This window comes from Pholcus phalangioides, unplaced genomic scaffold, assembly GCF_987345545.1.
Source record: "Pholcus phalangioides strain wild (caught in Gottingen) unplaced genomic scaffold, Ppha-v1.0 ptg000012l_1, whole genome shotgun sequence".
Lineage (NCBI taxonomy): Eukaryota > Metazoa > Arthropoda > Arachnida > Araneae > Pholcidae > Pholcus > Pholcus phalangioides.
In genome coordinates this window covers 4,168,043-4,226,335 of record NW_028301605.1, presented here as the reverse complement: position 1 = coordinate 4,226,335, position 58,293 = coordinate 4,168,043, and the positions used below count along the sequence as shown (strand labels likewise).

The following is a 58,293-nucleotide window of genomic DNA, read 5'->3' as shown; positions in this document are numbered from 1 at the left end:
TACAGCATTATTCGGTAGCCCTTCACAGATACTTGTGTGCGCGGCTGTGAATAGATTAATCATCTGAATCTGTGATGGTAATTCGTGGGAAAAATTTACTAAAATTGGTAAATGGGGCAATTTTTTTACCATTTGTCCGAAATTTTGAGTTTTTATCAATTAAAAATAATTATTTTTTGCAATGCTTTTCCTAAAGCTAAATACCATACTTGGCTAGATATTTTCACCTACAGATGGCAGCACATTAATTCTGAATTTGTAGGGAAAAACTTACTCAAAAGGGAAATTTTTGAGGGAAATTTTGACAGGATGAGATTAGTTAGTAAAACAAATTTTTTTTTATACAATAGTGATGATTTAAAATAATTTAGACGACATCAACACATCATATTTTGCTAAAACTAATGTTGAGACACGAATGAAACATTTTTTAGGACATATTTTTCGTTTTATATAGGGCATATACAGTCAAACCTCGTTAGTACGTCATCCGGTTAACACGCCATTCCGCTTACCGGATCACTTTTTGGAAGTCCCAATTGTCCTCCGGCAGAAATTGGCAAGCTATGGCTTACTCCGTTTAACGAGTTACTCTGCTTACTAAGTCATATTTTTACTCTCCCAAGAGTGACTCATTAATGAGGTTTGACTGTATTTAGTTTTTTAAGAGCATAAACGCATTTTCTAAAGAGCATATTTTAGAAGTTTTTAAATCATAAAAATCTTAGCCCTAGTTATTAAAATATAAAAATCAACTTTTTATACATCACCCATATGCCCAAATACTCAGTTACAAAGTTGTTGCTCTGTCTCTCCCGATAAGAACAAAAGCAATTCCACGTTTCTAACTGCAATATCTGCTGAGATGTTTGAATTCGAAAAACGGAGGAAAGTTGGGAAAAACAGCTCTAAAAATTCAGAAAAACAGTTTTACTTGCATTTAGCACTATTTTTTTCCAACTTTCCTCCATTTTTTTGAATATCTCAGTGAATATTGCACTTAGAAACGAGAATTTTTTTTTTGTTGGCATCAAGAGACAGAGCAATAACTTTGTAATTGAGTTTTTGGGCACACAGGGACTGTATGAAAAGTTTTTATTTCTATTTTAATAACTATAAAACCCCTTGACACAATGACATAACTGAGTACTGCATATTATTGTATAGAAACTTTTTCTAATTGAAAGTATAACTCGAGGATCAATGATTCGACAGTGAAATGCCATACTCCGTTTGCTATGCACCCAGTACATATATTACCCAGTCATTACACATTCAGAATAACAGACGACAAAGTAACAATAAACATTTATATATAACAAATCATAATACATAATTTTTTTTCTCTTTGACAGTGTGTACGAAGAACGATAAGCTTAATGAAAATCATGATCGTTTCACATAAAAGCGAGAAACAGAAACAAAGATATCTCGAAAAAATGGCCACGCAGGTCGATATAACACAGGGAAATAGAAGATTCTATAAACAATCTCGATTTTTATGAAAAGATTAAAATAGATAACGTATATCAACAGCAAAATGCAATTTCTTAATAACAGATGCCCACGAATAACAGCGGAGAATCTAAAAGAAAAAAAAGTGGCAATTGGTACCTTCCGTCTGGTGCATACATTGGAATGAGTCTAATACTGTGTTTGAATACATTCGTTCTAAATGATCATATTCAACAAAGTACTATAATAAATCTAACAGAACTAGAAACAAAGACACATTCAAAACTAAGATTCACTTCCTATCATAACATACGTGATTATATTCTAATTGTGGGAATGAAATCCTAAACGATTCTTCTTGGCTATATTGCTTTGCTACCAACCTGGGTAATAGAATAAATGCTTATTGGTGTAATTTGTTCACCTACATGTACTGTGTGGCGTAACTCTGGGCTGATCAACATATACATACCATGGGTGCACAAACGTTTAAGCTAGAGTGCAATAAAGAACTGAACTATTTATTCAAGGGACAGATAAAAATGAAGAAAACGTGTGTAAATGAATTCGAACATATATTTCCAACTGGGATGTGAAAGTTATTTCTGCATAATTATTAATAATGCTTATACATACAGTGGATATCCTATAAAATGATATTCCTCTCCGACCCGGTGCACTTTCCATAGCATATATCCCATCTATACTGGTAAAACAACATAATTATATTTTATAATGATACAATTCTCTGATCCATAACACATATCAACAGTCGATTCCCGTTTTAATGAATATGTTTAAAGTGAAAATCTCATTTTAACGGAAACTTTTCTAATTTCCCCAGATAAGTTTACATAGAGACAATGTAAAAAGAGTATGGAATTCCTTTATAATGAAATTTTATTATAACAAAGTGATTTCTCCAGTCGCTTGGAGTTCATTAAAACGGGATAGGACTGTATAATAAACTTTTGCTGTATCACCTTTTTTTTTACTGTTGTTGGATATTGTCTAAATTGTTTTGCGGGCCAAATGACACTGTAGCTCATGTCCATCTGGGCAAATTACTTAAATCTCCTAAAGAAGCAGAAGGGGGTCACCGGTCAGACTGATGATGGCTGAAATTTCTGGATACAGCCGATTAGGTCTGTGGGATTTTATTGAGGCCCGCAGGGCTACAAAGCTATACTGCACATGTTAACAAAGAGCTTAGCAAGCCAAGCGTTGAAGACCCCTGGATTAAAAAGGATAAAGCTTGGTTATACACATCAAGTGCATTGATCATTTTTGTTGCACCACTGTCATTTTCTGCACATGAGGGCTAATTAGAACAGGACCTACAATTTATTGCCGATACCAAACAGTATTTTTTTTAATGTGAAGTTGGTGTGTTAATCCTTTGTGGGAGACCCTCCAGAAACTAATTTCTCTGTGGTCATGTCACTGTTTCTATTGCCTGGAAAGTTTCTGACAAGGATGAACCAGATATCGAACTCGCAGCACCACTAAACATCCTTTGGTACTTTGGGTGAGCGTCTTATCGACCTAGGCTGCAGCACCTCACATCATGTGCTACCACTGTCCATGTTATTAAAGGGAAATTTCTCCTTTTTGTCTTTCCCCCCTTCAGGGAGTAGGAGTTTATCTTGCAAGAGGATCAAGTTTTGAGCCTTCTGTTATCACTTCTTTCTCTCTGTCTAGTTGGATGTTCATACAAGTGATCTCCCGCAACTTCCATGATACAAATTTCCCCGTGGCACAATCACAGCTTAAAGTTCTTCCAATAGTAGTTGGAATGTTTGTACAGGATTGCACATTTCATGTTCAAAATGTGGAATGACGACATCATCCCAACATCCATCAAGCATTGGTCAAAAGAAAACCATTTGTTTTGGACACTAAAAAAAAAAAGGGCACATACACACACACACAAAAACCCCTCACAGCAATATTTTTTTGGAACAAGTGCCATAGGAGCCGGAGTACAGTCAAAATGAAATCAAGAGTTAAATGCAAATGCTGATTGGCAAATGCCAGTAGTTCTCAAACTTTTTGCCAATCACAGCTCCCTTGTCCATTCCCATTTATTCAATGTCAGTTTGGGACGTAAATGGCAGCATCTTTTCAACAGAGATTTTGAAATGGTGTAGGAGGCGTACCATATACATGCCGTGGTGTATATGTATACATAATATAACCTTGTGAATATACGCGCCTCTAGCAGCTGCAAAAATCAATTAATGTAAATGAAATTTGTGATATAGGTGTTTTACGAGTATGCGCTTGAGAATGAGAAAAAATTATAGTTTCTTGGTTATGGTTAAAGTAACAAAATTCAACAAATTTGAATGACAATACTCACTCTTATGGATTGCAAAATTATTGGCACAGTAAAGAACAATGAGCACCATTAAAACGGTATCTGTAGCACCATAACTGCCAGCTCAAGATGCGGTAAAATATACCACCATGGGGTTGGTGCACTAACTGCTCGGGCGAAAACTTCCTGTAGATTTACAAAATGTTCCCCTCTGAGGTGGTTAGAGCAGGGGGTTTTATCCGTTAGCGGGATATTCTTTCCTTTACTACATCCTGCATGGGCGTCTATGGTGCTTCAGGTACTGTTTCAATGTCATTGGCGGGTTTTTTTACTGCACCAATTATTTTGAAATACATAGAAGTGAGTTTTGTCATTTGAACTTTCTGAATTTCTTTGCTGTAACCACGATAGCTAGTCTTGTTTTCATTTTCATTCTAGAGTGCAGACTCGGAAACACCTATATCTTAAATTTAATTTAAGTCAGCTAACATTTGCTGCTCAGTCTAAAAACTACAGAAAATCAACTTCAGCTGACCACCGCTAGGGAAATTGAACTGGGTTCTTTTGGATGGGAGATGATCATAACACAGCATAATACCATTTACTGCTAAGCATGCCTATATACAGAAAAAAGTGTTAAATGACAATTTTTTTCCCAGACTGAGCAAGATCAAATAGTCTATAGTGCCTGTATCAGCAGTTCCCAAATACTTTTGGTTGCGAAACCCACCCATTTATAGCAGCAGAAACTACAGCCATTTATCAGCGAGAATGTTCTCAATCAGGTGCTGAGTAGTCTATCTAGTACTCGTAAATGTGATGCGATAGCAATACCATCTAAGACTGCAAAAGAACTAAAATGTTTCATTACTCCTATCGAGAGATGTCACCACCCATAAGTATAATTTTTTTTAATAATTCTACAATTGGGATATGGACTCCAAGTAAAAAGGCTGTGGACCTCCAATCGGAAACCGTTGGCTTACAAAACTGAGCAGACTCATTGTCCTCCATACTAGAGCAACAAAACCAGTTGTTTTTTTCTTGTTCAAAGTCACATCTAATCATTAAAAAAACAGAACAGGGAACAGTGATTGACTACAATGACAATACCAAAACGTCACACTCTACACAAAAATGGCAGAGAGTCAATCTGCAGTGTCAAGGAACTTCAAAATAGTCTAGAATTGTTCATCTGAAGACCATGAGAATATCCTTTCTTTTCTTTCAAATGGAGCACAACTCAGTCTATCGCCAATGGCAATTCACTCCAGAGTGAAATGAGCTGGAAGTGTGTGTGTGTTCTTAATGGGTATCTAGTGCTTCAGTGTTCCCAAGTTGTCCCATAAATAGAGGTACAAACTTTAAGTGGTGGCAGAGAACATCAAAAGGACTGAGAAATGTATAGAAACCCATGACCGGAAACGTCATCATGCAGCTCCATATTCATATATCATCGTATGCTTCTCTTATGGTGACTACTGCTAGTATGGGAAAAAAAATTACACATTTCCACTCCAGCACTGTCATAAACAGTACCACTTAACGATGCAGGATGATGTTTCTGGTCATGGGTTCCTATGCAATTCTCAATCCTTTTGATGTTCTCTACCTGCCCTCAAAAACTCTACCTCTATTTACAGGAGAGAGAGAGAGAAAAACCATGTATATTTAAAACTGTGAGTGAAGTGTAGTGATTGAATGGTCTGTTGCTCTCCATCACAAGATTTTTTCAATGAGGAAGAGAACTTGCATTTGTGCCTCATGGTTGGGAACCACAGAAAACCAATTACAGCTGACCACCACTGTACCGCCTGCAGGAATCAAACCTAGGTCCTCATGATACGAGTCCATCACGATGCCCACATGAAGCATAAAATATTCCGCCAACCACAAAACATTTGATATTTAATACAAAATACAGTCCCTTTTTTGGCTTTCATTTTTCTTAGCCATTCAGTAAGTTTGAGTCAATGAAATTTTGCAAAAACTCTCACATATCTCTAGGTGTAAAAATGTTGAAGAACACTGGTCTATAAACAACAGCCTCAAACCAGTGTACACACACATATCCATATCACTAGCTCACTGCAACACACATGCACACGTCCATATCATAGCTCATTGCAACACACACACCACTAGCTCACTGTGCCACACACTTTGAGAACCACCAGTATAATGCATTTCTATGCAATATCCATGAAAATATTGATTCAACATACTGGCATTTTTTAAACAAAAGGATAATATTAGCCAAAATATTGCTCTTTTTACCATAAAAAAGTCTTTAAAACAAACAAAAACTAATGTATGTGCCAAATCAATAAAATTGGTGCAATCACCTAAAATTATGGTCAGCAAACACATTAGCACAATGACACTTATTCCAAGAAATAAAGTAATCAATTTTGAACTCATCCAAACATATTTTGATCGAAGTTAGCACTGAAACAACTTCAAATAGCCCCATTAAGAATAGGCAATGGGAAGTATCTAGATTAAAGCTACCGTGGAGGGCTTCTTAGATAGGGGGACTACCGAGCTAAATTCTACAAAAGAATGATTACACTCCTTAGTATGTTACGATAGAAAATGAGTGAGCCAGGTACATTACACCAAATTAAAATCAGTAGCCAAAATAAAAGAAAAATGCATCATTTCAAATATTGGGTAATAAATAAAACGACGATTCACTGAATTTCCAGACGTCTATAAATTAAAAAAACCAACTCAGACATTTTTTCACATTTTCTCAAGACTAGGCAAAACAAAATTTATCTGTAAATTAATAAATGCCATTCAATAAAAAGTTTGTGGATGAAACCCATCGTATTTACAATAATAAAAAGCTTATATTCATTTACGTAACTGAATTCTAACATTTTGTTTTTTTTTTCCTTCTAAAGGGATCACAGCATACAACAATAATATTCCTTGATCCAGGTGTGATATCACCAAGAACAAGACATGGCGAGACACTGAAAAAAAAAAAAGATTAAAAAAGGCGCACACACAAATGGCAATTTCCCACGAAAGTGCGATGCCCCAGTATAGCATATAATCTACACATATGCTTTGAGCGGATGCTTTCCACAAACACTCCGTTTTCTATAGTAGTTCTGCCAATTTATTCACATAACGTGTGTTTCCATGTGTGCAAATATAACATAGCGATTTATATATATAATTTTCTTTCCCGCACACATATACACACGTACAAAGACTAGTGCTTCGGATGGGGAGGAGGGGCGAGGAAGAACAGGTCCTTATATATAAGGAGAAACTATAGACTACATATAAGACAAATGCACAGCATCTGTCAGATCTTCGACATGTGCGGCTGCCAAGGCTACGTGTTAAGACAAATTCTTTTATGCACACTTGGAAGTGAAATCTGGAGAGAAAAAAAAATTTGTATAATTTCTAACTTGGAGACAACGGCAGATCTCTGCTAAAATACGGAGCAGTCTGATGATCTAGTAACGTATGACAAACGTTGCACACTCTGAACTGCCTCTGATTTGGTCCACTACATACAGATTTCGATGTGCACTCAAAACAGAATATCTTCCCACAGTGGTTGCAATGAGTCTACAAAAAGAAGGAAAAATTTTTTAGAATCTAGTAGAGCAAAAACAATACGTTAACTGAAATACATGCTGAGAGTCTCTCTCAAATGCAAATAAAAATATTATGTCTAGAGCAAGGCCGTACCGAGGGGGGGGGGGGGGGGACTTGGGGGGGGGGGTCTAGTTCCCCCTCCCCCCCCCGAAATGTGAGACGATGACCAAAAAAAAAAAAAAAGATGACCAAATCTATTGTTGTTCAATCACTTAGGGTTCCCCCCCAAATGAAATTTCTGGCTACAGGCCTGGTCTAGAATGAGTGCTGGATTTTTCTGATTGAGGTGCCACAAGTTCAAAATTTCAACCGGACTTATAATAGAACATTGATTATTCATATTAATAGAAATAAGCTAACTTTGGTAAATCAAAATCAAAATTTACTGATTTTTAATTTTGAGTTTGAAATGTGAATTTATAAAATATATAATTATAATTTTTATAAAACAATTATATAGTTCCAATTCAAAATCATTTTATGTTTGAAACAATATTCATATTAGCCTTCGATAAAAAAAAATCAGAAGGCCTGTAGTCATATATGGACGGCTTTTATATAAAAAGAACCAAACGCCATTAAATCAAAACTGAGTAAAAGCTAAGTGAATCAAAGATAACTTTAGATACCTCTTCAGTTTGTTAGTTGGTTCAAGTTCACAAAGACAGCATCACAGCCTATATGCCACTTGGTTCTATTTAGGTAAAAAATCCCACCTCTTTCAATAGTTTAGATGTCGGTATATCTCAAAAATGTTAAAAATGGAGCTTTTGGTTCCTTTTATATAAAAGCCGCCCATATGTAGAATGACTATATGACCTATATTTCCGGGAATTTTCATATTTTCATGAAATTTTGACAACTTTTTCACTAATGTCCCTACACATATTTTTAATTCACATAGAAATTAAGTATTAAGACTCTCTATTTTCCCAACCCCATAAATTATATTATGATGAATATGAGCACCAGTGCCATAACTAGCCATTCCTGTGCAAAGAATTTGCATTATGCCTCCTCTGGCCTATTCTTGGGCACAGAATGGCCCATTTAGGCCCATTCTGGGTTCAAGTGTGCCCCGTGCTGGTGCACCTGCCTAGTTATAGCACTGATGAGCACTATATAATTGTCTTGGAACATCACTGTTGCTCTACTCATTTTCACCCCAGCAGAACATGGTTTGAGGGGGGAACAAAAATTTAAGGTAGAAATTCACAAAGATTTTTCAAACACTTATAAGCGCTTGAAAATGATATTACGAAATTTTTCCAGGACTGTAGCATGAACCCTGATAGAATAGACAAATTGAAGATACAGTATTTTATCTACCATATTTCCCATTAGCTGGCATGCCGCGTAACACTTAGAAGGCATGAATGTTGGAGTGATCTCATTGTTTTTGTTGGAATTGGGTCTGTAAACTTCCCAGCATGGTAATGAGAAAATACAATACATTAATCATAATTGAACAAACATTTAACTGACACATAGAGAATTTGGTGATCTTTAGTTTTGCACATATATCAGTTTCTTTTAACAGCATCATTCATGCTTTTAAAAGAAACATGTTTTTGCTACTCAAAACGAGTGATGCTTTCTGAAGAAACCCTCAAAGATTGTTGAATGTTTGCCCTTGTGAAGTGCCTCTACCTTCATTGGAATTTTCATTTTAATCAGTAGAAGAGTTTTGAATTTCCATGATAATATAGTCTTCACGAATGAAAAAAATTATCAAGTTGGTTAACAACGAGCTCCATATAAATAGAGTCAGATAATCAGAGTTAAAACAGTATTTATTCAGTTCCTTTAACATATCTTTGCAATCAGATGCTTCCTATAATGCACCATTTTTTCTGCATTTCAGGAGAGAATAAGGGCTTATATATATATATATTGCACGACAAAGATGCTAATCTCTTGTGTTTTGTTATCACAAAAGGAATTTTGATTACCATCGAAAACCAAACATTTTTTTGATTGACGACACAAAACAAAATTTTAAACATTAAAAAAATGTATCTGAAGGGGTACCTTTTCTTTTCGATTCTGAAATGTTTTTTGACAACTATTGCACTCAACAACATCTTCTTCATGTTGCCATCTAACCTCACAATCTGACTGACGAATTTTCTCCAACTCCATCTGAATTAACAATGACCCAAAAATTATTTTACACAAATTATAAATAACCAGTAATATAAAGAAATTTTTTTTTGTCAAACAAAAATTTGGGGGGGGGGGGGTGTTTCCTAAAGTGAAACACCCCCCCCCCAAATTCACAATAACCTATACATATAAAATTGATTTTCTGTCGGTGTGTGCTCTATACAACTATAATTTTAGATCTATTGTCGCTACACAAATTTTGCACATATACCAAACGGGACCCGACTTGAATGATAGGCTACTTTAAAAGTTCGTCAGAGCTGGGCAAATGCTTGTAAAAGGCAAAAAAACTGTTCGGCAACATAAACCTGGGCCTCAATATAATCACTTTCAAAACGTTTATTTCAGTCACCATGGTTCCCTAGCAATGCATTTCGTATACGCATATGCCTTTACAATGGTTTGCCACTTCTTTAATGCTACCAGTATTGACCTATGTATGATAGTTTATTCCTTTATAATGGTTTGCCATTTTTTCAATCCTCCCAGTAATTGAAGAAACCTTGGGCATTATAGTTAGTAACTAAATAACTTTTAAAAATTTAATTACCATATGAACCAGAGAAAGATGCATACTACTTTCAGACCCATTTTCATGGTAATAGGAGAAGGGGAACGTGGCGTGTAAGAGCTCATTCAAGTATTACGTCAGCATAGACTGGGGGGGGGGGGGTTGGCATTGCTGACTTCTGACTTTTGATGACAAGTGGAGAAGCAGGGTTTGAATGATGCTTACATTATCAACCACCCTTTAAAAAACATGAAATATTTTTAATGGCATTTTACTCAGTAAGCCAGAAATGAAAAAAACCTTTCGCTAGACTGTGGTTCACCTGAACTAACATTCCCCCTATTCATGTCATCTACAGAACCACTTCAGTGATCTCTAAATGTTCTGCGGATTCTTCAAGTGCTCTAGAATTGTTTCATGGCTTTGAGAGTGGGTCGCAATGAGCTTCTTAGCCTTCAACAAATAGCATTGAAATTATCAGAAATTGATAATAATTAAAAAATTCAAATATGCTCCAAAATTTTAATTCAAAGAATTGGCATCAAAAAAGAAATTTGATCGTCTGGAGAACAAGCACAGTGAGACTTGTGTCTCTCCCCCCCCCCCCCCCCCCCCCACATACGTCTCTGATCCCAATCTGGGTTAGGAGGTGGGGGCAGAACTTACAAAATTCTGCTGACTTTTCCTGACAGGATGGGGGAGGGGGTAAAAAATGGCTAAAAATCTGCTGATATGATACTTTAATGCCCCTAAGACACAAATATGGTAATTGATAAAAGCAATTTATCAGAAATCTTTTGAGCATAAATAAGATTAACTAAATTCACTTGAAACATATAGTGTATGAGTAAATACATTTATTCATTTATATTAGAACAAGTCTTGATTAATTGACGAAAAAATTGATGGAAAAAAATTATACCTGTAATGACTGTGATAGCTTAACAAAGTCTTTCTGCACAGCTTCACTGTTGTTCAAGTCACTCTGCAGACCTTGGATTTTTGATTTTAATTCACAAACCTCTTCTTCTAGCTGTGTCTGAATATCAAATAAAAATGACAAATATTTATTTAATTTTCATTAAAAAAATTTTCATACACAAGGTGTATGAAAGCCATCAGCCAACTTGTTGGACATTTTGCCTGTTGTGGCGTTGTATTTGTATTTAATAAAACAAAACACATTTGTGCCATGTCACATGACAAGCACAAGATGATAGTAGTGACATCACATCCCCCTTAATAAGTACAAATCAATTGAAAAATGAGCACAGATTCACACATTTACATCACATGTGTACCTTGTTCTACATCATACCACTGAGGCTTTATGTCCTTGAAAAAAAAAAAAGAAATTACCGTATATACTCGTGTATAAGCCGACCCCCCCCCCCACTTCAGGACCACCAAAACCGCAATAAATTGAAAACCCGTGTATAAGCCGATCCCCCAAAAAATCTGTTCATTTCAGAGAAAAAAAAATCATATATTTTCATGCAAAATGAATAGCTTGTGGAAATTTACGATAGAAAATGATTCAAACTTTTTAAACCATTTCTTCTGAGTCTCCAAGCTCATCGTAATCCATCAGATCATCATAAGGTGTGGCATCTTTGTTTTTATTTTCATCTTCGCTGTCATTGACATTGTCACTTTCAAAGAGGATATCATTTCGGATTCAGTTCCATCCATCGCATTGCTGATGCAACTCTTTTTGAAGGATCGGATGATAATTTGGCGGAAACAGGAATTCCACACCTCATGTACCCATTGGCATACCAGGCCAATGTCAGTTTTCTTCAAGGCACCACTTTATCATCGGAACTCATCCATTCGATCCACAAATCCCTCAAATAGTCTTTGAGAGGCTTATTGATGCTCACATCTAAAGGCTGTACAATCGACGTTAGCCCACATGGTATCAAAGCCAATGATGTTTTAGATTTCTTTGCCTCAGCTTTGACATTATTGGTTCTGTTGGAGTTTGAACATATCCCATACCAATAATGCCGGTTTCTCGAACACTGCTACAAAAATGGCTACTGATTGCGGGGGTTGATATTTTCTCACCAAAAACTGACCCGAGTATAAGCCGACCCCCCCCCCCCCCACTTGAAAAACGAATTTTTCTACAAAAAAACTCGGCTTATACACGAGTATATACGGTAGCTGAAACTCTAATCAAGTTGAAGTCAGAATGGCATTTTTCCATGTCACAAATTCATATTACAGGCAATGCTTGTTATAACAGCACTATTGCCACCATTGCATTACAATGACCGGTACAATAAGTCCAAATCTCTCTTTCTTTTTCCTATTCATCCCATGTTATTTTTCTTCCAATATAACAACCTAAAAAAAACTCTTCAATCTAAGACAATGTCCAAACTAAGCTGTGTCCTACCTCTTTTTGGCAAAAAAAAAAAGTAAAAAATTGGTGTTTTCCGTTTGCCAGAATTGTGTGCACTCAACTTTTACCTTTGATGTTGAAGAATTCAGTACATAGGTACATGCAATTATGATTTTATTGTTTTCTAACATGTGTTTTCACTACAAGTGCTTACATGAAACAAAAATGAATCAAATGTACCTAAATAAAATCAACAATTTTTTTTATCCCATTTAAATATGAATTCTCTTGAGAAGCTAATTTTTTTTCAAATGTTAGTTATATTAGGATGTCATTATATCTATCTTACTTTGGTCATATAATGCATACAGAAGTCTCTAGAAAAAATGATAATGCTTGGAAGAATAGAAGGAAAGAGAGGAAGAGGCAGACCGAGCACAGATGTAAATAGAGGAGGTGTTGCAAAGCACCGGAATGAAGCTAGCACAACTGAGGAAAGCTGTGAATGACCGACCAGCTTGGAAAGCCATGATCTATAGAGTCACCAGGAATGGACTCAATGGTTCCTAACAATATAACATCTGTTTTCTATGAACAAGGAGAGTTGTTATATTGAGCGTCAACAGTATATAATCTGCTTTGTATTTTAACTCTCCAGAAAATATACTTTAATTATTTAATCTTTCATTCAATTAATTAAACTTTTCTTTGTCTGATACTGCCAAAATCGGCAACAGTAATGTTACTTATAAAAAAAAAATTGAGGAAAACATAATAACCTTAGCAGAGGTCAGATCATTCATCTGTTTGAGTAGCTCCACAATTTTTGGCTCTTTTTTATCTAATTCATCTTGCAAGGACGATATCCTACAGCTCATCTCTCCAGTTTGTTCTCTTTCAGCTTCCAATTCAGATTTCTGGCTTTCTACAATACCTAATTGGAAATTGATTCATTCATCAATATTTTGAAACAAATTAGAACTTCAAAGCATTTAAAAACCATTTTGAAATAATTCATCATTCAGAATTGGATATAATTGCTACTAAAACTTTAGTTTCTGCATTGTTCTAGCTTTTAGTACATGGAGTGGCAAGTAGTTTTTGTTGTTTTGGTTGAATGTGTTTTAGCTCCCATCTGCAATTGTCAGAGGTGAAATCTTGGAAATCTATAGTTAAAATTTTGACTCTAGCAAGAAAAGAACACACAAAGTATTGAAATATTTGGTTAGTTCAAGAATTTACAATTAAAATTCAGAACTCAATATAACGCTGATACTCTCGTGAAGTGTCATGCTTTGAAAATCATTATATAGAGAGCTCCTTGTAGTTTATTCATTACTCTACACAAAGAGAAATCTCGCAAGAATCCAAAAAAAAAAATAATAATCACCTAAATGTTCGCGAAGGTTATTTATCTCTTGCATCAGCGAGTCTTCTATACTGACTTTGGCAGCTTTTTCAGATGCTAATTGATTTTTCAAAATCTTTAGATCAGCTTTTAATTTTTCTTGTACATCTTCCTTAGCAGCCTGGATAGTGATAAGCTCTTCTTGCTTTTGCAGGCAATAAAACTGCAATTCCTGAAAATTCAGAGAGGGAAAATTCTTAGAATTTAAATTTTATACATCTATAGCAGTGATTCTTAACCCCGGGGTGTGGGAGAGCATTTTTGGGGGGTGCAAGATGAAAAAAAAGATTCATGTTGATTGATTATTCATGGAAATTGAAATGATAAAAATTGAATTTTTCAATTCTTAAAAGAAATACAAGTCTTACAAATATTTTGACACTTCGTTGGTTTGTTTTCCAAAATGTGGCATGCAAAATTTACATTGCAGAAGTTTTTTTTTCGATTGCCGATTGTTTTCCATTTTGATTGAAAAAACAATGCTAAAAACAATTATACACATAAAACATTTTGTGGTTTCTTTACATTTGTACCTCATGTTATTAGTATGCTGTGCTTGGATTTGATAGTGTCGTGAAAATAACTAAATAGAAAAGTCAAAAAAATTAATCCAATGCAAGCAAATGTTCATACATTGTTGCTCCCGCTGGAATCAGTAAGTTAAAAACTATCCATTGAATCTTTTTTCCAAATTTAAAAAAAAGGTAAAAAAATAATTTCCCTTTTTTTTTTAGTTTAGTTTTTTGAATCAAATACAAATGAAAGGGAATTAAATAAGTAAAAGAGTTTATACAAATTAATAGATATTTAATGTAATTAATTACAGAAAAACTAAATTTTCTAGCAGATAGAAAATGCATTATTCAAGGGGGTGCAGAATGCAAAAAAATTAAGAACCACCGATCTATAATAAGAGCATATAAAAAGATATATATTTAAACAAAAAATAATAATTCTGCAATATGCTCATGTCTTGCATACTGACCATATTATACAAATTTTGTAAATAATGTGGAAAAAGATTTCTCATATTGAATCCAAATGATTATTATGCAGCATTGCAAAATTAAATATGATGATCTAATTGAACAGTAAAGATGTAAATTACAATTTAGAATTTCATAAATTCAAAAGAAAAAAAAAATGGCTTGCCACAAAGTGTTACATCTCAGATGTGTTATCACACATTCTATTTTTCATATTATTTTACACTTATTTCTACGTTTTCTGGAACATTAGGAATGAAACAATAACAAAGTGATCTTTGCTTTTAGAAATTTCAAAAATTTCTCAAAATGTAATATTTAATCCATACAGAACTTTAATCCTGAAGAATAAGGACTACTGCTAATTAAGAGTACGTGAACCTCACAAACATTCCTCTAGAGAATTTATAACACTTATTGGTACATGCTGGAAAGTGTGCTGTTTATGCATGCTTCATATTATAGTGATGCTGCCATCAGCTTTCCATATTTTGAACTGAAAATAGCAAATGCCTGAAATTTTATGTTGCGTAATAACCATGTTGATAGTCTGCCTGTTCTCAAACACAAAGGACTATCTCTTAATGCTTAAAAAATAGGATGGAATCAACTGCATTTTAGTTTGGATGTGTGATCTCCACTATAAAACAGGTAGTTTGCACCTTAAAATTGATACTTTCCACTAAATACCCATTTTATAGTGGAATACTAAATCCAAAGGAGTTTATGTAATGATTAATTACATCATTGTTACTAATTGTTTATTAATTATGACATAAGAATTAAATAGTTAATTAATAATAAATTAACACGTGCTGCAACAGGATCTCGTGTGAATCAGTATGGAGATAATCACCATAGTGAGAGTGTGGGCACTCCCTAGATCCCATCTTGCAATGTTTGCAGTTTGATCCTCTAAACCAGCATTTCTCAACCTTTCTAAACCCAAGGACCACTAAAAAGTCTGAAACAATTCGACGGGCCACTTGTGCCCCGTATTACGGGGCATTGTTGTGGTTTATAGTTTTTTTTTTATAAATTTGACCCATATTTTTTCAACGATGCTTATGTAATTTTTATTAAAATCATGAATATAAACAGCATTTTCATAATTTATGATAACTACGGCTATAAATACAAATGTTCGCCTCACACATTTGTTAGGTTCAACAACTTTTCCTTAATTTTTCAGTAATATTTTAACAAATGGGAATTTTTCTGATTTTTTTTTTTAATGAATATTGGGCAACGTCCCATATTTAAAAGATTCCAGTTCCCCTTATTTTTCTCATTTTTTCTGCCTGCGGACCACTTATTCAAATGTTGCGGCCCACGGGTTGAGAAACGCTGCTCTAAACCCTTCCAACTAGAAGTGCATGGTAGTACACATTTTAAAAACACCACAAAAGAATTATTAAAACGTGATAATATGCGATCAGTTTTCTAATGAATGATTTTTCTTCAATGAGTGTCAGGTACTGTTCCAAACATTTACTTTTCTAAATAAATTAATAATATTGGTTAATTATTAAATAGATTTAAAAAAATATGATTAGCACTTTTAATTATGGTGTTGGTAAACATGAATTTTAAAGGGATGGAATCAACCACAATTTAGTATTGGATGATATCCATTATAAAACGAATATTTCAAACTTTAAATATAAGTGCAAAGTACCCATTTTAAAGTGTAAAGTATTCAATTTATAGTTCCATGTACCAAGTGTGAAGTATTCATATTCGAGTGCACTTAATGTTACCCCCTTAAAACATAAGTTGATATTCACATGAGGCTAATTAATATTTAAAATAGCAAACAGTAAATGGATGAACTAAAAAAAGTTAGGAGAAAAAAATTAGACCCAGAACTTTTTGAACAAACCATGCACATTAGGTGTACTTCCAAAATAAGATAAGATCACCAAGAGAAATGCAATGTGAATCATAAGTACACAATAGAAACATATTTTGTAAAATAAGAATACATTTTTTAAAAGGCAGGGAAAGAAATTCATAACATTTCAATTAATAGTTCACACAGTTAAAAGTTGGCACAATCAGAAATTTATTCACACGACTTAGTTACACTCACTTCTAAATTGTTGGGTAATTCTATTTTTTCATTTCTTAGCTCTTGAGCCTTATTAATATGCCTTCCTATAAGAACCATATTTTCTTGTCTTAGCCTAGTGAGCTAGAATGTGGGAAGAAAATTAATGATACACTTATTAATTTAAAATAGCTTTACGCAAGTGAATAAGTTGATGGTTAGTTATCATATTTATCAAAATCCTCTATAAACATACTCTCGACAGATATACAAGACATGATGAAAACTTGTTTCAGGTCAAACAACTCATGAGCTGTTGATTACAGAAACACACTTACCATAGGAAAAAGTATTCAAATAACATGACATATAGTTACATTGTCTAGTAAAATAAAAGACATATCTAAAATATTGGCAAGATTCAAAATTTAAATTGTTATACATCCCCATCATCTCATTTCCAATTAAGATATTGCTGCCGTCTTTACGAAACCTAACAAGGGAAAAGTCCATATTTTTAAATGCAATATTGGCAAAGATATTCAAATTCAGAAATTGTTCCAAAGGAGGAAAAGAAAAGCAGACCAAGGGATGTGCTTGTATCGTGCTTCATATGCTGTTCTTTCCCTCATCACCAATTTTTTAACTCAAATATCACAGCTAATATTGCACTTAAAAAAATGGAGTGGATGTTTTTTTTTAATAACTTGCAAACAATACAGGATAAGGGTTTTTATTTTTCTTCTTACTCATACAAAAATATTTCCAACATGAGGCTATACAGTTGAAGGATTAAAGCTAATGAACAAGCCATGCTTTATGAAAATAGGAAAACCTTCATGGCTGTAAATAGCTTATAACTTTTTTGACTGCTGATCATTGCTTGAATGTAAAATAATGACATTGGTCTTATCAAGTAAAATTATGGTGCAGTGGGTTGTCAAAACCAAGTTTCTACATGAAACATAATTCAAAACCGCAATACAACTGACCATATTTACTCGTGTATAGGATGATGTTTTTATTCAATTTTCATTGCCTGAAAAACCTATGCCATCCTGTATGCCAAAAAATAACACTAAAAGTGAAAGAAAAAAAAAAATCAATAAAAATTGGGAATTTTAGAAATTACTTCAGGACTGATGATAATTTTCAATGATTAAAAAATGATGATTTGGGATTAATTGAAATTTAACATTGATGAAAAAAATTAAAATTAGAATCGGAAAGTGAAAGGATCGAAAACTAATTAATAAAATCATTTAAAATTGATGAATAAAACAATCGAAAACCAATGAGGAAAATAGTTCCAGAAGTCATGAAAATTCAGAATTTCTGAAATTTTTATATAGTTTGTGAGCTCCCTGTTTGATTCAGAGCCTTAGGCTAGACAGAGATCCCAACAGCGGTGTCAGAATCAGGGTTGCGGCACCTGCAGTATTTTGTAACATTATTCTCTTTGAGCATCTCTCCCTTTCAGAATTTATTCAGAAATCCCCTATATACAAGATTTTGACTTATGTCAGCCTGCATCTATGTCATCTCACCCTAAAAACCTCATACTAATATCTGTGAATAAACAAAATAAAAGGTGTTGAATTAATAAATTTATTTTCCTAATTTTGATCTCTAACACCATACCTTATCCCATATGTGAGTCAAATAGAAAAACAATTAGTGACAATTTTTCTCTTCAAACAACTGGGTGGGAGGGGGGGGGGGGAAGAGATTTCAAAATTAGGACAGGAAAATAGAAATTCTTACTTCTGCTTTCAGAGATTCTTTTTCAAATTGAAGGCTTTCCTAAAAAAATAAAAAAAATTTTGAAGCAAGTAATTATGTGAAGCAGCAAATATGTTTATTTCTAAAACAATAAGTATGGAAAGACCACACCTACAGAGGGACATAGAAGAGCTACACATGCTCTTGTTAGCACTCGAGGCTTGACCTTTGAAGAAAGATTTGATTTCTCGTTCTCAAATGTTTGCATTGGAAGAATCCAGGTGTTGGAGGGATATGATCAAAGTGTTTCAAATTTTATTTTATTTTATATTATATTTTTAAGCTCAGGATGGATAGGATCTACCATGAGTTATTTATACACAGCCAATAAACTGCTTCGACAAGGGGATACCCAGTATCGTTTTTAGTAAGGGACAATTCCAGGTTGTGGTGTCACAGGGAGTTTTTTACTAATAAAGTTGTTAATAAATGGAAGAGCGCTTACCTCCATAGGGGCGATGAATTCTAACACAATTGACACATTTAAAAAATATTATAGTCATAGTGGGATAAATCAAGCAGCTATCCATACTTAGATAAGATAACCATAATCTTTTTCAAGCACAGTGTATTATATATAGTTACTTTTTTGTGATTTTTGCTTTTATCTGGGTATTTTGGAGATATTTGACATCCATATTTTTTATGGGCATAATTTTTCAGCCACCTAGTAGGGCAATTTGCCAATTGCAGTAGATGTATTGCTCAAATATTATTTGTATATATAAACTTACTGATAACAGTTGAATTTACATAAGGATTCATGGGTTTCCCAAATTATTTGTCTTTATCATCGGTTCTTTATCGTATAAATGACTTATTGGTTAAATTGGCTGGATCTGAAAGTCTAGTTTGGAGGAGCAGAGCTAAAGGATTATAACAATACTACTAACAAAGTTTGTCTGACTGCTCCAGTAAGTCTAGTTGTCCAAGGTAAATGGAGCGATAAATTCTGAACATATGAAGAGTGTCAAGACTTATTTTCCCGTCAAAATGAGCAGAAGTAGAACTTGGGTAAGATTCTCTTATTAACATCAAAAATTGTCTTACATGGTGTTCTTTGGCCATTCTCTGCAGAAGATCAAATTCACTTTTCTTTTGTAGATAATCTCTTTCCATTTCTTCATGCCTTTTGAACAATTCTCCAACCTAAGTACAATAGAGAAAATATATGTAAATATTTTGAAACACCACAGATATGACCGCTGATCCTCCAGAGTAGATTGAAACACATGTATGGGGTTTCACCATATGCACACACACACACCTCCCAATAACCCCCATAGCAGACAGGGAAAACATGTCAAACCTAAGAAAACAATACACATTACCTATAACTATATCACTTTTATAATACAGGGTGGGTAAAAAGTCCTTAGAAACCTTTGAAATGAATAAAAACCAGAAAAATACCTGAAATAAAAAACAGTTTGCAGGGTTAGCATTTAGTTCACAGAAATTTTTTAAGACTGGAAAAAATAACAAAAAACAGCCAATAAGTGGCACTGGTACGAGTGACTTCGGTGGAACTATGCAAAATGAGATGATTATAAGAACTTGCACTCCTAATCCACAATCAGTTCACTGTTGTAAACCGTATATGTGGACCTGCTGCACTCTGCCGTTGCGGGATTTGTGACTCACCTGCAATGTGTTATCCCCTATGGCGGTGGTGGTCAAGTGAAACACATACTGCTGTAATAAATTATTTGGGGGCATTCTGTTTGTTATGTGCTTATCTTTTCTTTGACTTGTGTACATCAACGCCACCTATTGGCTTTTTGTTTGTTCCTGTCTGAAAAAAATTCCAGTGACCTGGCGATGCTAATCCTGCAAACCATTTTTTATTTTGGTAATTTTTCCGGTTTTTTATGAAGTTTCTACAGACTTTTTGCCCACCCTATATTAATAACCTAAAACAACCTATATAATATTAATAACCTATAACTATACATAACCCAGCATTTAATTCTATTTAGTTCTTCATGCCAGCAGGTAAAAAAAAAATTAGAGTGAAGTTTTCTCTACAGGTGCCTTGGCAGATCATACCCTTGTATTGAGTTGTGTGTAGTTTATGCATTGTGTTGTTTCTTGTGCTGTCTTTGTATGGTATTTGTAAGTGTGAAAATGATAAAAGAAATGTTTCGATTAGAAGAAATTTTCCAAAATTTATGGTTTATGCAATCACGAAACTGCCCATCACCTTTTTCTCACATTCTTTGGCAGCTCCATCAAACTTCTTTTCCATTTCTCCTCTGTATTCCTGCTCACGCACCAGGTCTTTTTTGTAGAGCTCGAGTGTTTGCTCAGCATTCATGGCCTTTTGTCTCTGTTCCAGTTCCAACCTCTGCACTTGCTGCAGCTGTAGTTCGTAGTTACTGCACATTTCACAAGGTTGGCCGAATTTCTCTCTGGCTTTTTTCAACTGTGAAAAAGAAAATGAATAAATAATCACAATACTTATAACACTATACTATAAACAATTACATTTGAAATAACTTTCATTGATGAAATCAATGTGTTTAGTAGTACAATGCTGGGATTTTTACGTGATATCTGGTTTAAGTGCAGACTTTATTAGCTTTGAAAACCAATTCATTTATTTTCACATTTTAAATGCAGCTTTTTTTAAAATCAAAAATGATTTAAAACAAACTTTTAAAGAGGTGTACAATAATATTTTTGTTTACATTCCTGCCCCTCACATGCACACACAGAAACAAATGAACATTTTTCTTTCATAATTTGAATGTTTTAAAATCTAAAAAAATTACAAAATATTTCGTAGATTTCAAAATGCTAAGATAGTTAAACCTCTCTTTCGGGGACACTGAAAATTTGTCTATAAAAGATGGGTGACCATTAATCAGGGGGTTTGAGAGAAATGCATACTTTCATTACATAAGGGGAATTATTTGGCGTAAAAGAGGGGTGTTCGTTGAGAGGGGATTTACTGTATTTTGACTGAATTTTCAATTGCAATCTCTTTTCATGAAATCTGTTTTTATTCCTGTTGTGAATCACTTTCACACCTCATAAATCTAAACCAAGAAATACTGAATTAGTAAAGTTCTATTTGTCTCATAATTTTTTTGTAATGTTTGCACTTAAAGATGCAACTCAGCCTTGAACACCTGTACACTACAGCTGTTAGATATAACCGGAATAATGAACAATCAAGTGATGTGAATCAACCAGTGAGATGCAGACGTATATTTTCAATCCTTGGCAGACACTACTTTTTTTATTCAATGAAATGCAGAATGTATAATAAAATATGAATTGAAATGAAGAACTTACTTCCTCCTCTAACAGTTGCCACTCTGTCTCACTGACAAGTCTCTTGCCCACAAATGAGAAACCCTCAGTTTCAGCTCTGGCACTGTCGATCAAACACCTTCTCACTTCAAGCTCAGGCGTGAGATCTGAAACGGATCAAATGAAATCATTCAACATATTCGAATGCATGCTATAAAGATAAATGCAGGGCTCCCACTCAAAAAATGAGAAAAAGTAGGAAAACGCAGGACTAAAAAGTAGGATGGGAGAGGGTAACCCCCTTAGACAACATAATCATAGCATAATGGAAAAAAAAAATTTTAAATGATTAAAATTTTTATTTTAAATTTTGAATGAACCTTTTTTTTCCCTAGCACTATTTCAGTCAAGCCAAAACAAAATAACAAATGACTTGGTTACAAAACCAATTTTTGGCCAAAACAGTGCACTAGCAACCACAGATAATTCTTTGCTGTCTCTCCTCATATATATTACATTCTTTTTGAAGTCTTCCAAACTGACGAGCTTGTCAACTCTCTTCGACAAGGCACAGCAAATTTCGAAGACATACATTTTTTTAAAATGACGCACCTTTGAGACCACTTTCGAAAGCACAATGCAAAATGTGTAAATCACAAGATCCGACATAAATAAGGCAAGGTGAACCAGATAGTTTTACTGCGTTGCTCATCACTTTTTAAATTTTTCTCTTTTGTTCACATTTTACTGTTCAATGCCAGTGTAATCATTTTTGACAAATGAAGCACTTCCATTTCTAGCTCTTTGCTGAGCATTGTAAATATTGTTTATGCCTGTTCATGCCTTAAAAATACAGAAGACAACTGAATGCTATTGGGAAGCATCAGAAAAGGGAGCCTTTGTACCTATCAATCAGTAAAGCCCTTTTCCCAAATGAAGAGAGTCTTTGTAAGCTATTGTTTGGCGCGATTGTTGATTGGCAAGAAAGAAAGCATGCAGCATTGCTTCAAAATTGACATTTTAAATTAGCAAAGAATCTGAGAATTGAAGGTTGGCATAAAAAGAGGATGTTTAGCAATTGATATATTTAATGACAACTGAATGAGGTATTTACTTTTAGAATAATAGGTTACGTTTAGAGTAATAGGTAGAGCATTACGCTATCATTGCAAAGATCATTGGTTCGAATCCAGCTCAAGATGACTATTTTTTTTCCTTCAACTTGCATTTTAATTTTTTGACAATCTTTGATATTTTGCTTTGTATTTTCTTTAAACATTGTACTAGTTAAATGTGGTTCATTATTAATGCATGCACATAACAAATTTTAGATTCACTTGTACTCAAAGCTAATATGGAGCATCCTGACATTCCTAGAGAGTTGTCTCAGGCAAGCATGTGGGCCATGATGTGCTTGCTGCATGGGGGTGACAGATCAGTGTCGAGCTGTTATGACAAAATAAAAGCAAAATTATTAATTACTCATTAATCAGCTCCACGTTGCCAAAAATAACTGTCGAAGAGACTATATCTGTGGTAGCTCATCCCTACCAAGTTTACCATAGCATTCAGGGGAAAGAAAACTTCACTGATTGTTCAGGGTACGAAGACTCCTTTTTTCCATTATGGTCTAGTTTAGTAGTGTCTAATCACAGCATAAAATTTCTTTATTTTTTCTGTGACTGCTTTAAGCTGAAAGCTATCTAATGATTTGAGAACTAACTTAAAAAAAAGCGATTAAGAAGTTGATTCACGATTCAAAGCATTAAGAAAATAAACATCACCTGATAGAGCTTTAAGTTGATCTTGAGTCAAGCCTGGTAGCTTCTCAGGTGATACTGAAGCTTCTTCTCGGACAGGAGGAGAGCACAGAGGAGTAAAAACTAAACTACTCTTTGTACTAGTGCTATCTGACATTTTGCTGAGAGCAGAACTTGACAATGACCTTTTCTCAGAAGAAACATCATCACTTGCCTGATCCAGATTTGCAGGTATACTCTGAGCTCGCTTTAAGACGGGTAGAAAAAAAAGATGGAAATTTAATTTTACTATAAAAGCAAAAGACAGTGAACCAAATCGCAAGAAAAAAATTCACTGGGGGAAAAACAAAGTCTGATAGCTTTTCAAAGATTATTTCTGTATGCTGAATGTATCCGTTACTTATTGAAATAGGACTTAAGTGTCCTACACTTATGTGCAATGTAACAAAAGTACTGCAAATTAATAATATTATCACCAATATTGACAAAAATGAACATGGTGCCTTTTAGCTCCAGCATACAGATTTAATAGATACGATCAAATAATATACACACATGTCCTGACAATTTGCTGGCATTTTGGGACTTTTAAACTCCGGTTCGAAATTTTAAACAGAAAAACATTTTGTCTGCAGTCATGGCAGACCTCGGCCCACGGCTAAAAAGCCCAAGAGAACGGGACTGCAGATGTGAATGTATTTTTATACATACAGTGTATCGATTCGAATAACATCAGTGAAATAATTTACATACGAAAAAGCTTTCAAATTGAAATATGTGTGAGTTCAGAAGAAGTTGTAGCAGCCCCATTTACACAGGGCAGATTGACAACTCGAAGATTAGTTTTTGGCTTCCATATTGAACCCACTGGACAACTTTTTCTTCCACTCGTATGGGGAAAAAGATACAAAAATTCCCTTTTCTGGCGATGTATGGGAGTTCATATCCCCTTTCCCAAAATTCTTTTGACATTTGTCAGACCAGAACTTGGAGGGGGGGGGGGGAGGTAAGAGAATTGAATTTTACAGTGGAAGAGGCAGCAAAATTATATATGTTTGTGCCTCTGACTCCTAGTTATAGGCAGCAGATCATAGTGTCATAGTTCCTTGAAGCAGATCATAGAGTTATACAAGGATGATATCACTCTCCGCTACCCATACAAATGTTTTTAACAGCTGGCTGATGCAAAGATATATCTAGGAAAGAGAAAATTCAACTGCCCTTACGGAAACAACTGCCCAAGGAAAGATTGAAATATTTTTTGCCTTTGTAGCCTAGTGGTTTAGGGCGTTCACCCGAAAAATGAAAGCACATGGGTTCGATTCCCTGGGCAGTTGAATTTTCTCTTTCCTAGATATATTTTCGCATCAGTCAGCTGTTAAAAACCTTCGGATAGAGTTATAGTTCCTTGAAGCAGATCATAGTGTTGTGTGCATGAAAAATATATATCCCTGATTAATCATAGTTAAATAGTCACAATTTATTATCAATCTCAGATAAGATGAAAAGGAAATATGCATTTTTGCTCGAACTCAAAAATCACAATATAAATCCTTGAATCCATATTAAACACATGACAATGATTCTTCCGATTAAATATATTTAATTTTCAGATAATTTATTCTACCTACATAAATGTCATCAGAAGAAATTATTCAGTATGTTGGACTTACAGCAGATGAAGGAGAAAGAAGATTCACATCGTCGCTTATCCTGCTCTGATTGGAAGGCACTCGCCGATGCAAATTAGGTGACACTTTAGCCAACTTTGCAGATGATGGTCTTTGAAAAGGCGACGAAGACCTAGGTAATTCTGTAAATATCATTCATGTTTTTAGAATAGATAAATTCAAAAAATAAAGACAAAGAAAAAATATCAATTGAAAAAAAATTCACTAAAATCTAAAAATTTTAAGCAAACACTTCCTATAAGAAAGTGCATGATACAAGATTGGAGGTGAAAAATCAAACTTGTATTTGGCACAAAAATATAATTAAATATTACTAACAATGAAATGCATACATGCCCACCTTGGAACCAAGCCTATCTAGTGGCAATGTTGATCAGGGGAGAAAAGCAGTTCCCCCTCCAAAAAAAACTTTTTATGTCCCATGATTTTTTTTTTCAATTCAAATCAATTTCCTTCAACTTTGTAAAAAAATTCTGAATTTGACATACTATATCAAATTAACAGTAATACTTGGCACTGCCTGGGTTTACTTCATATACTGGAAGCATCATAAAAGTGACAAACTTTGTTTGGGAACCAAGGTAACAAAAGTAGACATTCCACAAGTCATTGTTGTTGAACAGTTTTTTGACCTTATTAGGCATTTGCCCAACTCTGATAAATTTTTAAAGTAGCCTATCAGTTAAGTTGGGGTCCTGTTTGGTACACGTACAAAATTTAGCAAAGGCTGGTATAAAATTGTAGATTTGAATAAAGAACACACATAGACACAGAAAATCAATTTTATATAGGCGTCAAGTTTTTCATTTTATAGTGCCATCTGTGAGTGAAATTAAATTTATTTATCAAAAAGAACTGTAGGTCATTATAAGTTATCTCAGAGTAAACCTAATCTCTTTATGCTGATCTGGTAATTTGTTATTAATTTTCAATTTATTTTTGGCTTGATGTGCATTTTTTGGAAATGTGCATGATATCATTTCTTACTCGACAGGATAAGGGAATTCAAAAAAATTGTTGAACAAAAGAAGTTTCTAAAAAAACAGATTTCTATAGTTTTTTATGATTCGCCATAGTTCCATATTTTATGGTAGAAATACAAAGAAACAACAGAAATTCTGTAGCAGTTGGCAAGTCTGGAGAGAAATGTAATCAAATTAGTAACTCATTGATAAGTGCTACAAATTATCTTTTTTTTCTGATTGTAAAACTCATTGCCTTACAAACATTTTATATTTTAAATATGATAACAAAATAAAACTATCTTCCGTAATGTGAAGAAAAAAAACATAACAAAAAAAACTGACCTTCAATCCCCTTGTCAGTTTCTATAGTTGCCCCATTCTTTTGTGACTGCCTTTCTAGCTCTATGGCCTCTTCATCTCTCCTCTTCATTTCAGAGATCTGTCGTTGCTGTTCAGATGTCAATACACTCTGTATGCGAACCATATCCCTTGTCTGTAGCCTTTGTGCTTCTAAGAACTGGTCATTAGCCATTTGCCATGTTCTCTTCAATGATGCATGTTCTTTTTTCTCTTTTTCCAGTAGTTGACAAACTAAGTATGACATAATTATATTTAGTGTGTTTAGTTTTTTTCTTCAGTTAGTTTCGTTCTGATATTACTTAGTTTATTATTATAATAATTTTGCAGATGCAATGTAACAACCAACGAACAGTGAGATAAAAAACCTTAAGTTGATAATATTAGACAATTTTTCTCGACCCAATATTTGAAAGAAATACTTTTTTCTAGATATTATGCTGAGCTGAACTCAGAAAGAAAAGTAGACTAGTCTTCTCTCTCTCGTCTGGAACTAAACTCAGTCCTCTTGAAATCTGGGCAAGTGCGCTATCCATATGCACCACTGGAGATGACCATTCCTCCTTTATTTACTCTCTATAGCATAATGCGCTGAAGAAGAAACATAGTAGCTGGAGTTGGGAGAGGGAATGCTACTTTGCCTCTATTTACACTCTAGCTTGGCGCACTGAAGTAAAGAAGGAATGATCATGTCCCCAATGGTGTATATGGATAGCACGCTTACCTGGATTGCAACAGGACTGAGTTCAATTCCTGGCGGAGACTATACTTTTTTATCCGAGTTCACCTAGCCATAATATCTGGAAAAAAAAATAAAATAATAAATAATAATAATTATTATTATTAATAAATAAATCCTTAATATTACAATTATAAATATAAGAATATTAATTATGAAAATAGTAGAATATTATAACAATAAATATAATAATTATGCTTAAGATGATGCAAAAATATGAATGAGAAAAAAATTGGATAACCAATCATAAAAGGGAAACACTTCACAATTTTAGTTTGAAACTAAAATTTTTACATAAAAATATAAGGAAAATCTTTGCTTTTTTTACTTTCTTGGAATTCTTTTTTTATCCTATCCATGTCTTCCTGCATGACACTCTTCTGAGTATTCAATACAGCAACATACATTTCTAGGTCGCTACGAGATGCTTTTTCAGCTTGCAGACCTTGGCTCAGGCTTGTAAGCTGGAATAAAAATTAAAAAATAAAATCAGAATATAAGAATTTCATGAATATCAAAAAAGTATATGATATAATCGCTTAAGCAGGTTACAGTAGAATCTCTCGATAAGGCAGCCCAACCAGACACCGCAGGACCAAAATTTATGTCTGCCAACGGCAAGTGTCAGTTAAAATATAGTGAAATACATTGAGGCCATGTTTCGAAGACTTAAAAAGTGTCTGTTAACAGGAAGTGTATGCTGATGGGGAGTGTTTGTTATAGACGTTCAACCAAGCTATGCTATCAAAAAATATTTCAAACCAAAAAAATAAAATAAACACAATGTCTTTAAACTTACCTTTTCATCTAAATGTTCAACTACTTCAGCAGGACCTTTCCCTTTCACCATTTCTGATAAAGAATCACTACCCAAACCTTTGACTAGGCCAGCAAATGCAGTCTCATATATTCGTAGCTGGTCATCTGTTGCTCGAAGCTTATCTTTGAGAGCTTTTATCTCTTCTTCTAATGGCACTATCAAGGAACTCAATACCTCAGCATCTTCCTGGGCCTATATAAAACAAAAAGCATGAAGACAGTATGAAATTTATTCATCACAGTAACATCAAATTGATATTATCCATGTAATAATAAAATAATTAAAGGAATTTTTGATTTTAACACACATTCCATATGTTTAAGTCTGTAATTTGAATAAGAAAAAATTCAGGGCTCCCACTCAAAAAATTAGAAAAACTAGGACGGAGGGAGGGTACTACTCTTAGACAACATAATTATAACATAATAAAAAACCCTAAACAATTGTTTTTTTAATTTAAAAAATTATTTTTTCTTAACTTTTTTTTTTTTTTTTTCATAGCACTATTTCAGTGTCATGTAGCAACTCCAACCAAAGCAAAACGACAGAAATGACTTGGTACCAAAAACAATTTTCTGTCAAAATAGGGTATTATCAACCACAGATAATGCTTTTCATCTGTCCTCATAATATAATTATATTACTTTCTTTTTTGGAGTCTTCCACAGTCTAGTTCTGCCAACTCTCTTCGACACTGCAAATTATGAAAACGTAAGTTTTTAAGAATGATACTCTTTCGAGACCACTTCCAAAAGCACAGTGCAAAATTTGTAAATTACAAGGTCTGATATAAATAAGTCACGGTGGATCAGATGGTTTTACTGCATTGTCCATCCATTTTTTAAAAGGATTTGTTTAAATTTTGGTGCTAATTTTTTTTCACAAATGAAGCACGTTTTTACTACTAAACTTGTTGAACCCTCAAACTATGCAAATGAAAAATTAATAAACCACCAGTCCACTTACACCCCCCCCCCCCCAAATAACTTTAAAAACCATACAATTTCTGCTTTGGCAGAATCATTAATTGCAATCTACTACATTTGTATTATTTGGTACATATATTTTGGTATTCATATATATTGATGATTCCCTCTTCAATTACAATCAATTACATGAATTTTGTTGATAGGATTTGGTAAAAAAGTAGGAAAAAAATGAGAAAGTAGGAAATTTTACAAAAAGTAAGAAAAGTAGAACAAGTGAGAGACCTGAAAATTTTATTCTAATCACCAGAAAAAACTCTAGTGAGATTATCCATATCCCTTTAGATATATTTTACGATCCTATAAAAAAATTCCTAGTCAGGTGTAGCCAAGACCATGTGAATGTATGATGAGAAATATAGAATAAAACATATGTAGAGCCTGCAGATCCTTTTACTACATTTAGTGATAAATAGAGCCTGTATTCTATGTAAATTCATAAGTGCATATGCATTTGTATATTTTGGTATTTTTTAGCATCAATGCATATAAATGCAAAAAATAAAAAGAATTTTCAGAATACGTGTATATTTTTGTAGGTTTATTAAAACTCAAGCACTTCTTTTCATGTTTTTCAAATGAATATTGCTCACAAAATTTTCATAACATCCTTTTTTTTCCCGCAGTTTGGAATCAATAGAGATGTTTGTGATAACAGATATTTAGATATTTTCCAAATATCAACCGTTTCATTGTAATGCTATTTGTAGAGATATGTCAAGTGTTTCAACTTCTTTAGAAAAAGTGTTGAAATTCTTTTGTTATTGAGCAGCTACAGCAAACAAAAAATTTAAAATGCCTAAATAAAAAATAGCATGTAACACAAAAGAATTGATATCAAAACATGATGATATACTATGAAAGGATAATAAATAGTATAATTATATATTAAACAAAATCAATCGAGAAAAAAAAAATTTTATCATCTGTAGCTCATGAACACTAGTCATTAAATTTTTTAATGGTTAAAACCATCTAGACTTCATAATCATCAGTAATTTAACAGTCAAAACAGTCCTGATCTCAGTTGTCAAAGAAGATGGCATTCTGCAATCAGAGAATGATCAATATTGCCTCAAAATAATGCGTATCGAATAAATGTAATCATTGCATCTCGTTAACATAATGCAGTTTAATTTTATTAAAATGCTTCATTTAGAAGCATTTAATGAGCCATTTACCTATCATTGGGATAAGTAGTACCATAAAATGGTACTCTTTCAGATATATTGCGATTCCTTTGATTGTTAGGGTTGCCATGGTTTACGGTTAAAACGCAGCTATAATTCCCCAAAAATTTTTTGTCACATTGTTGAAGACCCAGATTACAGAATTATAGCTAATAACACGATTTTTTAAAATATTGTTGTAGAGGGATTTATCGTCGTAGTGAAATTTCACTGTACTTATGCATCATCTGTGAAAATCAGGGAACTAGAAAAAAGAAGCATAAGTGAGAGAGTGAACAGCACTGCAGAAAATCATCTTATACTTGAAAGAAACATACAAGAGAGAAGGTGTACAAGAAGCTATTTTTTCCCCCCTTTTAACTCACGATATAGTAACCTTCAATATGTCTGCTTTTCCATGAAAGATAGGGGTAGTTATAAGTGTCAGCTCTATTTCTATTCTTTACAGTTCCTTTAAGTCGGAGGCTTTTATTTATTGACAATTTAACACAATGACTTTAGTATGTCATTAAAGACTAAAATTAGAAATTTTTTATACAGTGCACAAAACTATGGTAGTATAAACCAGAATCTAAAAGTTTTGGTGCTTAGAGAGTAAAATATACAGGCTACAGTAAGGAACTTGAATGAAAATATATATATTTTTATATAAAAAAAAGAGAGAATTTAAAAAAAGTTAATTTCCAAAAAAAACCCCCCCCCATTAATTATGTATAAGAAAAAATAGTTAAAAGTAGTACATCTAGTCAAAACAGCTATAATGAACATGGAAAAAGAAAAAATTTGCTACATCCAATCTAATGAAAAAAATATATATATAGATCATACACCACAACTAAAAAAAAACTTTTTCAATGGCTTTTTCAAGGTTCCCAGACCAGGTTAGCTCAATCATTTCCCTGACCAAAACTCCAGAAGAAATATAATTCAAAATCTTAACCCCTTTCCAAAGGGTTTTCTGGTATACCTATTGTTTCCTCCACTGAATTTTTTTTTTGACTTTTATGAAATATTTGTATATTTCCCTGACGTTTGCAAAACACAGTGACACCAGAGCTGTAATTAGGATTTTTGCCGCCCAGGGCAAACATTATTTTGTCACCCCCACAACTTTAAAATTTGATAATTTTGTAATGTTCTTTGTTCTAACCTAAAACTGCTGCCCCCCCCCTAAATTTTGCTGCCCAGGTCAGTTGCTCCCCCCCCCCTAGTTACGGTCCTGAACAATCCTCAAGACACTACTACTACACCAGACATGCACCTCGTTCATATTCCTCTGCGGAACCTCTAACGAAATGGTACATGTTGGAACATGTCTGTACGTATAGGGAACCTTCCATGAAATTTGTTTCTGTGTAATGCTTGTTATGTGTAGTACTGCCATCTGCCACTAGTTTTTTCAACTATGAGTGAAGTGTAATGATTGAATGATTTATCGTTGTAGGCTTGTTGCTCCCTGTGGCGAGACTTTTTAATGGGGAGATCGGCTCGCATTTGCGCCTCGAAGTTGGGAACCACAGGAAACCAACTTCAGCTGACCACCACTGTGGTGACAGTGGGGTTCGAATCCGGATCCTCGTGATGCGAGTCCGTCACTATGACTACTCGACTACCACAGCAGTTCCTCAAGGGACTGGAGAAACATATCAGTTAGTTATATTAGTAATATTGGGTTATTGCTACAGATGGAAATATATTAGCACTATGAAAAGTGCAGTGAGTCCAGAGAAAAACATCATACATTGTCTGGTAAGTCCTAATTCTGACTTTATCTCATCAACCGTTCGTCAGAGGTATGGTTCCAATTTAAAAAGGTTCCAAATGGGTTCAGTAATTGCTCTGTACCAATTTCAAGAGTCATAATACAGTGTCATAAAATAATGATTAAAAATTGAATATGGACACCGTCCCAAAAAAATCAAAGTTGTTGCTCCATTTTTCCCGAGGCCAACAACAACAACAACAAAAAACAACATTTCTAAGTAACTGAGATATTTGAATTCAAAAATTAAAAATAATATGAACTAACATTAGAAGCATGAACTAATGGACAATGCTTCTTTCCCTCGTTTATGCTGTTCTTTCTCAATTTTTCTGCAACTTTGAATTCAAATATCTAAGTGAACACTGCATTTAGAAAGTTTTTTTTTACCCCATAAGAGACACGACAACAACTTTCTAATTGCATTTTTGAGAATAGGGTGACCACATAAAAAGTTTGGTTTTTTTATGATGCACTGTATCTTCACTTTCAAAACTGATACAGAGTGATTATTGAACACATTTTGAGCATTTTTTTAAGTTAAAACCAATGCCTCTGCAACTAATGGTTGATTAGACAAAAGCCGAACTAGGACTTATAGGACACCCAGTGTAGATGATTGTTAAAGAGGGATTCGTTATAAGATTTTTCACTGTATTTTACATTTTCCTGACTTTGCAGGTCATTGGGAAGCCTGATCTCAGTACATTCAATGAAAAGAAGCAGTTTTTAATTGACGGTACCCTGGGACTCAGAGAATTAAGTTTAAATTTTATGGTCATTGTTCAGCCATTGCTAATTTCATGGTTTGACCTAATCTACAACTTCTTTTGTGTCCTTTTATTTTGATTACTAAGGATCTCTTTGTTTATTATATACAACAGTTTGCAATTGCTTGATTTAACTGAATGAATGCCACTGGACTTATCCCGTTGCAGAGATTTCTTCCAGCCCAGCTTTTTGGCAGAGTTTGGAACAAGATTGACTTGATTTATCTGTATATAAGGGTGTAAAAAAAAAATGATCTTGATATGCTTTAGTTTAGTACTTTATGGAAATGTTGTCTTGAACTATGAAATTATGAAACAAAATAGCATACACTAATGCATGAAATAGCAAACTGAAAAAGTCATAAGCCATAAATTAAAAAAAAAATAAATAAAAGAATAAATGAATTACTAACAAGGTCTACCTTCTTCATACTTTCTTCTAAATTCTCTGAACTATCACCAGTAGATACAAATGGCAGAGGGCCGCTAATATTACTGACTCGACGCAGAGATTTGGTGACAGCAGCCAGGACACCTTCTCTGGTGAATTCGGTTCTTCAAAGAAAAAAATACTCAAACATTACTATACAGTTGTACTTTTTATTTCAATACCAAGAAATTAGATTTGTTTTATACATTATTCAAATTTTATAAATGTACAATACATAAAACTTCATATTAATGGCATATTTCATGAAGATACGTGGAAAATGACAAAAAAAGAAACGGTACCTCAGATTGATACCATATATAATAAATTTAACTTTTAAATAAAATCAATTCAGCAATGTTCTACATAAGTGTTGTGTTACGTGATGTGGGCACGTCAGAGTAGTGTATAGTCACCTTGAATGTGACCAATTTTAAAACATAAAAAGGCTATAAATTTTTCATTAATTACATTTGAAAAAGTCAAATCTTTCACATTGGTAGAGAATATTCATATGCAATATGTGACGTCTAACTGGAAATACCTACCATTTTCTAAAAAAACATTTCCTATGTATTCACTGAATGGTTTGAGGAAAGATGACCTTATTGTGAATATTTCACTTTTGTGACTTTAGGATGCTGCATGTTTTTTTGTTATTTCGAATATTTATATTATAAGGGGGTCTGTCCAGACCTTTTTCCTCTGTTAATTTTCCTCATTTTTGTGAGAAGGGTCATTAATTGTCTGAAAAATAAGTAATTTTGTGGGAAGCAAAATCTAGTTAAATTATCACAAAAAAAGGAATGCCAAATGAAATTAATGGTTTCATTAATTTGTATTATGTGAAAGGCTAGGAAAATAGAACCAAATTTTGGCTGGACAGACCCCAGATTATGTTTCTTTTGCATGGCCACATTGGAAATATCATTATCTAATCATAATCTGATAATATGAGTCAAGTTTTTGGGTTACACATAAACTGCCATACAATTTACTGATGTTTTATTTGTATTCCCTAGTTCCCGTTATTTCATGTCGTTATATTGTAGGAAGGATGAATTCTTATTGAGTCTGCCCCTGCTCTAATGAGTTTCACATCTCTCAACAAATAAAACAAATTTTCAAGTCATGACTTATTTTAATTAAAAATTAGAACTGAAAACTTTACACGTAAAATTAGTTTTAAAGAATAGGAATAGAAAATGTGTGGCTTCTTACTTGTCACGCCCAGGTTGCAATTTCAATTCATTTAATTCAGCTTTCAACTTGTCATTGACTTTCTGTATCTGCGAAATTTCTTTCTCAAATCGGCTGCTGGTGTTCCTCACTGCCTCTCTGACTGCATCTATTGAAATAAAAAAACTTGCAATATAGTCTCTACTTAAATAGGTGTTACATGCATATTGTGAGCTTGGAAAGAATTTCAGTGCAAACAAAATAACAGTTGCATCATCTTTCTTTTCAATCATTTTATTGATTTTACTTTCAATTTGTTTAGGTGCGTCAATTCTCAAACAGTTGAGTACAATAAGATGCTGTGAAATACAGGGTGATTATAAAAAAACAATTCCGACATATGGGCCCCTAACTATCATACCATTCACAGAAACTGAATGAAATTTTGGCATAAGGTATTTTGATGTATGCGCTCAAGAATGATATGGAAAACAACAGTGTCACTCTAACAGTTACAGTTACAGTGAGAAAATTTCGAAAATATCAAATGGCAACACCAAGTTCTTTGTATTGGAATGTGATCTCCATTGTGAAAAACCCTAAATAGCGTTCGAACGGCAACTGTAGCATGAAAATCCCCGGCGGTAGATAGGCTAAAAGTGAGGACAACCAATAAGGACAGAGAAGCAGCATAAAATAAAGCATTTTATTGTGTTTCACAAATTTTCCACATGACCTTGTGGAGGACTAATCAGGCTGGGATCTCAGCCGAAGAAACGGTGTGACGAATGAAACAAACATTAATGCTCTGGTGCCCGGCAAAGTCCTTTTTACTTTTTCCTTGCCTAGCTCCGGGGATTTTCGTGCTACAGTTGCCGTTCGAACGCTATTTAGGGTTTTTCACAATGGAGATCGCATTCCAATACAAAAAACTTGGTGATGCCCTTTGATATTTTCGAAATTTTCTCACTGTAACCGTAACTGTTAGAGTGACACTGTTGTTTTCCATATCATTCTTGAGCGCATACCTCAAAATACCTTATGCCAAAATTTCATTCAGTTTCTGTGAATGGTATGATAGTTAGGGGCCCATATGTCGGGATAGTTTTTTTATAATCACCCCGTATATGAACTATACAGTGGTTTAAAGCCTCAATGCGGAATGTTTTGCATTGCTCTGCAACGAACGCTTGGCTGACTGGAAATGCTCTGCAGAAAAAATTCCCAGACAATACTGTTTTCTACATTTTGCTTAAATTTCTTCCAGATTGTTCTGCGACGTACGTTGCCGATTTCGGCATATTCTGCTTTTGGGGTTTAAAGCATTGGTTCTCAATCTTTTACTCGTGGAGCCTTCTTCAGTATAAAATCTTTTTGGCGAAGTCTTGTTTCACTCAAGGAGCCTTTTTTTGTGTAAAATTTTTATGGCAGAACCATGTAGGACTTTTTTTTTAACCATCTATCAAATTTACTGATTTATTTTATTTTCCTCGAGTCACCCCGAGCCCCGATAAAGTAAGTGCAAATGGAGCGCAAGGGCTCCGTGGAGCACTGGTTGAGAACCCCTGGTTTAAGGTATAGTCATGTAGAATAAAAATCATATCATGCATATTGATTAGCCTATATTAGATTTCAGCCAATAACTTTTTCTTTCAAACAATGGGGATGTAAGAAAGTCCCCTGATGAGAAAAATTAAAGCTAGAGAGAACCGCAAAAACATAAATTTGTCAATTTGTATGTAGAGATAACAAATGTATACCAATAGCCAGAAATAAAGTAGCACGTATCACTTCATATCAAATGCAAACTACTAAAATTTGCACAAACCTTTGTTATGTTGAATTTTCGAAATTCATCGTAACATTACATTAACTTAATCTTAAAATAGTTTTAATTGTAGAGAAAAGAAAAGATTATTATATTGAATAGATTGGCTTTATAAGATGTTAGATTTTTATTTCTACAAAGGAATCTTGCATAATTAATCATATGATTATACCTATATTTAATTGTATATTTTATGGTATCATAATAATAATAATATAGTTGGAAAGCAAAATCTATTCTAGAGAAAGTTTAGGCTTTAAGATACGGGGGGGGGGGGGGGCGGTGTGATTAAGGGTCCTTTTCGGTAAAAATTTCTCTGCAGGTCTGGACAGTCCCCTTCAAGATCCCCCCCCTTTTCTGTTGTACCCCAATCCCCCCTCTCTCTCCCTTCTCCGCCAACTCTAAATTAAAACGCTGAATAATTCCCTTTAGGACCTGTACCCAGTACATTTTTATATAGTTTTGTATCGCCAAGGGGCCTTTTTAACATACCCTCTAGAAAAATTCTCTCTTAAGCTTGATATAATTTCTACGCTACTGGCGGGTTAGAGTTTTTCTCTCACTTACAATTGGAATGCGAGTCAATGATGTAGTCTCTTGATACTTTTTCATATGATAGGTGAGTTGTTTATTTCGCTCGCTGGTAATTGGAATTTATAGAATGTGCTAGTTTGATTATTTTTACGCTGCCAAAAATGTAGGTTGTTCTCGTTTTAGCTCTCCGGTGTTGCGAGTATAATGTGAAATACTACACTAATTCTAATAACAATGATAACAAGTAAACAGTGTGGAGTGAAGTTAGCATACAATGGTAAACCGGCGACCACATAACAGCTGACAGCTTTCCGAGGGTTCGTCCACGGGGCATCTTGTTTCATAGCACGGACCATTGTCATGTAGCTATTCATGTAGAATAGCTCCGGTCTGATTTTCACCTATCATCAAAGATACATTGACAGTTCTTGCCACTTTGCACACAGTCTTCTAATGGAGATGCCACCTCAAGTTCACTGCCAACAACTACCAGTGTAAAGACAGAGGACTTCTTCAAAATGTGGACGAACTTGTGATTCCGGAGTGCTTTCCCGCTCAGCTGCCACCACCCTCCATTAACTCCAAATTCGTCCATCAACTGGTCACCATCTTCGGACATTAAAACCACCATATCAACCCCATGTAAGTCAACTCTTATAATAATAATAATAATGTGGTCCTCACGTATTCCCAAGGGATCAGCATGATCCGTCCAGGGAATTTGTTAGCGTTAATAAACATCCATGCCCGAACCGGGATTCGAACCCAGACCTGCACAGTGAGAGGCTAGTGCCCTGACCACTCGACTGCCAGGCAGCAAGTTCGTAATCTATGAATAATCATCCGGTAGCTACCTACGCCCTGGTCTTAATTATTTTAATTGTTGAAATTAAATATTTTTCAACTTAAAACTGATTATTATTTCACTGAAGTGTTTTTTTCTATCTCGTTTTATGGAATGGTTAACCTTGTCTTGGTCCTATAATATTTATTCGAATCTGGGTGAAAGGATTTGAATTTAGAATGAAAGGTAAAATAAATTAAGAAAGGAAAGGATCAAGACACCTTCCATAATACTCTGTATGGAAGCAACTTCTTCTTGGCATTTCCTCTGTTCCGTTTCAATTGCATTTTCCTTCTGACACTCAGCAACCGTCACAAGGGATCTACATTCATCGAGCTCTGCTTGAAGCTGCCGCAATTTATCTTTTAGATTTTCAGTGTCCTTTACACTTTCAGAACAATCCAACTCGTAATCTATTATAAAATAGAAAAAAAAACCATAAGTATTTTTCAAATCCACACAATCCTGTGACGAAGACTGAACAGATCCCAGTTGAAATTCCCAAATAAACCAATTATCAAAACTGGAGATGTGAGGTGAGAATATTCTCAGAGAACAAGAATATTCTCCTGGATGTAAAAATTTGAGAATAATCGAAAAAATTCATTTTTCTATTAAATAATTTAAATTTTTTTACCAATTTTGTTTATATTATGAAACATAAATCAGTTTTCATTGCCTGAAACATTTAAAACACAATCAATGAATTTCTATTCTCGAGAATTTTACATCTCTAATCAAAACACAAGGGTTCTATCTCAATTAAAAAGCCTTAATTAAAATCGCCAGGCATCCAGACTCATATTTATGTCCATTGCCACATTCGATGAATGCATTGAATTTTAATTAAAACAATAATATTGATACATAAATTTTATTGGCTACCATATGTTTACTAAATTTATACCAAAAGTAAATTATATTTAACCAAATTTATACCCAATATCAATCAAATAATTGTAAATACTCAAATAGATGCCTTATATTAGGGGTTGTTCAAGTAATACGTAAGCAAATTTTTAGCCATTTTTGACCCCCCCTTGTCAGCAAAATTTTGTCATCATCTCTGCCTCTCTGAATCCTAACTCATATTTTCATAAAGGGTGGTTGATGACGTAAGCATTATCCGAACCACCCCTACCCCCTTGTCATCCAAAGTCAGAAAATCGGAAATCCCCCCCCCCCCCCGACGTAATACTTGAACGGCCCCTTATAGGTAAATGCCTCCAGAGTAAGGATTCAGAATGACTGCCTATGTCGAGATTTGCAATATTAGATATATTAAAAGTAGGGCCATCTTAATACATGCAGCCTCCCATCCCAGGGATCAAATCAGTGATACGTGCACATATTGCCAATTTGTGCTAGGACCAGGCCTGCCTCCAGTCACCATAAACAAGAAATGCTCATTTTAGGATAGGTATTATACTTGGGTAGCATCAGAATCGCCAAACCTAGAATAGGCCTGTGTCCAACTGCTTGCAAACTGTTGTTTCTCCTATACACAAAATTGTGTGGACTAAAGGTAATTTTGAATGATGAATGTCAGTTACTGTCTGAGACCATGAAGTAGTAAATTTAAAATCATTTTTTCTATGCAGACAGAAGTTTTCAATGACTACTTCACTTGTTGAACCCTCAAACTAAGTAAATGAAAAATTAATAAACTGAATGGCCCACATACCCCCGCCCGCCAAACAACCTTGAAAACTATACAATTTCTACTTTGGCAGAATCATTAATTGCGATCTACTACTACATTTGTATTGTTTGGCAATATATCAATGATTCCCTTCCCAATTAAAATAAATTACATGAATTTTGTTGATAGGTTGTGGTGGAAAAGTAGGGCAAAAACTAGGAAGTATGACAAAAGGAAGAGAAGTGGGAGCGCTGCATAAATAGTGCATCAAATACTTTAATGCTTAGTCAGTTCACTAGGTTCAATTCACTAACTTTTACTCGTCAAGGAGGCAGTTTCTATTGGAATCTGGAAGAGGTGATATTCTATTCCAAGGGACATCAACGTTCGGTAGAGCTCCATAAAATAACAGGCTGGCCCGTGTGCCAAATTTAAAGGCCACACCAGGCAAATTACCCAGCAAGATGGCTGAAAAAAGATGCCCATAAAACTTATGGATGTCAAATATAACCAAAATATAGCAACCCAATATAAAAGGGGCCATTCAAGTATTACGTCAGCATCAATGGGTTTCCGATTTGCTGACTTTTGATGACAAGGGAGAGGGGGGTTTGTATAATGCTGACCTCATCAACCACCCTTTATGAAAATATTAATGAAATTTTTTTTACTGGCATCTTACTCGGTGTGCCAAAGACAAGAAAAACCTTCAACAGTTTGTGGGCACTTGAAGTAACATTCCCCCAATTGATAAGTGCCCTACTTTAGTGAACTCTAAATGTTTCACGGATCCAAGTGATCTGGAAATGTGTCCGGACCGCTTAAGTGCTCTGGAACTATGCCACGCATCACTCACATGATCTGCAATTATATGCTGCGGGCAACTTAAATAATCTGAGAATGTTCCATGGGTAACTTGAGTGATGTAGAACCGCACTGGGGACCACTTAAGCGCTCTAAAACTATGTCCCATGTCACTCAAGGGATCTCTAAATGTATTGCTCAAGTGTTCTAGAACTTGTCTCAGGTCGTTCAAGTAATCTGAATCAGTGCTGTCTTAACGCATGGGACCATCAAGACACTGCCGGGGGGGGGGGGGGAGGAGGGGCTCAAGCAAAGAAAGATCCTCTAAAATGAGATCTGGTTGAAATTTGAGAATTTGCCAGGTAAGGCCTTGGAAAAAAACCACTTAGCCCAGATGGTCTTGAGACGGCGCAGCACCAAATGCTCATACAGCTAATCTAGTGAAAGCTTGTTGCCCACGTAGACTAATTTCAGCAAAGACGTGTATGTTTTAAGCAACAAACGTCAACCACTCAACCATTTACTGTCAATAACTAGCCTCAGGAAAAAAAATGCTCTTGATTTGTTAACACAGCTTACACTGTGAAGTGCAACCTCTCAATAAGGGACACCCATGGGACCAGATTTCATCCCTTTAATAGAGGTGTCCTTTATGTAGAGGTAAAACGAGTCCAAGGGACACTGATTAGGACACCCGTCCCTCAAATAGAGAGGTGTCCTTTAATCCGAGGTTTGACCGTAAACTGTTATCAATCACAACAACTGTTTTACAATCATTTTGATGAATCATTGTTTGATGTATTTGGTCTAGGGCACAATATGCAATAAAAAAAAAAGAAAAACACACAAATCATATGATTTTTTTTAAATGTTTAGAAAATTTTACAGAGCTGGGGTTAAGTGATAATAATTATTTGATGATAATAATGATAAAATAACTGACCACTAGCATTATCGTGCGCGTCATCTAGCGGAGAGGATGGGGCTTCATCCATGGCGTGCGAAACCTAATTAATTGTATGACAAGATGAAACAAAAAAACGAGAGCTGCCGCTGATGTTGTCTCATAAATATAAAGCGGAAATAACATAAATATATCCCCCCCTCCAATTATGAAACATAACTTTGGGCGGCCATATTGACAACAATTTCTCTTCCGTTGCCATTTCACGCGTGCTTATTTTCAGGGACACAAATCTACGGACTTGGATACGCCTTGTCTGCTTTCGTCTCTGCTTCTGTTTTTCATTCTGCAACGTTATGGCAATTCTGACCATAAGTCCCGTATTTATTGGGACAGTCTCGGTATTTTCTGTTTTTTTGGTCGTTCCGACTTTTTGGCAGAAGTGTCCCGGTTTTTCTCGTGTTTTACACGAAGCCTACTTGAATATTTACTCTTTATTGAAGTCAAAGATTGACATTATTTTTCAACTCATAAATTATTTTATGATAATTACAACTATAAAAGAGAATATTAATCTCCGACATTCGTCTTGGTGAACGTTTTTCTTCGTGGAATTCATTTTAATCCACTTCAATTTGCAGTAATAGTTCATTTCCCGCGATTCTGATTTTTCCGTAATTTCAACAATATTTGGCAACTTTGGTTTTGGCGTCATTTTTGGCGATATATAATTGGCAATGCCTCGTATTCTCCCGTATTTGGAATCTTAATGTCCCGTATTTCTCTCCAGGAAATATGGGAGAGAAATACGGGCATACATAAAAGATATGCCTAAGGCATCTCTGGTTGTAAAAAAAAATCTCGGTTTTTTCCCCCATATTTTCAACACAAAGCAAAACTTGGATTTTTTTTGTTTATTTAAATCAAGGATTGGAATCACATGAAGTAGTTCATTATCATTAGAGTCACTCTTATCGAAAACATTTGTGTATTTAGAGTTTAGAGGGGGGAGGGCTTAGCGTGATATAGCCAAGGGCGGCAAGTACAGAGGAGCGGCAAATTTGAGGAATGAGTGGCCAAAAAAATTAGTAAATTGGGAAAAGGGCGGCAAAATTTGTGTAACAATAAATCCGCCTCTGCCCAGACAGCAAGGGGCTAGGTCATTGAGTGACTAAAAGAGTGCCCTTAAAGAGTTTGCAAGCACGTGAGTGAGTAAAAGAGTGATCTACAGAGCGAGGGTCCAGGTCAGTGAGTGGCCTAGAGCGTGTGCAAGCATGTGAGTGACGTAGATCGTGTTCAAGCATGTGAGTGACTAAAACAGTGTGTGGACATGGGAGTCACCAAAACAGTACGTGTGCAGGCATGGGAGTGACCAAAACAGTGTCACTCCCAACGCGTTTTGGTATCTGTGTATCTACGTGTAGTTTTGGTATCTATCATTCACATTACTGCACGTGCAGTAATGTGAATGACTAAAAGAGTGACTTTAGAGCATTCATGCTCACCCATGGTCCTCGGAGTCATCTAATGAGAACCGGTGTCCATTTAACCAAATTTCGTAACAAAATTATAACCAGCATTACCAGATCATTTAAGTGACCCACAGTTCAATTCCGCATCTCCAAAGTGACTCGCAGCACATTTACAGATCACTTAAGTGAACTGAGTGCATTTACAGATCACATAAGTGACCTGGAGTGCATTTACAGATCACTCAAGTGGCTGGCGGCGCATTCACACGTCAATTAGTTGTCCGCGGTGCATTTTCAGATCACTTGAGAGTGGCATACGACGAATTTAGACATCACCTAAGTGGCCCGCGAAACGTTTTCGAACCAATGAGGTGGCTCGTAATCTCCAAAATGTTGAACGCCCTTGCTTCAGAGACACGTGTATTTGTATTGTGGAAGGGGGGGACAAGCAGGTTGTAGTGCAGGGTGGTGAATTCGAGGAAAGAGTAGTTACGAAAATTATAGACCAGAATGGGAGACGGGTGGCAAAATTGGTGTAGCCCACAGGCGGCGAAACCATAAATGAGCCTTTGCTCGTAAATTTCAAAATTTCAAGGAATTTCAATAAGTTATGTTAGCTATTTCTTTCATTAATTTGTAATTTGTTAATATCTTTGATACCCAGGGCCGCAACTAGGCAGGAGCAGGCGGATATTGGTGCTCCGAGGGCTGCACTAGAGTGGGGAACATAAAATTGATTGTTGCTTTGTAACTAGTATGCTGCATAAAAATGAACAATATCTGATTTGATATCAATATACGTTTTATGCGACTATTACCAGTTACGTTTCCAAGTTTGCAGCAAAATTTCGGGACTTATTTTTGCCCCGTACCGAATATAAAAATATAGTTGACCCTCAGGAGATTGGATGTTTTGCAGCAAACAACCCACTGCCTCTGTGGTGATCCAGTGATCATAGTGACGGACACGCATCGCGAGGATCTAGGTTCGGGCCCCACCGACCCCACCCAGTGGTGGTCGGCTGAAGTTGGTTACCTGTGGTTCCCAACTTCGAGCCGATCTCTCCATTAAAAAGTCTCGCCCCCAGAGCAACAGGCCTACTTCAATCATTACACTTCACTCGTAGTTAGAAAAACTGGTGGCAGATGACAGCACTACACATATATATGTATAACAAGCATTACGCAGAAACAAACTTCACGTCAGGTTTCACTACCCGTACACGCACATTCCAATATGCACCAATTCGTTTGAGGTTCCGCAGAGGAATATGAACGAGGTGCATGTGTGGTTTAGTAGTAGCACACAACCCACTAAGATATGCAATTTTTTTTTAAATGCATAGTTGAACTTGGTTAATTTGAAGCTCAAGGGAACATCATAATAGTTCGCGCAAGTTGATTTAAAGAATGAAAGATGCGATTTTCGAGCTTCAACAGCATGTCCATAACTTCTGCAAGCGTTGAAGTAGGTACCTCTGTTGTTTTTTCAGGCCCGATGATGACAGGGAGATAGTAAGAGAGAGATAGGAAGTGAGATGTAAGTTGGAAATGGGTTTCGACAGAGGATATGGGAGTTGAACAGTGGTTTGGTGGAGAGAGAGAGTCAGACTCGATATATATAGTAGAAAGTCACGGAATATGAAAAGTGTGGAGTACAGTGTGTAGGTGCCGAGTGAAAGAGTTGCCGTAATGTGCGGGAGCCGCAGCTAAGTTGGCAAGGAAATCACCAACGATGACCGGGGTGAGTACGCTTATCTACTTTTCCTGTGACCTGAATGTCCAGTAAATACTTAGGATGTTACATGTTCTCAGATGCATAAGGTAATACCTTGACTCACCTGTCGGGAGTGGTAATATATATATTATTCGTAAATTTGATATAGGATACATCTTTCTTAATGTTAATGATTGTAATTGATATTTATAAATTAAATAAATTTTTTTATACTTTAACTTGCCTCCGTGCGTCTAATAACTGGGTTACGATAATTTGTTTTTATATGTCTATAACACCACGCAATGTATGTAAACAACTACACGATCGAATCTTGAGAATTACTAATTGATTAAATACTTAGTTAACTGGTAGAAGCCCCGACCGGCGGGCTGACACTAAGTAAGAAACAAAGTCTTAGAGCCACAACAAAAAAAAAGTTTAGATTTTGTTGTTGTTTTCAATATGTTGGTCACGTTATATTCTGGGAAAGATTAAACCAAGGAAAAAGGATGACCAAAATTTAACCAGAAATCTGAGGAAATAGACCTTTTGAGTATGACCTATCTGAATTATCCAAAACATGAAAAAAAGATCGAGCTAAACAGCTAATTTTAACATGAAATTGAACAGGAAACTCAAGGGGGGAATTAGGAATTACCAAAATTCGAATCACCGAAAATTGGAATTAGCTAAGTTGACCAATATTTTGTAAAATGATAGCAGGGGGTTCCAATGTGACAATAATTTAACTTGTGCTTTGGTGAGAATTTCGGTGAAATTTCATTTATCTCGGTCTTCAAGTGATAGTGTCAGTGCAGAAGCGTAAGCAGGAGGAGAAGTGGAGCATAGAAGCCCGTAGTGCGTTTTTATGTTTTAAAAATTGCTGGTGATTCGCCTCTAAGGGATTTGAGAAATCGCACCTTCTATGCGTTTCCAACGGCTATTTAAAACACGTAAGGATGCGAACTCCCACTCCTACACTCCTAATGCGTGAGATTAGACAGCTGCACGCCCACAAACACATATAACACTAAATTCGTACCACACTGGTAGTTTTCCTTGCGTTTCCTGCGGATATCGCAATTCCATAATAATTCAACTCCTACAAGAAAAATTAACACTATTTTTTCCGCTGTTTTAAAAATGAATGTAAGGAAACGCGTATTTGCTCGATCACACACAGATCCAGCTTCCGCATTTTATAATAACTCCTATTCATAAAGGCAGAAATAAATACTCACCCCCCCTCCCCCATTGTCTGTTCTGCACGGACGCAATAACGTTCGTTCAACAATAGAAAATTGAGGTCAATTTATGTTCAAGTGGGTTCAGCTGCGTAGAAATGTTGTAATTTCAGTGGTATAAGTAATAGCTAATATGAGAGAGAGAGAGAGAAAACATTGCGCAAGTATGTCTCTGATATTTCATCAGATTATTAAGAATTATAAAATGTATGCAGTATTCTTTCTCTCTCACATGCGGATTTTTCTTTCTAATACATAGAATCGTTGTTCTCTTTAACTAGCATTCTGAGTTGTATTTATCTTCCCTGGACCAGATTTCTGTATCTGATAGTGGAACACATTTCCGACCCACCCCCTTCCCTATGATTTTTGCTCCCGAAATGTGCACACTCTGTATTTTGCAAAAAGGATGCCGAACCTTTTGGAGAAAGCTGGCTACTTCATTGGTTTGGGAAAGTGTCATGAGCCATTTAAGTGATCTTGAACTGTTCTGATGGGCATGAAGCGGATCTATGACAGTTCAATGCAGACAATTCAGCGCTACGACAATTTAACGCAGCGACGATTCAGCGCAGTGATTGTGTTTTGTAAATAAAAATTTCCTTCCCACTTTTTCCAGACTTAGGAATGGCATAATTACTGATACATTAATGATTTGTTAGATAGCGAGTACTACAGAGACAACGAAGGATTGGAGGGCCAACACAAAGAAATCGCGGGAGAGATCCAAAATTTGCTATAGAGCAGCGATTCCCAACGTGGGCATTAACGCCCCCTGAGGGGGCGACAGAATTTTCCAGGGGGACGGTAAAAGCTACGGGTATAACATAGGATCCTATGGGTTAGATTGCGTTGGGGGGCGATGGGATGAAAAAATTTCTGAAGAAGGGGGCGATGGGACAAGAAAGGTTGGGAAACTATGCTATAGAGCTATGGGATTGGTTCGACGCCACTATTGAAGGCTTAGCAAAAACCAATAATAATATTGAGGTCAGACATAATTCATTCAGCAGCACTACTGAACTCCATATCATCCCAATGTTTGGATATTCATAACGGCTTTGCAGAAAGAGGAGAAACTAACAGAAAAATTAAATTAGAGCAGTGCATCTTCGGTAATGGAAATACAAAAGCGTCGTAAGAGCTATGGAAACTGAAAAAAGAATTTTTGAAATAGTTCAGAATTACGAGAATCGACATCAGATCTAATCCAGCCAAAGGAACATCGGAAAAGTTCTTTACCTACCGAGCCTAGGACGGACTACCACCGATAGATGGCGCCTTCATTTCCCACCCAACTTCACTAGTTGGAAACTGCCGTATGGTGATATATGACCGGAGTTGGTGTGCGATAAAGTAGAGAAGAATTTTCACGAGGAATAGCACATAATTTTCAGCTGCAAGAGTAACTACTTTTTATGACATGATAATACATTTCTCAAAGACAGCGACATATTTTGGTCAAAAAATAATAATTCTAACCACACCTTATTCTCAAAATCATTTCAAAGCATTTTGAAAGTATACCGGTACTAAGTCTGGAAAAAATGGGAAGGGAATTTTTATTTACAAAACGCAATCTCTGCGCTGAATTGTGTCGTGCTGAACTTTCGTGACACCCATTAAGCAATTTTTAAAGGTGTAGCAGGACACTTTCAGGTAGTCTGGAAATGTAACACGGGCAGTCTCAATGATCTGTAACTGCAGCGCGGGCCTCTTGGGTGATTTATAACCTGGGCGAGTAAGGTACTCGCTAAAAGTATCAAATGATGTTTAAAAGTGTCGCGAGTTCTATATCCGAGATTGTCAGAAACTCTCCTGACGCAGGAGTGTGATTTAAACCGCGGCACCATGGCCACAGAAAAAGATTGCTACCGCAGGGAGTCACACGCCGAGGGGGATAGCGCACCAACCTCTCGGTAAGCGTAAAAAAAAAAAAAAAATCAAAAATATCGAATGCTGCCGTTCGGAATCAGCAATAAATTGTAGGTCCCAGTCTAATTATGCAAGGAGATGATGTCACTCTCCGCTACCATACGAAGGTTTTTAACAACTGGCTGTTGCGAAGATACATTTTGGAAAGAGAGAAAATTCAACTGCCCCTGCGGAGAATCGAACCCACGTCATTTCACTTTCCGGGTGAACGCCCTGGACCACTAGACTACAGAGGCACCAAATCTCTCAATCTTTCCTTGGAGCTCGTGTACACTGAAAGGGACCGTACATGGACGGCCGGACAAGACTCAATTCGAACAATGTCCTCGATTTGCTGACTTTTGATGACGGGGGGGGGGGGTTTGAAGGTTGCTTACGTCATCAACCACCCCTTTTTGAAGATATGAAATATTCTAAGCTGCTGACCGGGGCGGGGCGGGGGGGGCAGTTGTTTTGCTGACAAGGGTGGGGGGTCAAAAATGGCTAAAAATCTGCTTACGTAATACTTGAATGGTCCCTCACCCAGAAAAAATACATAGAAAAAAATTATTGGCAGAGTGCAACATTTGGCTACATATCGCCTCTCGTACCTCTCTCTTGGTGATATCTATACAACTTTTTTCACTTTCTTTTCCCTATTTCTCTCTTCTAGAAACTATTTATTTTCCCTCTTTTTTGTGCTATACCTGACCATGGCGTTTGAATGACGTCACTAACACTCTAGGACAGTGGTTTCCAACCCGGGATGCGGGAGAGCGTTTTTTGGGGGAGAGGGGTGAGATGGGTTAAAAATTACTACATGTTGAATGATTATTCAGGAAAAATTAAAATGAGGATGGAAATTGAATTTTTCAATCCTTAATAAAATATTAATCATACCAATATTTTGACACCTCATCTTCTGACTTCTGCTCATTGAGAAAAAATACCATTATTCACTAGGCTGACCTTATTTCCTCCAGAGAAATACGGAAATTATGATTCCAAATACGGGAAAATATGGGACATCGCCAATTATCGCCAAGAATGACGCCAAAAGTGAACAAAGTTGCTAAATATTGCTGAAAACATGGAAAAATCGCATTGGCGGGAAACGAAGCATTACTGCAAATTGCAGTGGATTAAAATGAATTCCACGAAATTCACGTTCACCGAGACAAATGTGGGAGATTAATGTTAATATTTATAGTTGTAATTATCCTTTTAGTGTCGTTTTTAAATTAATTAAAAAAAGAAATGAAGCCGAAATTAAATATTAGCCATAGACGAAAGACATTAAACAATAAGTAAAAGAATTCATAGAAATTAATTATTGGATAATTAATGTAATCAGTTAGAAAATTGAGGTTTTATTTCTGTATCAGTAGGGTGACCATACGTCCCGTATTTCCCGGGACAGTCCGGTATTTTCTGTTTTTTTGGTCGTCCCGACTTTTTGGCAAAAGCTTCCCGGTTTTTCCCGTATTTTACACGAAGCCTACTTGAATATTTACTCTTTATTGAAATCGAAGATTGAAATTATTTTTCAACTCAAATTATTTTATGATAGTTACAACTATATATGGGATATTAATCTCCCGCATTTGCCTTGGTAAACGTTTTTTTTTTCGTGGAATACATTTTAATCCACTGCAATTTGCAGTAATGCATCATTTCCCGCCATTGTGATTTTCCGTAATTTCAACAATATTTGGCAACTTTGTTTGGTTTTGGAGTAGTTTTTGGCAATAATTGGCAATGTCCCGTATTTTCCCTTATTTGGAATCCCGATGTCCCGTATTTCTCTCGATAAAATATGGTCAGCCTATGTATCATGATTAAAAACGTATTAACGAAGTGAGTGCGGGTAGGTAAGTCGCGGTGCTCTGCGGGTGCGGGAATGAAAGAAAGGTTGGAAACCGCTGCTCTAGGATTGCGGTTTTTAAATTCCTTTTTATCCTCTATTGGGGTGTTCACAGTGCCGTCTTAAGACATGGGCCTACCCGGGCACGGCCCGGGGGCCTCAAGAGAAAAGGGGGCCTCACAAAAATGGGATCTGGTTGAGATTTTCGAAAATTTGCCTGGTAGGGCCTCAGAAAAATCATTTGGCCCGGGGGCCCATAATGCTCTTAAGACGGCCCTGGGTGTTCAAAATATTATTATTTTTTTTTGAGTGACTAATAGTAATACCGCTGGAGTTTTTTTTTATATTTTTGTGCATATTTAAATAGGTAGAATCAGTGGTAATTTTTTCAAAACTTTCTGAAGACGTCACCTTGGAACCCTTCCCCCTTGTAAGCAAGGTACAGTACACTCAGCAAATTTTCGGTGTTCGAGGGGGAAAAAAAGAAAATTTCTAAATTGAACCCTTCATGTGTTGGAAACGAGGATGTGCAAGCTGACCATATTTGATGGATAAAAATACAGGACATTTCGAATTCTCGCCAAAAAGCCGTCAATTATGGCAGGAAAAATTTTAAATGGCGAGAAATGTGGAGGGCGACTGTATATTGCGGCAAATTCAAACGTACATATTGCGGAGGGAAAAAATGGCGACCACGAAAAATGTGTGAAATGAATATTTATAGTTAATCTATACAGCCGCTGTGGTGGTCGAGTGGTCATAGTGACGGACTCGCGTCGCGAGGTCTCGGGTTCGAACCCCACCGTCGCCACAGCGGTGGTCGGCTGAAGGTTTTCTGTATTTTCCAACTTCAAGGTACGAATGCGAGCCGAGATCTCCCCCTTTAAAAAAAGTCTCGCCACAGAGAGCAACAGACCTACAAACAGTACAAATGTAATTCAATCATAACACATCGCTCACTTCGCTTCTGAAATATAGATGGCGGCACTGAAAAATCATACGCAACACTACATACGCACTCAGACTGTTAGGTACACACACAGTTACACTTCCGGCACAACTCACTAGATAGTAAATCGCCCATAGATGATGATTTTTATGTAGAGGCTCACTAAGAAGCGATTTTTCAGAATTCAACCTCTAAAGGGGCCATGATGGAGGAAATTTCAGATAACGAAATTCACGTTAGGTAACTATAATTTCCAACTACTACAATTATCATAACATAATTTATCATTTCTGAAAATAATCTTCTTCATACTAGATTTCAGTAAAGAATAAAAACTCCTATCGGCTTCGTTGCAAAATGGAGGAAAAACTAAATATTTTCATGAATTCACTACACAGCCTAAAATTAACCTAATGGTCACCCTGGGCAAAATAGACCGTCACTGAAGGATGGAGAAGCGGAAAAACACGGACGGAATGGTCTGTCATTGATTTAAAACAACGACAACTATTACTTTATCTTGCGGTTCGATAATTTTGCTGAGTAAAACGAACCCAGTGGACCGAATAAATTTCAACAAAACAGGAAGTACAGCACAATTAATTTAGTCAGTCTTTCGTGTTACCGGAAGAACCGTGACTTGACAGTCACATTGGGACGTTACTGTTTCCCGTACAATTAACTACTTCAGTTGGTAGAGGCAGTGGAATGGTCAGAAGTTTTGAAAAAGCCCCGATTCAATGAATACGGGTTTTTCTATGTAGAATATACACCGCTTATAATTTTTGACAGTGCTAAGCTATGGATATGGAATAACTATGCTCCCACCGATAACGGGTTGGCCAAACTCTTGGCCAATTCGTGAAGTGGCCGGCCTTCAGTAACATATACACATTGGCATAGCCCCCACAAGGGGTGGGCTGACAAGGCTCCAGCCCTGGGGCCCGGGATGAATTCACGGGATGATTATTTCACGCTATAAATTTATCATAAAGGGGCCAGTGAAAGATCCCAGCCTAGGGGCACTGCTTCAGGATGTGGGGGCCATGCACATTGGCACTCACTGATTCTGGTTCTTCCAGTGGAAGTGGAATGTTTATTAGGTACATGGGGGTGTGGTTTAGCGGTGCAATCTCAAAACCTGTAAGTTCCTATTAATATGTCTCATGTGCCACTGTGCGGTAGTGTGATTATCGTATTTAACTGCCGTCGCGAACATCCAGGTTCGGATCCTGTTGGCAGTGCTGTGGTGGTACAGGTTGCAGTTTCCTTCTGCGGTTTTTCAACATCTAGTCGCAAATGCAAGCCGGTCTCCCACTTGAAAAAAAAAAAAAAGCTGTCTGCAGAGAGTAGACTTTCAACACGATACTTACATACCACGAAAATTCAGGCATCTGCCATTTTCACTTCAACATATGTAAGAGAGATGGCAGCACTATTTGAGCATGGAACTCGAGTAACTCTGACAACAAGCCCGGCATGCCTGAGATCTTCTTGGGAGGGCAATCGAAGCTCGTCATCCACCTTCCCAAAACCATCCGGAAGCTGAATACAGTGTTAATGGAGGAATGGGGTTGACTGACACAGGGACTCCTAAACAACCCGATTTCCAGTATGAATTCACATTGTGCGACGCGAGAAAAGGATCATACCCTCCCCCCTCCCTCCATTCAACTCATTCTTTTCTCCGATATTGTATGCTCCGCGTTTGGTCGTCTGACACTCATGCATCTGACCAGGGCCTGCGTGTTACCAGGACCGGTCCTAGAAATTCCGCCACCTGAGAATAATATTCTGCCGCCCTTCTAAGATACACACAACTACCTGAAAAGAGTTTCTTTCTTCATCTGTCTATTATCTTGATACAGTGGCTCCCGAAGTGTTGATCACGACCTTTTTGAAGGTGGGGTGACGTTTATGATTTAAGATGTTGCGAGAGAAAATTTTTTAAGTAAAAACGTCCGGATGAGAGTAAATATCCAAGAGTCTATAGGTTGCTGCGAAATTTTCTAGTGAAGTGACATCCCTGAGTTTATATCTTTTGTGACCAGAGGCGTACGCAGGAGTAGGGAACATGGGGCGGTGCAATCGCGAAGACGATTAAAAATTAAAAATATTAAAAAAAATTGTGGTAAAAAAAATGATAATATCGGAGGGAAACACCTTTGTAATCAATTTGTTAATTTAGAATGCTTTTTTGAAGATTAGTAGTTCGAAATTTCTCTTTAAGAGATTCCTTGTGACCCCCAACCCAATGCGCCGCCCTCTAAAGGCCGATCTGGCGTACGCCAATGCTCCCAATGCACCCCCCTCTAAAGGGCGATCTTGCCTACGCCGATGCTGCCAATGCGCCCCCGTCTAAAGGTCGATCTTGCCTACGCCGATGCTGCCAATGCGCCCCCCCCAAAGGTCGATCTTGCGTACGCCAATGCGCCCCCCCCCCTCTAAAGGTTGATCTTGCCTACGCCGATGCTCCCAATGCGCCACCGTCTAAAGGTCGATCTTGGGTACGCCAATGCTCCCCCCCAAAGGTTGATCTTGCGTACGCCAATGCTTCCCCCCCTCCCCTAAAGATCGATCTTGCTCCTGACCAGGGTGCAGGGTCTTGTAATGTGGTACATCTTGGGTGACGCAAATTCTACCACCAGTCACTGTACCACTTGATCACTTAAACCAGCATAACCCTTGATGGTCCATTGCACCACTAAAAAACAAACCCCAATTCAATCCAAAGGTGCATGTGCACCCCCCCCCCCACCCCTAGTGGTTGATGGCACATGATATCCATACGATATTTGCATTTGGGGAAGTGCTGTTGTGCACCCGCCAGCAACACTCTCGACCGCATATTCTATGATAAAAAAAATGTTTGTTTAGTTGTGTTATAATCAACTCTTGAAGTTTGTCCCATGAATTTTTAGTCACTTCTTCGATTGAAATTAGCGACCGAATTGAGATTAATGTGCTGCACGAAAAAAAAATCATCACGATATGATATAAATTAATAACATATAAACAATAATACAGTCAAATCCCGTTTTAACGACTACCGTTATAGCGAAATTCTCGTTTTAACGAACACTTTTCTAATCCTCCAAATAAGTTTACGTAGGAAAAAGGCAGAGACCTGAAATTCCTTTATAACGAAGTGATTTCTCCGGTATCTTGGAGTTCGTTATAACGGGATTCGACTGTATTAACTAAGTTTTCAGGTCTGCTTGAAAATTTTAACAGTTGATATTTGTGCGTGGTAAAATAGCATTAGTACAGCTTTCAATGTTGGTGCATCCTGTGCTTATACAATGTTGATAATTGGATACAGATACAATTTGAAAGGCAAGGACGTTAAACTTTGTGAGTGTTACTAACATTATTTTACCACGCGCAAACAACCACTTAAAAATTTCGAGACAAAATTGAAAATTTAACTAATATTATTGCTTATGAAATCCGGTCGCTAATTTCAATCGAAGAATTGTAACAGTTTTTTTTCATAGGTGCCGGAAGGGGCTCTAGTTCATTGATGTCTTTCTCACGTTTAATTATGAAACTGCACTACTACTACTAAACCACACATGCACCTCGTCCACATTCCTTCCTGTGCAGAACTTCTAACGAATTGGTGGATGTTGGAATGTATGTGTAGTGAACCTGACGTGAAGTTTGTTTTTGTGTAATGCTTGTTATGTGTAGTGCTGCCATCTGCCACAAACTTTTCTCACTGACTGAAGTGTAATGATTGAATAATTTCATCGTTGTAGGACTGTTACTCTCTGTGGCGAGACTAACGCGGAATCTAGTGTTTATTATTTATACATATACACTATAACCATGTCCCGTTGGATAATTCTTTCAACCAATGACGAAGACGATAGATTTTTCCTTTGTAACACGCGTATCTCAGTGCTCAGCACACATGCCCTCCTCTCCATCCTGGAACTAGGCCTCTCAAGATTGAGATCTTTGGATCAATAAAGACATGTATACCGAGCCTGACTGATACACGAGCAAGTATACATTCAGCCTAGGGACTCCTTAATTTTATTAGGGGGGGGGTCTAAATTGTAGGTCCTTAGCATTCATTACACGTATTTGATTTGTAGAATTGATTGAATTTGATTTCTACGAAAAACCAATGCTTTCCTTGCCCAGGGTCCTTTTATTTATGACGCCTCGAATTTCAAAGGCATACGTCACTCTTTATAGTCTCGAGACAGTGGCGATCTGTGGGTGAAAAAACAAAGAAAGTAAGGCTGACAGGTCCCTAGCTTGGGGGCTCCGGGGGTGTTTGAAATTAAAAGTCACTAGTCTATACGAAATCATAGAACATTTCTCTGATTTTATAGGTATCCTTCAATATCCATAACTATTACATGAATTATATTACGTGATGCCTAGGGCCCCCATAATTTAGGGGGGGGGGGGAGAGCTGAATTTCAACTGCATATATCTTGTCTCAATGCTTTCTTTGTGATCAAGATTCAAATGATGATCATTACATGCATGAATGTAATTTTCAACTTCGAATGCTTTCTTGTACGCGAAATTCATCTCACAGAGTTTGACAGGGCTTCGTTTGATGGGATGGGGGTACGTACCCCCCTCAGGATCAGTGCCGTCGAAACACATGAGCCCGATCGAGCGTGGCCCCGGGAGGAGATTAAGTGGGGGTCACAGAACATCACTTTGCCGCTCATCGTGCTGTTACGACGGTTCTGCCCAGAGTTTAAATTTAATTTCGAATGCTATCTCGGGTGCGTGAAATTCATTCACAGAGTTTGACAGGGGAACCCCGGGCAGGGCAGCAACTAGATGCTTGGTCAGCCGGGGTAAACACGCATTTTGGCACCCCCCTCATAACGTTGGAGAGGTTAAAGAGTGAAATTTGCGCCCCCTCTAGTCCGGCGCCCGGGGCACCAGACCCGCCTGCACCCCCTTTAGTTGCAGCCCTGACCCCACGATCAGTGATGTCTTAACACATGAGCCCAATCGTGCGCTGCCCTGGAAGCGTGAATTAGGTAGGGGCCACAGAAAATAACTTTGCCTCAAACCCCAATAATGTTGTTAAGACGACTCTGCCCAGAGTTCGAATATAATTCCGAATGTTTTCTCACATTGATGAAATTCGTTCATATAGTTTGGTCGAGATCCGTTTGGGGCCCCCAGGATCAGTGTCGTTTGAACGTAACACATGAGCCCGATTGAGCACGGTCTTGGAGAGGGTTGTGAATTAGGTAGGGGCCACAGAATATCACTTTCTTCCCATGGTGCTAATAAGACGGTTGTGCCCAGGGTTTCGAATTTCATTTCGAATGCTTTCACCAGGGCCGGAACTAGGGGGAGGGGTAACTGCCCCGGGTGGCAAAATTTAGCAGTACAATTTTGGGAACAAAATACACCGTTACAAAATTATCGAATTTAAAAGTTGTTGGGGTGGCAAAATAATGTATGCCCCGAGCGGCTGAATCATGTTTGCCCCGGGCGGAAAAAATCCTAGTTACGGCTATGGCTTTTTCGCGTACATGAAATTCATTCACAGAGCTTAACAGGGCTCCGTTGGGCCCCCAGAGACTGTGCCGTCTTAACACGTGAGCCTAATTGGGCTCAGGGTTCTAAATTAGGTGGTGGGGGTACATAGAAAATCATTTCCTCCCCGACGGTACTATAAAGACGGCTCTGCCAAGCATTCGAATATTTTCTCTTAAAAGTTTGATATTGCTCCGTTCGGGGGGGGGGGGGGGGGGGTGTCCAGGATCAATGCTGTGTTAACACTTGAGCCCAATCATCCTCGGCCCTAGAAGCGTGAGCTAGGTAGGGGTCCACAGAAAATAACTTTGCCCCAATGGTGCTGGCGATAAAGCGACTCTGCCCAGGGATTGAATTTAAATTTTTTAAATGTTTCAACACTACAAATTTTCTCGGGGTGAGGGCAGGGCCGAACTTGGGCAGGTACGAAGGGTGCGACCGCAAAAGAGGATAAAAATGTTTTGAGTACATTTTGACTCTCTTCAACTTCTTCACAAAGCAATAGCTTAAAATTCAGTCCAAGATAGATAACCTCTAATGTTGAGGGCCGGAGTAAATACAGTCGGCCCCGCTTGTAATGTTCCCGCTTACAACATTTTCCCGCTTAGTAGGACTTATTTTCGTGGTCCTAACTAACAAATTCTTATTAAGATTTCCCGTTTAAAGCGTTTTCTCGCTTACAACGTTTTTTCATGACGATTTTTTGAAAAACGTTATAAGCGGGATCCACTGTAATCGGGTTTCTACCCCTGGAAACCCCTAAACCTTCAAGTGCCTGGGGGCACACTCGCAATTTTTCACTGGTAGTAGTAGTTTTCAGTCGTTCTCGGACACCAGAGTGAACCTGGTGCGCACCCATAGACACCCTGGGGTATTGGAAAACCCCTGTTTAGAGGGGCCGCAAAATACTTAAGCCCGTCGATGGGCTTAAGTGATTTTGAGGATGTCCCCACTGGGTCCACGACACCAATTTTTAATTATAGTAATAACGTATATATTCTTACCTGTTAATCCATCAGCTGATGATCAAAATTTATTATCCATATGTGGGTGGGAGGACTTTGTTGGGACACTTTGGACATTTTACGGGCAACTTGGACACAAATTTCACTTATTTCATGCGCCGATTCACATTACACGTACGGATGTACGTGATTGGTGTCCAGCTGGCGCTTCCTCTTCGGCGGACGCCGATGGAAATGAGTCAACATGAAATTGGTAAATACAAAATCTAGTACCAGTTTTTCGTTATTGTCATTATTATTTAGGGATTGGACTAGCAAATGATGAAGAAGGAAGAAAGAAAAAAACGGAAAAGAGAGACAAGAAACAAGTTTTTGGAGAATACCCAAGTCGTTGACCTCCATGACAGTCACGTGACGCGTTACCAGCTCTCGTGATTCGATATCTTTTACGTCACGCTCCAAGTACCTACGAGAGAAAAGTTGTTTTTCACTCCACTAGGTGGTTGCTATGCTTCATTCCCTGTTTCTGATTCCCGGGGGGGGGGGGGTTAAACGGTGGTCCACGGAATCAAAAGCGCATTTATGGTTGCGTCGCCCGTGGGCCGAACGAATTTTGCCGCCCTTCGCCCATTTTAGTCTAATTTTCTTGACTACTCCTTCCCCCGAATTCGTCACCTTGTACTGTAACCCCCCCCCCACCGCAAGTACATCTGTGTGAGTCACTCTTTTGATCACTCCCATGTTCACACACTATTTTGATCACTCACGTGCTTTGCACACTCTTTTGGTCACTCACATGCTTGCACACTGTTTTGGTCATTCACATGCTTGCACATACTCTTTTGGGAACTAATACACTTGCACACACACACTGTTTTAGGAACTCACATCCTTGCACACTCTTTTTGTTGCTCACTGATATGCTTTCTTGCTTTATAAGTCACTCTTTTGATCGTTTACCGAAATGATTCCTTGCTTTATGAATCAATTTTTTGATCATTTGCATGTTTACACATGCTCTAGGTGATTCTTTTGGTCATTCAGATGCTTGCACGCACTCTCTAGGTCACTCTTTCAATCATTTACAGGTTTATACATTCTCATTCCTTTGGTCACTCACATGCATTCATCCTCGAGCCGATCTCCCCGTTAAAAAGTCTCGCCACAGAGAGCAACAGACCTACAAAGAGCACAAATGTAATTCAATCATAACACATCACTCACTTCCTTTCTGAAACATAAACGGCAGCACTTAAAAATCAAACACAACACTACATATGCACTCAGACTGTTAGATACACACACAGTTACACCTCCGGCACAGCTCACTAGGTAGTAAATCGCTCATAAATGGTGATAGACCTGAGTTGTGCTCGGTTTGGAAAAAAAAAAGTACAGTATATACAGGGTGATTCCAGTTATTAAAATAAAAGAAAAATAACTTTTCATATGGACATCCTCTCCTCAAAAACCCAATTATAATGTTGTTGAAGCCATTAAAACGCAGCAAAGGGAATTATGCAA

At 36.6% G+C, this 58,293-nt stretch overlaps 1 protein-coding gene across 2 annotated transcripts; it reads right to left on the bottom strand.

The window, feature by feature from the left end:
* Window positions 1-6,674: 6,674 nt before the first annotated feature.
* Window positions 6,675-41,368, bottom strand: LOC149079168 (rab GTPase-binding effector protein 1-like). Of its 2 annotated transcripts, none has more exons than XM_089240070.1 (19): window positions 41,155-41,368; window positions 37,987-38,178; window positions 34,602-34,728; window positions 33,364-33,505; window positions 28,222-28,434; window positions 27,751-27,886; window positions 26,669-26,917; window positions 25,344-25,483; window positions 23,695-23,917; window positions 21,953-22,077; window positions 20,856-21,077; window positions 19,703-19,801; window positions 18,635-18,673; window positions 16,913-17,014; window positions 13,817-14,006; window positions 13,206-13,360; window positions 10,999-11,115; window positions 9,431-9,541; window positions 6,675-7,369 (listed from the first exon to the last, which is right to left on the bottom strand). In XM_089240070.1, the coding sequence occupies exons 1-19, from the start codon at window positions 41,204-41,206 to the stop codon at window positions 7,202-7,204; spliced, it is 2,802 nt and encodes a 933-aa protein (XP_089096196.1). In that variant the 5' UTR covers window positions 41,207-41,368; the 3' UTR covers window positions 6,675-7,201. The 2 variants fall into 2 exon arrangements, with proteins under 2 accessions (XP_089096196.1, XP_089096197.1); XM_089240071.1 differs by having other exon boundaries at window positions 7,078-7,369; window positions 33,373-33,505; window positions 41,155-41,293.
* Between the last annotated feature and the right edge of the window lie 16,925 nt (window positions 41,369-58,293).

Bases quoted from the DNA above. Each gene is read 5' to 3' on its own strand.
- LOC149079168 (XM_089240070.1), bottom strand. From the start codon at position 41,206: ATGGATGAAGCCCCATCCTCTCCGCTAGATGACGCGCACGATAATGCT. The intron at 23,918-25,343 runs GTAAGTCCAACA...CCCGTCTTAAAG, and splicing joins TTCTTTCTCCTTCATCTGCT to CGAGCTCAGAGTATACCTGC. The intron at 11,116-13,205 runs GTTATTATGTTT...TTTGATATTCAG, and splicing joins ATGATCTGACCTCTGCTAAG to ACACAGCTAGAAGAAGAGGT.